The 69,922-nt window shown below is 34.6% G+C and overlaps 3 protein-coding genes across 5 annotated transcripts; 2 read left to right on the plus strand and 1 right to left on the minus strand.

Annotated features, from left to right (window-relative positions):
- Positions 1-27,939: 27,939 nt before the first annotated feature.
- LOC142547490 (protein NLP9) lies at positions 27,940-32,639 on the plus strand. Its single transcript, XM_075655814.1, is given in 7 exon segments — positions 27,940-28,335; positions 28,444-29,450; positions 29,628-29,672; positions 29,764-30,516; positions 30,955-31,078; positions 31,340-31,756; positions 31,759-32,639. Coding segments are annotated over 6 exon segments (2,772 nt in total). The 5' UTR covers positions 27,940-28,335; positions 28,444-28,649; the 3' UTR covers positions 32,391-32,639.
- A 19,078-nt stretch (positions 32,640-51,717) lies between these two features.
- On the minus strand, positions 51,718-54,810 carry LOC142544374 (uncharacterized). Its single transcript, XM_075651429.1, has 2 exons — positions 52,990-54,810; positions 51,718-51,798 (listed from the first exon to the last, which is right to left on the minus strand). Exons 1-2 carry the CDS (start codon positions 54,808-54,810, stop codon positions 51,718-51,720), a joined length of 1,902 nt encoding a protein of 633 aa, XP_075507544.1.
- A 2,691-nt stretch (positions 54,811-57,501) lies between these two features.
- Positions 57,502-59,667, plus strand: LOC142547491 (large ribosomal subunit protein eL38z/eL38y). Of its 3 annotated transcripts, none has more exons than XM_075655817.1 (3): positions 57,502-57,625; positions 58,735-58,918; positions 59,503-59,667. In XM_075655817.1, the coding sequence occupies exons 1-3, from the start codon at positions 57,623-57,625 to the stop codon at positions 59,523-59,525; spliced, it is 210 nt and encodes a 69-aa protein (XP_075511932.1). In that variant the 5' UTR covers positions 57,502-57,622; the 3' UTR covers positions 59,526-59,667. The 3 variants fall into 3 exon arrangements, with proteins under 3 accessions (XP_075511932.1, XP_075511931.1, XP_075511930.1); XM_075655816.1 differs by having other exon boundaries at positions 57,622-57,652; XM_075655815.1 differs by lacking the exon at positions 57,502-57,625 and adding an exon at positions 57,846-57,911.
- Positions 59,668-69,922: the final 10,255 nt, after the last annotated feature.

Here is a 69,922-nt window from a genome sequence, read left to right on the forward strand (position 1 = left end):
TTATGTTCTATATAAATTAAATTGAAAGAGGAAATATTTTTGTACATAGTGTAGTATAAAACAAGGATGAGAAGCCGGCAGAATTGGAGATGGAATATTCAAGATTAGGTTGATGATAGATTCTCATACGTTCGTGCATTTGGCAATGTTTGTGGCACTGCAGGCAGGGCATGATTCCTTTAATCTCAAAAATATTATTTAGCAGATCTATTGTGATACGGTCTCACAAATTTTTATCTATTAGACGAGTCAGTCTTGACCATATTGACAATAAAAAGATATTTTTTCATTGTGACCTAAATAGGAGATTCGTCTCACAAAATTGATTTGTGAGATCGTCTTACAAAAATTATTCTGAATATTATTTTAGTGTCTTAAATTAAAATTTATATTTGGATAGGAAAGTTTTTTTAAAAAAAAAATTCCTTAAAAAGAATCTGATGTTGATTTAGGCAGTGTTTGGTAGTGGTGATAAGGTGGGTTTATTAATTTTTAACTCACCTTATCCCTCGTTTGGTACGATTTTTATTTAACCAAGTCAATCTCTCCTATGAATGATTAGGTTATATTAACTGGGATAAAATAATCAATATTCACCCCCTAGTATTATTTATCTTACTCTTAATCATCCTAGTTTTTCCAATTTTACCCTTCTCCTAAATCCAAACTCACCACCACTTCCCTCCACCGACCGCCGGACGACCACCCCTGCCGCCAGCCGACCGCCGCCTGACCGTCGCCGCCGACGACCGTTGCCGCCAGCCGACCGTCGCCGACCGCAGCCGACCGTCGCCTTTGCCGCTGCCGGCCGATAGCCGGATAGCCGTCGTTGTCGCCGCCGACCGATAGCCGGATAGCCGCCGCTGTCGCTTCCGGCCGGCCGACCACCGCCGCCGCTGACCGCCGCCACAAAACTGGAAGGACAATTTTGCCAATTCATCAAAAGAGTAGTATTATTTATCTCATTCTTAACAATCATACCAAACATAATATTATTTTATCATTATATACTATCATTCTATTAATCATTTCTCTCTTAATCATTTTATTATTTTATCCTTCAATCCATACGCAGTCTAGTGTCTTAAATTATTGTAGAGAATGGTTAACACAGGTATGGAGTTCCCAATGTTGATTCTAGCAATATCTGATGGGCCACCAGCTCTCACCCAATCATTGGTCGTCCTTCGTTTTCGTAATATGGCTGAGGTTGAAAATAGTGAGGGTCACGTGGACGGTTGTTTCACATGATACAGCACTCGACAACTTGTAACTTGGCACAAATTACTACACCGACGAATTGAGGCAATATCTGAATGTTATCACGAATGGAAACTGAGGCAGCAATATTATGTAAAGGCATATGGGTTTGCAATTGGTTGGCATAAAGAAGACACTCAAATTAGGGTCTAGCTTAATTAGGCTATGCGAAAGGCCACCGAGCCATTTAATTAGGCCATGGGAAAGGCCGAACGACCCGTCAGATGGTGTCTAATATTATAGGAAAGTAACAAAAAAACGAAATCCCAAGCGTTGGGTTAGCTTATGTGAGCAATTTTGTTCGGCATGTCGCAGTCACACACGAGTCAAACATTTTCAGTACGAATCATGCCCTTGATTTGCACCCATTGCATAGACGCGTGCGATTTCAATGCAAATCCTATGAATTGTGGTCTGGTCTAAGTCAATTTTTTAAAAAAATTCGAATACACGTAAATGATGGAAATATAAATAAAATTGAGATGAAAATATTCATATAGTTTTAAAACAAATGTTATGTTTGTAGAACTCCATCCAATATATTTAGTGAATGGTGTTTGGTAGAATTAGCCCACAAACTTCTTGAAAATAAAAAAGTATGTGCAAGGAAGAATTAGAAAATGGGTCATTGAGCAAAAGCCCATAATAACAAAGACTATAATGGACAAAAAAACATATCATACCTGATCAGCCACAGGTTTGAAGATATATATGATTTTGATATAACGTGAATCTACCGTGTCCATCAATGATATGACATTTATCTATTACATACATAATTTGTATATGTTTCATCGTATTCAATTGATGAATGTCACATCAGTTGTTGGCATATATTTATATATATAGTTTTGATATTCTTCCCACCAACCGCACCAACTTCTATGCTCACTATTAAAGTGTCACTCACTTATTGTATATAAAATTTTGATATGATTCATCACATCCAATAGATGAGTAACACATCAATTGTAGACATAGAGGTTGACACGGTTGATGGTATATATATGTGTGTGTGTATGTATGTGTGTGTGTATATGTATATATATATATATGTGCGTCCGCGCGTTAATAAACAATTTTATTTTTATTAGCCTTCAAATGAATGAAAATTACAATATGTGTGAAACAATAAATACTTGAAAAATATATATCAAATACATCAAACAAATCGAGAGTAAATGAAGATCGACGATAAATTTAATTAAATTGTCAAAAAGTCAATAAAATGATAAAAATACCATAAAATGTGATATAATTTATTTTGATCTCGTCATCCATTAACCACCACAAACTAATGATCAATCTTAATTCAGGTTGTTGAATCTTTTTTAAACCCCAAAATATTTTGATTTAATTATTTTAATTAATTAAAAATAATATATTTCTTTTTTATTAAATTAGTAGTCAAAAATGGAATCATATCAAACATTAGGGATTATTTAAAATTCAGTTCAAACACGCAGAATCTTGGTATATCGGTCTTTCTATGAAAAATATGAAAAAAAAATTTAAAAAGTTATAAATAAAAAATAAAAAAATTAATAAAACTTTCGTAGTTAAGTTCAAAACTTGAAGTCTTGAATTTTTATTAATTTTATTTTAATTTTTTTCTAAAATTTAAAATAAGGTAGAGGAGACGTGATGATTGATTATTTATTAAAATATGATAAATTTGTTTATGGAGTATACATATATATATTCACAAAAAATTGCGAGACGATCTCATGGATCGATTTTATGAGACGAATTTTCTATTTGGGTCGTCCATGAAAAAATTATTGTTTTTATGCCAAAATTATTAATTTTTATTGCAAATATGAGAATGATTGACTATCTCACGAATAAAAATATATGAAATCGTCTAATTAGAAACCTGTTCATGTATATTTTAAAAAGATTTAATACTAATTTATAACACAAGCTCTCAGGCACTTTATATAATTTAAAGCAAGGAATCTATCAAAACAACTAGATTAGCCAATAATTGATTGTTTAAATAATGCATGCACACAAATTAATGTGCTTGGGTAAGGGTATTCCGAATTCGTGCGTCATATATAACCCAAATAATTTAAATTTCATGCTAAAAAATTTTTTCTAATAAATTTCAATTTTAAGCTCAGATTTATGTGTTTCAAATTACGAGACTTCAACAATTTTGAAATTCATTAAGATATTATTATATCAGTATACATCAGAAAATAGTTTTGAAATATTAAGTTATTTTCAGTATTAGGTCTCTTGTGAGACGAATCAATTCTACTTATATTTACAATAATAAGTAACACTTTTGACATAAAAGTAATGTTTTTTCATGAGTGACCCAAATACGATATATATTTCACAAAATTGACTCATGAGATCATCTCTTAATTTTTTTTTTGTTTCAAAGATTTTCTTAGAGATATGACCTTATAGAAAGTAAAAAAATATTATATATTTAAGATTCTAAAAATATCGGAAAATTTTCCAAAGTTTCTCTCACGCACGTCATATACATGTTATTTTATAAAAAAATTTATCATGTATGTGGGTGATTTTTCGTTTTTTGTTTGTTTGTTTTTTTATACAATATGTTGTTGTTTTAAGTTTTTGATATGGGTTTTTTTTAAATTATATTTTTTTCTGGGTATAGGTCTCTTTTGAGACGGTCTCACGAATCTTTATCTGTGAGATGGATCAATCCTACCGATATTCACAATAAAAAGCAATATTTTTTCATGGATGACCCAAATGAGATATTTGTCTCACAAAATACGACATTTAAGACCGTCTCGCATAAATTTTTACCTTTTTCCGGAGTGATGGAATAACCCCTGGATGTATTGCTTATATATGGTATCATGTTAATAGCATTCGGGGTCATGCCAACAACTTTTGTCATTATATCAATTCTTCGAAGAAAAATGATTAATTAAATATTTAAAATTGAAGATATGTCTCACAAAATTTATCGGATAATTGCAAATATAACCCCTTATTATCATTTTTATAAAAAAATTGAAGATATGTCTAATAAAAATAAAAATATATGGCTACGATTCTTATAAAATATAATATACTTGACGTCATTCTCCCAATTTTTCGGGAAACGAACACATTTATTGATTTACATATGCTTCTATCCGTACAGGCAAGAGGCCTGTTTCGATCGTATGATGCAAGAATCTTTTTTGTTCAAACTAAAATATTCATTTTAATTAATTAATTAATTAATTATTACATCATAGCCCACCAAAATAAAATAACTATTGAATTATTTAATCGGAAAAGTGGTAATGGAGCTCCATCAACCTGCATCACAATTTTTTACATTGATAATTGATAGAGGAATCTTATAATAAATTATTAAATACAATAATATATAAAGTCTTGGTATCTTTGAATTAATTAATTAATTATGGCGCAAACAGTATTGATTGTAGTAATAAATCGATTTTATAACAAGATTAGATCTTGAATAAGAAAAAATATTTACGTTATATATTAAAGTAATTATGACAATGTGAAATCATCCTGAGGGGGAGTCACGATTTTAGTTCAATTTAGACAACAATATACAATAATTAATAAAACATAAAAATGGCACCGGTTAATCGACAACCTATAAATGTGTCTCAAGGTTCAAACACAAGCTACACACGGTCAGAAACATATGTTAGTTGATGGGAAATTCTAGAAAAATTATGAAGAACAACGCGTATAGTGACCTCAATAAAAACAAAATATGATATAAAATATAAACTATAATTCTTAATCGCAAAAAAGACACGAGATTTAAAAACAACTGAACGATCGAAGAATATTGAAGAAAAAATCGATTTTAAATTTGGTGAAAATCTGAATTTTTTAGAGAATATGAAAGATGAAATAACAAGTAATATGAATAGGAATTACTGTTAATCAAAGCGTTTGAAGTTTGACGTATTAGTAGAAAACATTGTATAAAGAATATTAATATTCTATTTGGATAGTAACAATATGCAAAAATTTGAATCTAAAATTTGGTTATATATATATATATATATAACTACTTTGTTGGTTGGTTGGACAACAACAATATGAGAATCGACTATAAATTTGTAAATTATGTATAGTTTTGTCAATTATGAATGACTATAAAATTTTATTTTAATTTATTTTATTTAAAAGTATATTTTTAATTAATGTTGGTTTTATTACATGATAAAACCAACATTAATTAAAATAAAATTATGAATACATTTTATATTTTTTTTTACAGCTGAAATCTTGTAATTTATTAAGATGAAGATAGGTCTGCAATTACAAGTTTAATCAACCACAAAGAAAAGGATCCATGCTCCCAAACAAAATGAGAGGAGGATGAAAAAGCAAAAGCAGCAACCGAGTGAGCCACCCTGTTAGCTGATCTCCTAACATGAGTAAGATGAGGGCTCTCGAGAGCCTCCACAAGAATGCTAATATCCGCAGCAATAGAGCCCGCATAACTAAGATCCTCTTCTGGTCTTGTGACTGCTTGCACTGCAAGAAGAGAGTCCGAGGTGATATGATGAATCTGAATGGTGTGCTGCCTTGCGACAATCAAGCCGACCTGGATGGCATAAAGCTCGGCCAATGTAACAGATTGGACCTTATCAATCAGTTCTCCGAAAGCCAGAATCGGTTGTCCCTCATGATCCCGAATCATACCACCAACTGCACACCTGGGAGATCCCTCTTTATAAGCTGCATCCATATCCAACCGAAATTGGTTAGCTAACGGGGCAGACCAAGTGCTTGGAGAGCTGATCAAAGGTGACTTTGAGCCGCTCGTTACTGAATCACGTGCAAGCACGGTAATCCCGGAGCAAATTTTCACACCAGTCAGCATCCAAAACTCGAGCTTTGCCATGACAATCATGAAGGAAGCGAAGTCTCTCGTTCCAAGTGGCCCAAGTGCGCATGACAAATAACTCGAAATCAGGTTTATTCCAGCTTCTCCTTCATCCCTAGAAATATATCAAACACATCCAAGTGGCGAAGCTGCTTAAGAGATGACCAAATCCAGCTATTTTTCCAACAAGATTTCACAGCCGGACAAGAGAAAAGGGCATGACTGGAAGTATCCCAGTTAGACTGACACAAAGGACATCCTTCCAGTAACTGGAACATGATGTGCAAGAAGATTTTGTTCCGTAGGGATAATATTATTAAGCGCTCTCCACCAGAATATTCTCACTTTAGGAGGGATCGATAAAGACCACAGGAACTTCCACCAATCCTTTTGGAAAGGGGCCGAACACGAAGAGGGCTGATCATAGAGGCCTAGGGCAGCCTTATATCCATCTCGTACCGAATATTTACCTTTCTGGTCATATTTCCAAAATCTCACATCCTTTCTATTAGTCAGAGTGATGGGAATAGAGGTGATTTTCTGAGCAATAAGTGGAGAGAAAATCTGTTGGATTAGAGGCACGTTCCATCTTCCTTGTACCATGAGGGACTTCACTTTAGAGAATGAAGCGTAGTCAGGAATCGGTGCTAGACATGTTCTAGGACCCGGAAGCCAAATATCCTCAAACGTATTAATACGTGCCCCATCTCCCACCTTCCAACACAAACCTTTAGCAAGTAAAGAACGGCTCCACATCAAAGCTCTCCAGATGGAGGAAGGATTGCTGCCCATTTCGGCTTCCATAATATCTTGATGGCGAAAATACCGGCCTTTCAAGACTCTGGCCACCAAAGAATCAGGTTCCGAGATAATACGCCAAATCTGTTTAGCTAATAGGGCCTGATTGAAAGTCTCCAACTGTCTGAACCCCAAGCCACCCATGCATTTCGGTTTACACAAGGATTGCCAAGATTTCCAGTGCATACGATTTTTCCCTGCGTCCACTCCCCACCAAAAATTAGAGCATTCACGTTCTATCTCTTCACACACTGATTTGGGGATACGAAAGCAGGACATGGCATAAGTAGGGATAGACTGGAGTACCGATTTGATCAATGTTTCCTTACCCCCTACCGAAAAAGTTTTGTTTCCCCAACCTTGTATTCTCTTCACTACTCTCTCCACCAGATATCTGAATTGCAGTTTCTTACTCCGCATAGACACAGCCGGGAGGCCCAAATACACTGCGTGGGCGTGAACCACTGGGATAGCTAACACAGACTTGATATTCTCAGCCAGCTGCGCATTAGTATTCGGGCTGAAGGAGAGGGAAGATTTTTCAAAGTTAATAAGCTGTCCTGAAGCCTTCGCATATGATAACAGACAGTTCTGCACAGCCAAACAGTTTGCCATTGTAGCTCTGAAGAACAAAAGACTGTCATCAGCAAAGAACAGATGAGCAAGAGAAGGGCAGGAAAAGGCCATCTGAACCCCAGAAATCAGCCGTTGTTGTTCAAGTGAGATGAGAGCATATGATAAACCATGAGCGCATAGAACGAATAAGTAGGGAGAAAGAGGGTCTCCCTGTCTCAGTCCTCTACTCGGAATGACATTCCCAACCAGATCACCTATTCAAAGAGAAAGAGTACTTGACTGTTCTGACACATCGCATAACCTTCTCCACCCAACATCGAGAGAATCCCAGTCTGATCATAATGCCTTCAAGAAAAGACCACTCAACTCTGTCATAATCCTTGCTCATATCAAGTTTTAAAGCAGCGTAGCCTTTTTGTCCCTGTTTTCTGCTTCTAATCCAGTGCAGCGTTTCAAAGCTCAGAATAATATTGTCAGAGATTAGTCTACCTGGGATAAAAGCACTCTGAAACTCATTCACAAGTATGTTTGAGTATGGGACGCAATCTATTCGTGAGGGCGCGAGCAACAATTTTATAACAAATGTTGCACAAATTGATATGCCGATAGTCCTTCATAGTCAAAGGAGTAGCGACCTTAGGTATCAGAGTAATGGTAGTGGCATTCCAGTCCTCAAGAGGGGCTCCTTCATTCAAAATATTCAAGCACTCCATCGTGAACTCCTCCCCAATCACTTCCCAGAACTTCTGAAAAAAGAACACCGACATTCCATCCGGCCCTGGCGCTTTATCTGGATGCATATCAAACAGGGCCTTCCTAACTTCAATTCCTGTAAAAGGGGCACAAAGGGCATAATTTAATCGATCATCAACCATAGGGCAAACCTGATTCAAAATCTGTGCTCTGTCTTACTCCGAGGGGTTACTAGAGGAGAACAAGTCGGAGAAATAATTTTGAGCGATCTCCGCCATACTCCCGGTGTCAGTGCACCAATCCCCGTGTGAAGAGACAAGCCCTTTGATATGGTTCTTAGCTCGACGCGCTGATGCACATGCATGGAAGTATTTGGAGTTTCTGTCACCATGTGCAAGCCAATTCACCCGACTGCGCTGCTTCCAGTAAAGCTCATCCTTAGTAGCTAGCATCTCCACCTCACGTTCCAACTGCCCAATTCGATCCCCAGCTAGAGCCCATTGGTCATGGGTGTGCATGTTCAGTTCAATAAATGAGATCACAAATTCCAATTTTGGATTTTCTTTTCTATTTTAATTATTATATTACTATATGACAGCTGAATAGTATATTCAATATTTTCTTCAACAAGTTAACTGCCTCGATTTAGTGAATTATAAATAGAAAAGAAATCGTGACTTCTATTAAAATAAAATACTCAACAATCAAAAAAATAATTATATTCATGAAATTTCTTGGAAAAAAACATTCTAGTACATGAAATGTGAGGCTCGGACCGAAGAGGACGGGTGATGATCGCGGTGCCATGAGGTTGCACGGACAATGAGCGACTCCTGGAAAGCTTTTAGGCGAAGGGAACATGAATGAACCGATATTATATCGGAAGGAGATGGATTCTAAAAATTATTCAGGTATGCGATTGTGCAGTTGATGAGGGCTTAAAGATTTGATACGTACTACTTATATAAAAAATGTTCATCTTCTTTTTGGTAGCTCATCAAATAAGAACTTCAAAGTTAAGCGTATTTGACTTGAGGCAATTATGGGATGGGTGACCCTCTGTGAAGTTTCCTAGTGTGCGTGTGAGTGATGACATAAGCACGTTGGAAAGATTCATCTTGGTACAGCGGGGACAGTCGTCAAATCTGAGGCGTCTCATGATAAAATAAAAATATCGGGAAAATGATTTTTTTAGATAGAAAATAAAAATATCGGGAAAATAAATTTTTTAGATTCATTAACGGTAGGATTGGATTATTATTGTTTTACTTAAAATTGATAAGAACAGTTCAAATCAACTATTTTAAATTGTACAAAAACCTCAATAACTTTTCCCAATAACTTTTTGTTAGTGGGAACTCTACATACCCACTTGCTTTTGTCAGGGAATCTTTCCTTTTTGTTATCCACAAGGAAACGTGATTAGGGTCACATGTCCACTTATTTTTGTCGAGGAATCTTAAACTTTTTGGTGTCCCCGAGGAAAACGTGGTTGTTGTCCTTCACCACTTAGTCATGTTTCTGCAAGATGCTTCTTGTCTGACCGAGGCCTGAAGCCTTTGCCGAATTCTGGCATCTTTTAGTTTGGGCATTCTAGACAAATCTGATCAAACCATCTTCCCACATGAGCCATATTGCAGAATTTTCGACGAGTTTTTTTACTCCCCGAAAGCTTGCTATTCAACAGAAGATTTTTTTTTTTTTTCAAATAGATCTTATGCAAAAATTGTGGTTTTTCTTGTCATAGTATTTAACAGAAAGGAACCGTTTACCAAATTATGATAAAATTTAAACAGTAAGACAGACCCATAGACCCTATGCTCTTCTGGTGGAAATGTCGTCTTCAGTTATTGAAGCAACAAGGGGTGTTTCTTCTAACGGAGGATCCTTGATAAATTTCTGTATATTTGAATCTAGCCTCCTTAACTTGATAAAATGAAAAGCCTCGTGTGAGATTTTTCCTGCTGGTTCTGGGACTGTACTAAAAAAGTATAGCTCCAGGATGTCTCATCTCGACAAATAGTCATTATTTGCCCAAGTTTCATGAACAGCTTCCTGGATCCATTTGAGTAGTCCTGAAATTTCTGGAAAGCTGAGTGATGTGGTATAAATTGAGGCAAGAGCCTCGAATTCATACCATTCTTTGACCTCCTTTGGATATGAATTTGGTTTCATCCATATCCTGGGATATTTTTCGAAAACATCAACCCTGATTGTAGCGGGGTTAATGCCTACTCTTGTTTTTAATTTCTCGCACAATTATTGATATATCTGTAATGGAAAAATTGTAACTTCATTAGTACCAACCTTAGATTTCCCCTTATCAATATTAGGTCTAAGATTGATATTTTCCTCTTCAATCCTCGAGGTGAAGGGTTGACTTGAGGACTCGAGATAGGGATCTGGAGTCTCAACTTTTGTTTCAACCGACTTATCTGGATATGATCCCGACTTAACACTTGTGCTAGGGGTATTTGAATCCCCAGCTCCAGGTATAGAGTCTTGTACTCGAAAACTCTCCATTTGGGAAACCAGTGGCTTCTCAATACCTTGGAGGATTGACCTTTATATTACAGACTATAACTGAGTATAAGCCTGTAAACATCCTGTAATTCGATCAGATACAATTCTCTTCTCGGCTTGTTGTAGCCTTCCTACAACTTCTGCGTTTAAGGCCAGCTTGTTGAACTCGGTTTGAAGAATTTCAAGATGTTCTCTCAAATGCCTCTGCATTTTCATGATGACATCGATATCACCGCTGTCTATTCATCTCTTGTTAAAAAATCTGCAAGAATATTCTCATGAGATTTTATAATCACAATATCAAAAATATAATTTTGACATAGAGCTTGTCATCTTAATAATCTTGCCTTCTTTGGTTTAGATTCTATTCTATTCCTTAAGAAAGCTTTCACATGTGTGTTATCTACCTTTAAAATAAATTAATTCGCAACTAAAAACAATGGACATTTTTCAAAAGCCCTTTTTACTGCATATTATTCTTTTTTGTTGATATGTCATCTTATGGCTTCTGCATCCGATAAAAGTCACTACGATATATGCATGGTTGTTCTCCTTCTGGTGTGAGCTTGGTTAACACTGCCACCCACCAATTATCACTGGGATCTGTATATAATACCAGATCATGTTCATCTTGAGGAATAGCCATTTTCGGAAGATTTTTACAAATCTCCTTTAGTTGCTGAGCCAGGAACCTTCTCTCTCTTCATAACAAACGCATAAAATATTTAAGAGGATTTTGAAATCCATTTTAAATAACAATTTAAAATATCAGTTTTCAAATGTTTTTCTTAGAACAACTAGCTCTGATACCAATTGAAGGATCGTTTTCTGAGCATCTTTCAGATGCTTCAAACAAAATATTCTCCAAGAGCTGCAATAGCTCGTGTTCTAAAAATGTATACACCGATGAATTAGATCGAGTTTGGTATAGAACCAAACAAAAAACACTCGAAATAATCATTCTTTAAGAAACACTGATATATTTGTATATCCTGTGTAACTGAATAACCAAAAGATTATATTAGTTTTTGCATTTATTAGTTCAGTTATTATGAAAACTGAACTAACGTATGCTCTAACTGGTTAAATCAGTTTGAAAACAATAGTTAAACAGTTAAATACACAAGATATGTTTATGGATGTTCGGAGACTTCAACTGCTCCTATGTCACCCCTTCTACCTCCTCGGGTAGGATACACTAGAAGACTTTGATTTATACAATTGTTTGTGCAAACCCATTCAGCTATGACTTACACTACTGCCTAAACTGAACTCTTAGCTACGACTGAAGGCAACACCTTCCAGCCAACACTTCTTTAACGTCTATGTGTCAAAGACTACATACACAAGTTTAACGTCTTTGTGCAAGACTGTATATGAGTGGTTGAGAGAATTTGTGTGTAATAACTGAACAAGGATGTTCTCACACACTAAGGGAAAGTGGCTTCTAAACTAAGCAGATAACACGTTAAAGTGTCCCTCTGGGCTGAATGCTTCTGAAAGCATATGTGCAATGTGCATGCCCTTTCTTTTCTCTCTTGAAGAAGCTTTTTGTTTTGTATCTCGTTCTTTTTCTTCAACTTCTTCTTGTTGTCACTCTGAATCTTCACTGATCTTCTCTTTATATAGGCGGAAAAACTGAACGTACAGTGAGACTCATTTATTGTATATATTGCGTCTTGAATTCATTTCTTGGACTTTGTGTCTCGACTTTTCGACTGCCCTTCTGAAACATTTAATGCTCTGATGCAACGTCTATTATTGTCCTTTTTTGACTGGATAATTGCTTTTGTACCTTTGCGCACAGCTGGATTCCACTTAAATCAGCTTGTCTTGATCTGCAACTGATTGCTCCTAACTGATATTCTGAACTGGTCAGTTGAGCTGGTCTTCAGTTGGTCTGGTGAAATCAGTTGACTCGTCTGTTGAACTGATTTCACTCTTGTTCAGTTGAGCTGGTCAGCTAGGCTCTTCATCAGTTGAACACTCCTTCTGCTGGTCAGGCTTCTGAGGTTCTCCCGCTGAACCACCTATCAGCTGAACATTCATTTGAACTCATTTACGATACATCAGTTGAACTGGTTCAGTTTGGTTGATCGGTTGATGCTTTCAGTTGGCATCTTCGACAGCTTCACTTTCGTCTTGTAACTGAATATTTCAGTTTCAGCTATCTGCGCACTGAGATAGATTATTAGAAACAAAATAACAAGTTATGTTAACATCAAAATCAAGCAAAGATAGCGAACATGAGATGTTTCAACAGACTCATTTCTAAAAGTTTAATGAATCCTTCTCTGTTGAGATCAAGTGTTCCTGCAGCAATTCTCATAGCAGATGTCCAGTCATCAATGAGATCTTATCTGTTTTTGAAATATAGTATATAAAGGTTAAAAATAACCCCAAAAAGATGTATAGATTCTAAAACAGTTTTCTCATAGGGTGTTTGGTGCAAGGGAATTTGAATTCTCCTTGTCCTTGTTCCCGCTGGCTGTGATTCTCCACCAGTATGGAAATCGGGTTCAGATTCTCTCCTATTTATATTTTGAGATCCCGCACTTTCCCTTGGTGGTTCCTAAGAAGATGACCAGGTTATAGAAGGTGGTTCACCTCTCGTTGTGTTCATATTCAGATCTACGACCTTGAGATTTGCAAATGATTATGTAAGGTCTTGTAGATCCTCAAGATCAATCTTTTCTAAAGTTGTCATCAGATTAATTTTTTCTGAGATAGATTTAATTAGATTGATCATTTTTTCTTCTTCAGTCAAAGATTTTGCCACTACTTTGGGCTTTCCTCGTTGATGTAACAAGGGTTCAGTACCAAAAGATGGTGGTAACCTTCCTTCTGAAGTTCTCTTACTAGAACTTGGTTGTTGTTCTAGGACTTGAATTCTTGTTCGAACATCCTTTAATATTTCAAGAATTTCTTCCTGATTTTCAAGGATTTTCTCCACATTTTGTGGTACATAATACAATATATTGCTATAGTTCTGTACGGTTTTTTGAATCTCTCTAAGATCTCCGGAGAGTTTAGAGAAATCTGGTACTATTTCTAAGAATATGTTATTTTGAATCATAATTTTACCTTTGGACTTTGATAAGTTCCTTCTTGATATCTAACATTGGTTATATCCTCATGTTTCAAATAATCCAGAGTTCTGGAATAAATCATGTAAATAATTAATCTCGAACCTGGGTTCAGATTCATGTTAATTGAAAAAATTCTCCTGCTCGAACATTTAATTACTTAATAATAATAAATTTATATGTTTGAAATAATTTAACCTAGTTCTGATACTATTTTCGGCCCAAAAAATCAATCATTTGAATTTTATCTATACAAGTATAACTAAGGGTATTTTTATATTTTTAAAATCTTTTTAGGTGGTAGAACCAAAGTGTTTTAGTTTGAGTATTAAATTTAAAGTTAAGTTGGGTCTAGGTAATTTTTCACAATTTATCCCTCAAACAATCACAATCTCAATAATTTTATTTCTCACAATCCATGACATGTGACCTCGTATATAGGGTTAAATATAATTGAATAATATATTCATATTTTCTGCAACAGGTTTAATGTCTCGATTTAATGAAAACAGAAAATTGCGACCTTGGATTATTAATATTGAAATACTCCACAAAAAAATTAGAAATAAACAAAAAAAATTATATTTATGAAATGTCAAATCAATTCTCGGGGAAAAAACAATCTAGTACATGACCAAACAATAAATTTTTTATTAGTTTAATAATTTATGAATTCTACAGTAAATTTAAAAATTTCAACAATAATTTCGATTCCTCAGCTCGAAATCATGACCCTAATCTCAGTTTGCATCCTCCCAAGATTTCAAACGAGATCGATAAGCACGATTCTTCAACTTCACTTGTAGGTGTTAAAATACAGTCAAAAGTTTCATGTTACCATGTGATATATAAACGATTAAGACTGATATTTTTTCAGACAACGTCAATGACAAAGAAATAATAGCACCGATCTCTAAAGTGACATGAGACAATATCAACAGTAAGACACTCTTGTCTCCGAACTAATGAGTTTAACAGCTTGACATTGGTACCGAAGTAGGTGTAATCCATCATTTTCCCTGTCAGTTAGTATGAAGTTATGCTCTATCATAATATAAAAATAAAATTATATCTTGGTTAAGGGTCGCATGATTCTACGCTTTGTATCAAAATGAGGTCATGACTTAGAGTCTCTCAAGAAGCATGTTTTATACTTATTGGGGGGATTGTTGGATTAAGCATGTACATTTGAAAAAAGTATTGGGTTGATGACTTCTCGAGAAGCTCTCGCTCATCAAGCATTTGATGCTACGATGTATAATTGGTTTATTTGGTAAGCCGTAAAAGATTACCATTATATTTTAACGAGTAAGATTGATCTCTGTTGAGGAAATCTCTAGCGAAAAAAAAAGAGGATAAAACTGATCTACAAAGTGATATGAGACAACACCAAAAATAAGAATGTCCCTCCCCAAACTTGTGAGAATAACATCACAACCTATTGACATGCAAGTAGGTGCCATCTCTTATATCCACGTGTCGCTTAGTATAGTGTTATGTGAAGCCACGTGTAAAATGAAATAAAAATGAGTCTTGATTAACAATTATAACTTTTAGTCTTGCGATAAGAGATTGATTCTAACAAGAATGATATTTTTTTTAAAAAAAAAATTATTTATGCTTAGGATGATTTTTAGAGTTTTCTCATGGCAACATTTAAAATTTTCACACAAAATTTAAATAATTCCTATAATCGAGATATTAGAAATTTAAATGATCCATTATATATAAAATTAATTTGCACAATTTAATTTTATATATCTTCGATGGTACTGAAAATTGTGTAACCCATGTAAGAGCTTGATCTAAAAATTTATACCATATTGGGGGCAAAAAAAAACCAGGTATACATGATTTTTCAAGAGAAAGGGTTGTCTATGTTGGAAAATTAATTTTGTTTAATATAGTAATTGTATTTTTTTTTTTTACTTTTTTGTTTTTTTTATTAATCAATATGTAGTCTTACTCCATCAACATACATTTTTTTTCAATTTTAGTCATTTTTATAATATTATTAATGTGACGTCGAAAACTTATGATATATCAATTGTAAGGCCCGAGATTTTATCATTTTAATGCCGAGATTATTTAATTTATGATTTTGGAATGTGGAGGATTGAAATTGAATTAAAAAAAATTTGTGAGGGCCGATTTGCAAATAGTGAAAAGTTGAGGGACTAAAGTGCAAATATGGAAATTTGATGGGACACTTGTCACGCATGCATTTGAGATATATATATTAGGTAAAGTGTCAATTGAATTCAGAATTTCAGCCACGAATATCGAGAATTACTCCAGAGAATCTTTAAGATTTCTTTTCTTCAGAAATTTTATTGTACGAGAATCGGTTATCAGAATTTAAATCCGGACACGGTGTAGCGATCCTCGTATCGACAGCTACTACTGGACGTAAGTTTTATTGAGTTCTGTTATCATTTGAAAATATGATGTTGTAGGAATTTGATACAATTCATATATGATGTTCTTGACATGTTAGACATCGTAGAATCGAAGTCAGACCGAAGAACGGATTTATTATGGAATTGTTATGATTTTCTGATTATATCGATTGAAAATCAGACAGATTTGGATTATTGATTGATTATGGATTGTATCATATATGGGTTATGATTTGTAATTGATATCTGGTGATATTGTGTTGACAGAGATATTGAGATTGTGCCGTTATGTCGTTGATTTGAATTAAATTCAGACTGATCAGATTCTGTATTGACTTAGGAATGGAATATTGATATTATGATTCTCGATATGTCATTTCAGATTTACAGGGACAGTCTTGAATTCAGAGCTTCCAGTTATTCAGACCGAGACTACGAATGAAAGGTATAAGTCAATGTGGTATTGGGAGATCGATTCAAGTAGGATATACTTGAGTTTCCCTAAATCACATACTTATTGTTGTTATATGCCTTGATTTGATTTTATATGATGTTCTATTGATTTATAGGAAACATGTATTAGACGATTATTAGACGAGTGATCTTGTGACAGAAGTGCCTGATAGTGGTGGGATCGCCACGGGCACAAAGCACGATGTCACAAGATAGTGAATTGGCGATAGTGCCACAGTCTGTGATGGATAGGTCAAGACACCGGATGTTTGGTTATATCGATTGAATAGAATTGGAGTTTCTTCTATTACTAAATTCGATATAGGAACGCTAACGTCTGGAAACCGGGATCCCTAGACTAGGATTGAGTCTAGTTTGAGTCGTGGAGTCACGAGTATGATTGATAGTTTGATATTAATTATGTTTCAGATTTTGATATATATCTGATATCTGCTTCATGCTTTATATTGATTATATGATTGTATGTCCGTTGATTTATACTGGGATTATATTCTCACCGGAGTTATCCGGCTGTTGTCTTGTTTGTATGTGTACATGAAAACAGGTGGGACAGGATCAGGGTCGAGGAGATGAGGAGAGATCGTGATTAAAGTGGAGACTACGGACTTTGATGTATATAGGGTTATGACACTTGATATTTAAATGTTGAATCTTAGTTTTTACTGACTTGTAGACGGTATAGGACTTGTACTTTATCTTATACTGAGATGTATATTAGTTTGATTCAATTACGTTCCGCATTTAAAGAAAAAAGTTTTATGACCCTAATTACTTGATTAGTAAATTGATCCTAATGATAATTAAGAATTGATTAGCGTCCGGGTCCCCACAACAGGTGGTATCAGAGCGATAGATTCTTTAGACTGAGATAGAAGAAGCTAGTGAGCGGGGTAGATTGAGTTATCTTTCCTTGCTTTTGATATGCTAGCATGCGTTACTGCTTTAATACATGTTACTTGATTTATCTGAATTGATATGGTAATGTATATTAATGAGTATGAATCAGCATCGATTCTGAATCAGCAGTAAGATGATCGGAGGAGGACTGAAACAGAATTATTGTTTGGGATTACTAATCTTTTTGATAATCAGATATGCCTCCCAGAAGAATACCAGAATAGGGTAGTACTTCAAATCCGCCGATGGATGTCACAGCCACTCCGATGGAAACATTATTGAAGAGGTTTCAGTCGTTTCATCAACCGACTTTTAGGGGCACTGAGACTTCAGTGGATTGTGAGAGCTGGTTAGACGACATAGAGATGTTGTTTGACTCACTGGACTATACAGATGAGCGGAGAGTGAAACTGATAGGGCACCAATTGCATAATGTTGCAAAGAACTGGTGGATTACAACGAAGAAGGCATTGGAGCATAGAGGTACGACTATTACCTGGAATGTGTTTAAGACCGAATTTTATCAGCGGTTCTTTCCAATTTCATACAGGAAGGACAAGGGGGCCGAGTTTGCGAATCTGAGACAAGGGCAGTTGAACATTGATGAATATGTGTCTAAATTCTCTACACTACTGAGATTTGCTCCACATGTGGCCGAGAATGAAGAAGCGGTGGCTGATCAGTTCATCAATGGCTTGAATCCAGAGATATTTACATTGGTGAACACTGGGCGACCAAACAAATTTGCTGACGCCCTGAACAGAGCAAAGGGAGCAGAAGCTGGTCTGATGAGACAGAGAGGATCTTCGTTTGTGGCCTCAGCACCGATACCACAGTAACCCCCTCCTAGATTCGAGAGTGGAAGCAGCAGTGGTGGAAAGAAGGACTATCTGAAAGCCAGAGAAAGACAGTTCAAGAAGTCTGGCAGCAGTTCTTCCAGTTCCAGTGGCTCGAGACAGACTGGTCAGAGCCAGAGTTACACAGGACCCTATTGCAGCACTTGTGGAGGGAAGCATTCCACAGAGCAGTGCCGAGGAGTGTTTGGCTCTTGTCGTATATGCCGACAGCAGGGACATTTTGCCCGAGTATGTCCTCAGAGAGGTGCCCAGGGATCCCAGGCAGCGGAGTCATCTGGATCAGTGGCTCAGACACGGAGACGACCATCTGCTGTCCATTCATTTCAGCCAGCACCGTCGACCCAGTCACAGCAGAGGCCAGGAGGTAGCCAGACAGTGAGCCAGCCTCCGAGACAGCAGGCCAGAGTTTTTGCTTTGACTGAGGAACAGGCTCAGGATGCACCTGATGACGTTGTTGCAGGTAACTGCTTTATATCTGGTTATCCTGCATTTGTATTGATTGATACTGGTGTATCACATACATTTATTTCTGAGAGATTTGCATTGATGCATGCATTACCTATTGAGTCCCTATCTGTGGTAGTATCTGTCTCTTCTCCTTTGGGGAAAGATCTTGTATCAGTAACTTCTGTTAGATCTTGTATACTACGATATGATGGGCATGAGATTGAGCTAGACTGCATTGCAATTGGGTTGTCTGATTTTGACTGTATTATCGGGATCGATATGTTGACCAAGTACAGAGCTACAGTTGATTGTTTCCACAAGATAGTGAGATCCAGACCTGACATGGCCGAGGAGTGGAAATTTTACGGTAAGGGTTCTCGAGCCAGAATTCCTTTGATATCCGTATTATCTATGACTCGATTGTTGCAGAAAGGAGCGGATGGATTCCTTGTCTATTCAGTGGATTTACTGAAATCGAGTCCATCATTGGCGGACTTGCCAGTGATGTGTGAGTTTGCTGATGCCTTCCCAGATGAGATTCCTGGATTACCTCCGATTCGAGAGCTAGACTTCAGTATTGAGTTGATGCCAGGTACAGTTCCGATTTCGAGGGCTCCGTGCAGAATGGCACCGATTGAATTGAAAGAGCTGAAAGAACAGTTGGAGGATTTACTGGCCAAGGGGTATATTAGACCGAGTATATCTCCTTAGGGTGCTCCAGTGTTGTTTGTGCGGAAAAAAGACAGTTCAATGAGACTCTGCATTGATTACTGGCAACTGAACAAGGCTACGGTAAAGAACAAATACCCTTTGCCTCGTATTGATGATTTATTTGATCAGTTGCAGGGATCATCTGTCTATTCCAAGATCGATCTGAGATCTGGATATCATCAGCTGAGAGTCAGGGATTCTGATATCTCAAAGACAGCATTCAGAACCAGGTATGGACATTACGAGTTTATTGTCATGTCTTTCGGTCTTACGAATGCCCCAGCTGTTTTTATGGGTATGATGAACCGAGTCTTTCAGAAATATTTGGATGATTTTGTTATCATATTCATCGATGATATTTTGATTTATTCAAAGAATATGATTGAGCATGCTGAGCATTTGAGGACTGTGTTGAGAATTGTGAGAAATGAGAAATTATATTCTAAACTGTCGAAATGTGAGTTCTGGTTGAGACAGGTAGTATTTATGGGTCATATCATATCTGGAGATGGTATATCAGTTGATCCCAGCAAGGTTGAGGCTGTGATTTCTTGGCCGAGACCGACATCAGTGCCAGAGATTCGCAGTTTTATGGGTTTGGCAGGATATTATCGTCGATTTATTAAAGATTTCTCGAGCATTGCTAAACCGATTACTCAGTTGACTCAGAAGAATGTTCCATTTGTTTGGTCAGAAGACTGTGAGTCCAGTTTTCTGGAGTTGAAGAAGAGATTGACCAGTGCACCGATATTGACTATCCCCTCAGGTACTGGTGGATTTGTTGTTTATTGTGATGCTTCTCACAGAGGTTTGGGTTGTATTCTAATGCAGCGAGGGCATGTGATTGCTTATGCTTCGAGACAGTTGAAGCCACATGAGACTCGATACCCGATTCATGATCTTGAATTGGTTGCTATCATGTTTGCCCTGAAGATATGGCGACACTACCTCTACGGTGAGAAATTTGAGATATATTCTGATCACAAAAGCTTGAAGTATCTGTTTTCACAATCAGAACTGAATATGAGACAACGAAGATGGCTAGATTTGCTGAAAGACTTTGATTGTGAAATCAAATACTATCCTGGAAAGTCGAATGCAGTAGCTGATGCACTGAATCGAAAGGTATGTTCGTTATCCTTATCGACAATAGGTGTTTCAAATTTGATAGAGGATTGTTGTTTGTCTGGATTTGTATTTGAGACATATTGTAAACCGATGAGATTATATACTGTGCAAGCTGAACCAGAGCTGATTTTGAGGATTAAAGCAGCTCAGAAAGTTGATCAGAAAGTACAGAAATCGATTGAGATGGTCAGATCAGGTCATCGATCAGAGTATCAGGTACATGAGGATGTACTGTATGTGAATAATCGTCTTGTTGTGCCAAATGTTTCAGAGTTGAAACAGCAGATATTGACTGAAGCGCACAGCAGTCGATTCATTATCCATCCTGGTGGCAGAAAAATGTATAACGATCTGAAAGGACAGTTTTGGTGGAAACAGATGAAGACTGACATTGCAGAATTTGTTTCCAGATGTCTAAATTGCCAACAGGTGAAAGCGGAAAGAAAGAAACCCGGAGGACTGTTACAGAGTTTGTCTATTCTAAATGGAAATGGGATCACATTTCCATGGATTTTGTGACGCAGTTACCGCGTTCCTCCAGAGGTTCTGATGCGATTTGGGTGGTGATTGATAGACTGACCAAATCCGCATGTTTTATTCTGTACAAGATGACGTACAGATATGACCAGATGGCTGAGATATATGTTAGAGAAGTGGTCAGATTGCACGGAGTGCCGAAGTCGATTGGTTCAGACCGTGATCCTCGGTTTACTTCGCACTTCTGGCAGAGCCTGCAGCAAGCTCTCGGTACGAAGTTACATCTGAGTACCGCATATCATCCACAGACTGACGGACAGTCAGAACGGACGATTCAGACATTAGAAGGTATGCTGAGAGCTGTAGTGCTTGATTTTAGCACTATTTGGCAGGATGCATTGCCTCTCTGTGAATTTTCGTACAATAATAGCTATCAGACGAGTATTGAGATGTCACCTTTTGAAGAGTTGTACAGAAAGAAGTGCCGATCCCCTCTTTATTGGGATGATATCTCTGAGGTTCCTGAGATTGGACCTGACATGATCAGAGAAATGACTGAAAAGGTAAAGCTGATTCAGAAGAGAATGAAGACAGCTCAAACAGACAGGCCAAATATGCCAATGTTCGACGTAGACCGTTGGTATTTGAGGCAGGAGACAGAGTATTTTTGAAGATTTCACTTTTCCGAGGAGTTGTCAGATTTGGCAAGAAATGGAAGCTGTCTCCACGATATGTTGGGCCGTATGAAATTCTCGAGAAGATAGGAGATCGTGCCTATCGACTCGCATTATCGCCTTCTTTATCTGGAATACATGATGTTTTTCATGTATCTATGTTGCGGAAATATCTCCCCGATGATTCTCATGTTATTCAGCCAGACGAGGCTGAGATTGATGAATCTCTTAGTTATGTTGAGAAACCAATTCAGATTATTGATCGAAAAGAAAAGAAGCTCAGAACGAAGATTATTCCTCTTGTAAAAGTGCAATGGACTCGTCATGGAACTGAAGAAGCTACTTGGGAGACTGAATCAGATATGAGGCAGGAGTTCCCAGAGTTATTTCACTGATGTGAGTCTTTTATTTTAGCTTCTGTTATATCTTCTTATCTGATATGATTTGACTGCCTGCGATTTCGAGGACGAAATCATGTCTCAGAGGGGGAGAATTGTAAGGCCCGAGATTTTATCATTTTAATCCGAGATTATTTAATTTATGATTTTGGAAGGTGGAGGATTGAAATTGAATTAAAAAAAATTGTGAGGGCCGATTTGCAAATAGTGAAAAGTTGAGGGACTAAAGTGCAAATATGGAAATTTGAGGGGACACTTGTCACGCATGCATTTGAGATATATATATTAGGTAAAGTGTCAATTGAATTCAGAATTTCAGCAACGAAGATCGAGAATTCCTCCAGAGAATCTTTAAGATTTTTTTTCTTTAGAAATTTTATTGTACGAGAACCGGTTATCAGAATTTAAATCCGGACACGGTGTAGCGATCCTCGTATCGACAGCTACTACTGGACGTAAGTTTTATTGAGTTCTGTTATCATTTGAAAATATGATGTTGTAGGAATTTGATACAATTCATATATGATGTTCTTGACATGTTAGACATCGTAGAATCGAAGTCAGACCGAAGAACGGATTTATTATGGAATTGTTATGATTTTCTGATTATATCGATTGAAAATCAGACAGATTTGGATTATTGATTGATTATGGATTGTATCATATATGGGTTATGATTTGTAATTGATATCTGGTGATATTGTGTTGACAGGGATATTGAGATTGTGCCGTTATGTCGTTGATTTGAATTAAATTCAGACTGATCAGATTCTGTATTGACTTAGGAATGGAATATTGATATTATGATTCTCGATATGTCATTTCAGATTTACAGGAACAGTCTTGAATTCAGAACTTCCAGTTATTCAGACCGAGACTACGAATGAAAGGTATAAGTCAATGTGGTATTGGGAGATCGACTCAAGTAGGATATACTTGAGTTTCCCTAAATCACATACTTATTGTTGTTATATGCCTTGATTTGATTTTATATGTTGTTCTATTGATTTATAGGAAGCATGTATTAGACGAGTATTAGACGAGTGATCTTGTGACAGAAGTGCCTGATAGTGGTGGGATCGCCACGGGCACATTGCACGATATCACAAGATAGTGAATTGGCAATAGTGCCACAGTCTGTGGCGGATAGGTCAAGACACCGGATGTTTGGTTATATCGATTGAATAGAATTGGAGTTTCTTCTATTACTGAATTCGATATAGGAACGCTAACGTCTGGAAATCGGGATCCCTAGACTATGATTGAGTCTAGTCTGAGTCGTGGAGTCACGAGTATGATTGATAGTTTGATATTAATTATGTTTCAGATTTTGATATATATCTGATATCTGCTTCATGCTTTATATTGATTATATGATTGTATGTCCGTTGATTTATACTGGGATTATATTCTCACCGGAGTTATCCGGCTGTTGTCTTGTTTGTATGTGTACATGACAACAGGTGGGACATGATCAGGGTCGAGGAGACGAGGAGAGATCGTGATTAAAGTGGAGACTACGGACTTTGATGTATATAGGGTTATGACACTTGATATTTAGATGTTGAATCTTAGTTTTTACTGACTTGTAGACGGTACAGGACTTGTACTTTATCTTATACTGAGATGTATATTAGTTTGACTTCAATTACGTTCCGTATTTAAAGAAAAAAGTTTTATGACCCTAATTACTTGATTAGTAAATTGATCCTAATGATAATTAAGAATTGATTAGCGTCCGGATCCCCACATCAACGATAACATATCATCCCAAATTACTGATGTGACGTAAAATATTGTCATATTTTATGTTTTAATTGAGATTCTTACTTGATATAATAAGATACGTTATGAAAAACACATCTGCATCAATCAATAGTTTGTGGGCTAGCAGCCACTCATCACGATTCACACGATTTGTTATCGACTTCGCTAAATCCTCTTAACAAGACATAAAAGTTGTTATCGGAAAAAGTCTAAACAAACCTACCTATTATTTTCGTTGTTCCGTTATTAATACAAATATTAGTTCCATCGTTAATACGATGTTTTTATATCGTCGATAGTAATAAAGACAATTCTTATAAAATCGCTTGTGAATTTGCCACGGTATCAAAGAGTCATCATTAAAATTAGCGACGGTTACCCTAATTTCATTTCAAATTGCTCCGGTTTTTTTTTTTTGTTCTTCTATAAGCTTTTGTTATTATAATTGGGGGTTGAGCTGAACTATCTGTCTCCAATTTGAAAATTGTAATATGGATATCCAGAACAAGGTAACATTTTTCACTAAAACATAATAATAATAATAATAATAATAATAATAATAACAACCAGAACAAGGCAACATATTTCACTAAAACATAATAATAATAATAATAATATTATTATTATTATTATTATTATATTATTATTTGATTTGGACATCTTATAATTGAGAAGGCAGAAAACCATTAGGTGGCATGTATTAAAGAATTTAGCGTGTGGGAAACAAAGTGGTTTGGAAAACGAAATTCAAAGCTCTCCTCAATTTTTTTTCCCCAAAATTAATTGATAATCAACATATATTTTATTTTGAAATTAATTAATTATGGCTCATCATTACACAATCATATACACGTATATTACATTTATAATTTCAAAAAAATTTGGTCTTCTAACTATGGTTTATTTGATTATTGATTTCAGTTTTGACAATTAATTAATTTTGCCAACAAATTTTATTTCTTCTTATCATAATCATGACAAATCCAGAACCTGACTAAAAGATTAAAATATTTTAGTGAAAAAGATCAATATTATATTAAATATCATACTTACATACATAGTTGTTGGACCAATTAAAATTTTGGTAATTTAACAATGATTATTGGTTTAATAATGATATTACTCGTTAAGATCTGATATAACTTTTTTATAGTCTACATAGCCATTCATATAAAACGACACAACGTGGACAGTTTAACGTACGGAAACTTTTTCAGGATGTCACTCATTTCATTACTACTCTCACTCGTACATGATTAACCCAATATAATAAGTTTAGTTTCAATTATTTGGGATGAAAATAAATGTTCTTGTTTTGTGATGTGTCAAAAAGATCAAATGATTCTGGCTTTTAAGTGCTTTTGAACCTCAGCTAAAGAGGGAAAAAAAAGAAAGGTGGACTTCGTTTTCTTTCTTACTTTATTACCCAATTTGTAATTGTTACGACCGATCCAAAGATTATCAAGGAATCAAGCCAACAAGATTGAAAGAATAGATCAAAACGAAAAAATACACAACACCGAGAAATTACTGTAGTTCGGACAAATTCATCTTACGTCTACTCTCAACTCTCTATGAGATCAATCAACTGTAAGCCAAGCAATTCGTTTATGAAAAGTTAACTTTGATGGTTATTGTGTTCTACAAACTTGTGCATTTTATATTCGAAGTGGCTCTCAATCCGTCCTCAGCCGCGTTACAATTATTTTTAACTCAACTAGTGAAATAACTCTCACAATAATCTTATTGAGAATTAACATTTTGTTACTTTAAAATTTAAATAATAAAAATATAATTAGGAAAAGGCAGCGCCGCAAAAAATAAAGTAAAATATGGAGATGCGTGTGACTTTTTTTATTTTGGTTATTCTTTATTGATTAAAAATAATAATGGATTGTTTATTTATTTTTTTAATTAAAAATAAATATAATTTAATGGATTGGAATCTGTGAGTTGCCGGAGATTCCAGGAATCATTTCATATTTGATTTGTCAACTTGTCATATTGTGCCACGATCCAAATACTCATTGGGCCACCTTTTCTTATATATAATAGAATTTAACTATAAGATATTTATTCATCGGGAACATAATAATGACAATCATATTATTTATATGTTTGGGGGTACCCAATACACATATTAGAATTTACACTTGATCATATTAGTTATACGTCATTTAAGTTTTTTAAACATTAGAATTTTTTTGTTTAAAAGATTTAAAGATCATATTAAAATTAAAATTGTATCAATTAATTCTTTTTTAAAAAAAGTTTGATGATGTTTTATAATAAATTTTAGATGATGAGTGCTTGAGTATAATTGTTGGGCAGAAGTTTGAGTTGTTATATATTTTAAAATATTTGAATTGTATTATTATTAGCATCTATAGTTTTAGGTAATACGGCGAGGGTTCGGTCCAACAATTGGTATCAAAACGAGGTCATGAGTTCAAATCTCCCAATAAACATATTTCTATACTTCTTGGGGGATGTTGAGTTAAATGTGCATAAGTGAGAGTAATACTGGTATGAGTGACCTCTGGAAAGTTCTTGTGCGTCAAGCTGTTGTTTTTGCGTCGCTTGATCTGGTTGACTAGGTGAGCCGTAAAAATGTGAACCCAGATTTTAACGGCCAATATTGTCTCTGCTGAGAAGAGGACCGACGATAGGAAAATGGTAAGAAGACTGATCTCTAAGAGATATGAGACAACAGCAACATATAAACACGTACATCCTCGGACTCATGAGCCTAACAGCACAACCCATTAGCACCCAAGTAAATGCACTCTACACTGCCACAAATATAAAAAATAAAGTTGCGTCTTGACTTTTGGTACAATGAAAAGCGTTTGATTCTAACAATGAGACGTATACTAATTTAAACGTGGATAGATTGAACTAATATTTGTATGCTAGGGAATTTCCGATAATTTAATCGAAACACTAATATTTATTTTTCGATATTAAATAAAAAACATAACATGACATCAAAGTTAGTTAGTAGAAGTGACACAAAGCTTAATAATATATAATATATTATAGATATCGACATATAAATAAATTAATAGTTGGAAATATTTTGAGATGAAATATCATTCGTCTCGAAAATACGAAAAAAAAACCCACAAATTTTTATTAATTTATTTGATGTGTGTGTGTCTATATATATCTTAACACAGTAAAAGACAACTTGCCGTGGGATTCCTCAATGAGTTTCAGGCAACAATCTTCTATTGCAACCACTTGCGGATCTATCCAAAGTTTCAAGAAAGGTTAGATCTTCCTCCTGTTCTATTTATGCTTCTGTTGCTAATTTCATCCACATATTTTTTACTAAAAAACAAACATTAATGAAAATTGAATTGGTTGGTCAATTTATTTCTACTATTTTCGGTTTATAAGATCCATTCGATGAAAAAGAAATTAGTTAATAATATATATGAGTCGGGTCGACCCCTTAAGATGATTAACTTTTCTCTAACATATTGAAAACGAATACACTAAAACTTGGCATGGAGCAGAAGAAAATTAAATTTTCATAACAAGAATTTAAATTTGAAATATAAAATTATTAAATGATTTTATTTGTTAAATTACCAAAATATGTTGATCATGACTAATAAACACATGCTAAGGTGATATCCTATGTTATCCAAAAATAATTAATCTTTTCTTCAAATAAATTTCGATTTTGTTGTCGCTCGTTTACAATTTTTTTCTGCATAATTTTTCAATTATCACGAGTTTTAAAATTTTAAATTAAAGTTTTATATATATATATATATAAGCCTTTTTCCGGCAAAAATATTTGTCAGCTTCTGTTTTTTTTTTTTTATAAAAATTTTTTTGTTTATTTTTTATTAAAAAAAGATGCAGAAAAGCTAGATTTACGAAGCATATTTTTTGAATTATATATTATGTATCCATCCTGCGGTGTTACCCCAATCAGTTCAGGAAGGTGCTTACTGCTATAGAGAAAAGCCGAGCTCTTTTCTGATTCTGGAAAATGTAATGCCTTATCAGTAATTTTGGGTAGGAGCAAAGCTGGGATCTTTTCTGATTCAACCCACACAAAGATGATTTTTTTTACTTGTAATAGTATAAATCCATCAGTATACCGTGAATCTTAGCTTGAGTTTGTGTATTCTGTATTATTTTGTGATTTTATTGGTTGTTTGATTGGTAAATTCTTGGAATTTTGTTGGAGATCCATTGTTTGGGTTGATTGAGGTTTCTGGCCTTTCCTCCATTAGAGAAATCTAAATCTTTGAATCTTCGTGGTCAGCTCCGAATCAGACGAGGAAAAAATGACGTATGCCATGACTTAATATGCCTCTTATTATATAAATAGTTGTTTGCTAGTGTGTGTGTGCATGTCTAGAAGAAAGAAAACTAGTAATATTTGTTATGTTTGTTGCAGGTTTTTAATCATTTGGGATAGAGTAAGATCACTGGGAACGTGCTGAATCAGTGGGGAATAGATTCAAGAAAAGTGTACTTTATCAGATGGATGGTATAGTTGACGCATCATTGGATAACTTGGATTTTTTTAATCATTAGGAATAAAGTAGGATCATCTTGTAGAAACTGTGAGGAAGTAGATTCAAGAAAAGGGCACTTTATCAGATGGATGGTGCTGCATCCTTGGATAACAGTGTGCCGGTCTGGAATTTGGAGGAGTCGTTTGGTAACGTTGCAGAGCTGATGAATTTTGATGCATATGATGGATGTTGTGATGGCCCCAACACGTTATCGGATGTCGTAGATCCTCTTAATTTGGGGCTTTTCGAGGAATCGTATGGGGTTGAACGTGGAATGATCACCACGAGGGAGGCTGATTTGTTCTTTAGGGAAGTTAAAACGATGTTTCAATCACAAACGGTTGATGATGTTGATGCAATATCGAATCCGAATCATGCATCGGCTAATGTAGATCATTTTACGATCCCGAGGCCTCCAAGGCAGTCACTGGCCGAGAAAATGATTCAAGCAGTGCTTCTTGCTAAGGGGTGGTCTGGTGAGGGTATTTTGGCCCAAGTTTGGGTTCCATCGAAGAACGGTGACCACTACATCTTGAGTACCCGTGAACAACCTTATTTACTTGACGAAAAGCTGTCTGGATATCGTGATGTCTCTAGGTCATTTACTTTCACGGCGGAATCAAATCCGGATTTCTTTCCAGGACTTCCTGGCCGTGTTTTTACCTCTATGATACCGGAGTGGACTTCAAATGTTATGTACTACAGTGAGGCCGAATACTTGCGAGTGCAATATGCTGCTGATCATAAAGTGAGAGGAACTATTGCTTTACCTGTTTTTGAAGAGGATTGCCTTGAAGGACCCTGTTGCGCTGTGCTAGAATTGGTTACGATGAAGGAGCCGCCCGATTTTGATTCAGAGATGGAAAATGTTTGCCGTGCTCTGAAGGTTAGTTTTTTCGATGAGCCAGAGAGGATCTGATAGGTTCTGTTTTCTTGCCTATAGAATGATATATTTTATGCACTATCTATGCACAAAAGCATGATTTGGCCGGAAAATGTTATCAGTTGTACTTTTAATGCAATCAATTTCATATATTCATAACTAAGTGTCAACGTTTTTCAGGTGGTGAGTTTAAGGAGCAGTGTTCCTCCTCGACTTAATTCCCAGGTTGGTATAATTATTTTCCCTATTTTATCATCTCTTTATTCCATGATTGTAATGATGATCATCTACTTCCTAACGTAGCCTATTATTTCAGTCTCTCTCAAAGAATCGACAGTTAGCCTTAGCGGAGATTACTGATGTTCTACGTTCTATCTGCCACACACATCATTTGCCTCTGGTGTTAACCTGGATTCCTTGTATTTACACCAAAGAGGCTGGTATTGAAACACTACGTGTACGAGGTGCAGGACATAATATGATTCCATACGAAAAATATATTTTGTGTGTTGAGGACACCGTCTGTTATGCGAATGATAGATCCATGCAGGGATTTTTGCATTCATGCTCGAAGCATCACCTCGAGGAAGGTCAAGGGATAGTAGGGAGAGCCATTCAATCAAATCGCCCTGTTTTTCACCCGGATGTCAAGGATTACCTTATAAATGAGTATCCACTCGTTCATCATGCCCGTAAATTTGGCCTAAACGCAGCTGTTGCTATTAGACTAAGAAGTACTCATACTGGTAATGATGACTATGTATTGGAGTTCTTTCTACCTGTTGACATTAAAGGGACTACAGACCAACAACTCTTGCTGGATAACCTTTCAAGTACCATGCAAAGGATGTGCAAGAGTTTGAGGACTGTTTCTGAAGTTGAATTACTTGGACCGGAAGGGGATTTGAAGGTTGGGGTACGAGACGGAGAAATAAAAGATATACGAGTAATTGCTTTATCAATGAGTGTTCAGCAGTCGCTTGGGAATCTAAATTCTGTTGATAGGGTACCTCAAAGTGTATTTGAATCGAATAATGCAGAAATAGGAGCTAACGATCCTTCCAAGCAGGTACCTTAGAATCATTCTTCAAAGGAACTTGTCTCAATCTTTCTAATACATATCCTGTGTCGGAACTGATGAGTTTTGTCAGGATCAAGCCCGAGTAAATTTTGAATCCTGTTTCTTTTTATATACTCGTGAATATTTATCTCATTTTACTTCTGTATATGCAATGTTGTAGTCTGATTTTTGCTTTTATCAATTGTAAACTCATTAAGGATCTGTTGAAAATGGTTCAGTGATATGGTTGGAAATGAAATTGAAGAAAATTTTGAGTAAAACTAAGAACATTTCTCCTGTTTAGTTGAGAAAATCTAGAGCAATGTTCTAAACAATTAGATTGAAAATGATATCATGAATAACTAAAGCCAACTAGCATGCCTAATGTCAGAGATTACTTTTCTAAACCCATATTGGTATTGAGATACTTCTTATAATCCCTTTTAGGCGATGCTCGAACCAATTCGACCGATGGAGAAGAAACGAAGCACTGGTGAGAAGCACATCAGTTTAAGTGTTCTACAACAACACTTCTCTGGGAGCCTTAAAGATGCTGCAAAGAGTATTGGTGGTGAGTTGATCTATTCACTTTCAGAATTAGTTTCATGCTGCCATTTAAGACCAGAATTTGAGGTACCATGTTATTTTACTTTTGAATCCAATGTTTTTCCCGTAAGACATTATACTACCTATTCAAAATGGTTGTATCATTTGGTATTTGTTTCGAACACATTGCCTTTTAAACGAAATTCAAATGAGTAGAAAAAAATGCCAGATCAAGTATATTTTTGAATTGTCAGACCTTAATTTTTGGTTTATATTCCTTCCGTAGTCTGTCCCACTACTCTCAAAAGGATATGTAGACAACATGGCATCGCGAGATGGCCATCTCGAAAGATAAATAAGGTGAACCGTTCTTTGAAGAAAATACAAAGCGTGCTTGACTCTGTCCAAGGTTTAGAAGGAGGTTTGAAGTTTGATGCAACCACAGGAGTGCTTGTATCTGTCGGCTCTGTGACAAAAAACATTGATATGGGAAAATGTTTACCCTTCACTGGTAAAAATATTTCCGCTGCGCAGTCGGAATCAGTTATCCCAAACGCAATGCCGGAACCCTTGACATCTTTCATTACCTCTGAGGATACTAGAGTAAAAGTTGAAGAAGAGTGTCTTGCAGACGAGAACTGGCTGGCAGAATTAAATGCTCTCTATGCAAGTTCTTTAATGGGAGAGTGTACAACCGAAGAACCTCCTACCCAAATTTAGATAAGTCTAGAATAGCTGCGTTAGATACGTGGACATCAAGGCCAGCTAGTCTAAGTACAACGCCATGGATGACTTCTCCAAAGGGTATGGCAGATTCTTTCCTATCGAAAGAAGTGTGCGATAGATGGGAACAAGAATTCAGTTGCATGAAACCCGAAACCTCTGAGTTCAAAGTCAACGCTATGGTAGATGAACATAGCCAATTGTCAGGCATGACAGACTCATCAAACGGGTCGAAAACAATGATGAGTGGCAGTTCCACTAGCTCGGGAAATTTTGGTGAAAAAACCCCTGAAAAGATCATTGAAGAAAGTTGTGGAGACAGCGGCTCTAAAATCACAGTTAAAGCTATTTACAAAGACGACATAATTCGGTTTAAATTCAAGCCTGCATCTGGATGTTTTGAACTGCATGAAGAAGTGGGAAAGAGGTTCAACCTGGTGATGGGGGAATTCCAGCTCAGGTATCTCGACGACGAAGAGGAATGGGTGATGCTGCTAAATGATTCAGATTTTCAAGAATGTATTGAAATGTCAAGTTTTCTTGGCACTCGCACCGTGAAGTTCTTGGTTCGTGATTCGTCTACTTCCTTCATGGGAAGCTTTGGCAGCAGCTAATGTCGGCCCCTCCGCAGTTATATGTATATTGAGTCGTGTACGAAGTTCAGTTTCTAGCTGAGCTATGCTGTTGGATGTAGTCGCTCAGAGTATCTGTGAGGCAGCTCATTTTGTATAGTAGCTTCTGTTATCTGCTTTAGGTGAAATATCCATGTCCGTCTATATATATACATATAAAAAAATGTATATTCTATCATAAAATGAACAATACTCCTTCATACACAATATGTCCATGTACATTAATTTTTTTTTTAACGTTAAATAAATTTTGTATAAAACTACAGAGATCATATTAAAATTTAAAACTTTAAAATTTATTTAAAAAGATTTTTTGATAACTTTTTAGAATAATAATTTAAATATGATTTTTTGTTGCTATTTTTTTTAATGATTTTTTATATTTAATTTTTATGTTTGAAGAGACATGATCGTTTGAAAATGAGAAATACATTATTTTAAGAGGTAATTTTCAAAAACGGCCTCCTATAAATACTTATAATGTAATTTGACCTTAAATTGAGTTAATTTTTTTTAAAAAATAAAGTTTTATTTGCACTGCAAATGTTAATAAACACTCCACATTATCTATTTAATCATCTTATAAACAAGATTATCCTAATAATCACTTTACTTACATCATAAAATCTCTATTAATTTTAAAATCCTCAAATGCAATTATATCTGTCAACAACATAAATTTTGATCTCAAAAAAATTTGTGGTTCTTCTTTATATATATATATATATATATATATATATATATAAATTTCTCAAAAATTTATGAGGAATATGTTAATCCCACGTGCGACAACTTGAAATAATAATATGAAAATAAATTATAAAACTGGACATCGATATTTACGTGAAAAATCCCTAAAAATTATTATAGTAAAAACCACAGATAAGAAGAACATAATTCTACTATAATATTTTATGGTGTACAACCACTCACTGTGTTTCTAAAGAGAAGACACAAACTCTCTTAATACAAGAGAACAAACACCTCACAAATATAATAGAACTAAGTACTCAAATGCTATTAGATAAGAAAAAAAACTCAAGGAATGTTCGCCATATTTGACAAATATCTGCCAACTTTTTTGACTAAATCACTCGCCAACTTTTTTTGACTAAATCGATTATCGATATTTATCCCACTTAGAGATTTGATTGAGAATCAAAAACATCTTCACACATCTTTTCAATCCTGCCATTTTCCGCTGCTTACATTTCTGCAGGCCACTTGAGGATTTACACCACTCAAACTTATCGTGTTCACTGGCTTGGTCAGAACATCAGCTTTGTTATCTTTTATATGAATCTTCTGCATATCCATACTTTTCTCTTCTACTACTTCTCAAACAATTGAAATTGGACTCCAACATGTTTAATCTTGGAATGAAAAGCTAGATTCCTTGCGATGTGCAAGACACCCTGACTGTCACAAAATAAAGGAACCTTATCTTGTTGGTGCCCGTTCTCTTCCGATAACCTTTTAATCCATATTGTCTTCTTACATGCTTGAGTGGCTGCCTTGTATTCTGTCTCTGTTGTAGATAACTTTACAACTGTTTGCAGTTTTGAAGCCAAGCTTATTGCTCATCCTGCAAGTATAAACACATAACCAATAGTATATTTCCTTTTGTCAATATCACCTGCATAATCTAAATCGACATAGCCTCTGAGTGTAAAATATGATTCTCCATAACATAATGTAGCATTTGAGGTACCTTTAATGTATCTAAGGATCCTCTGAATAGTACTTCAATGCTCTCGTCCTGGATTCGTCATATACCAGCTAACTGCTCCCACTACTTCAGAAAATATTGGAAAAATATAATGTGAATGATATGTCCTTGATCAAAATACCCCTAGATCCAAGTTTGCATATTTCCAAAAATAAAGGCGAGCCCATATCTCAATTGGAGTATTCAAATATCATAGGCAGTCTAATGTATCTCATGACTGTACTCGTCTAGATATAGCTTATGCTGTCAACAAACTCAACAAATTTACAAGTAATCCTGATAATGATCATTGGAAGACAGCATTAATAAGGGTACTTAAATATTTAAGTTACACATTGAATTATGGATTACAATATACGAGATATCATGCGGTCCTAGAAGGTTATAGTGACACAAATTGGATATCTAACACAAATGATTCCACAAGTGGTTATGTATGTACCATTGGTGGTGAGGGTATATCATGGAAGTCTTCTAAGCAAACTTGCATTGCTCGATCCACAATGCAATCAGAATTTATAGCTTTAGACAAAGCTGGAGAAGAAGCCGAGTGGCTTCGAAATTTCTTAGAAGAAATCCCTTGTTGAAATAAGACAGTGTCTTCAATAATAATTCATTGTGATAGTCAATCAGCAATTGGAAGGGTACAAAACAATATATATTAATGGTAAGTCTCGACACATTCGTCGTAGACATAATACCATACGACTATTGATTTCTAATGACATTATCTCCATAGATTATATAAAATCAAAGGAGAATCTCGCGGATCCACTTACAAAATGTTTGTCGAGAGATCAAATGAATTGTCTATTAAGAGGAATGAGATTAAAACCCCAAAATTAAATCTTGTATTGGATACCCAACCTAGTTGAGTGGAGATCCCAAGATCTAGGTTTAAAAGGGATAAATAAATTACGAGATCGGTAGAAACACCTTGGAGAAATCTCATACCTATTTCTATGAGAAGAGGTGTTGCCCACAAAAAGGTAAGAGGCTAGGTTTTATCTTTAATGATTCCTAAGATATACTAATACGTATGTTGGAGTATAGTGGGATACTCTCCTAGGAGATCACCGACGTAAGTACGAAGTGTGACCGCTTCAAAGATGGAAAGCACTCGCGAAACCAAGCGGTGTCCATGTCCGAAATGGACACATCAGTGAGAACCTAATGAAATGCTAGAAATGTTATTATGTGAATATAATTGTTTAGGTTTACATAAAATGACTAATAGTTCAAGGCATCACGTCCATTAGTTTCCAAGTAAATCTAATTACATCTTACTATGGAAGGTTCAAAGCCAAAAGATACATATCCCGATGCAATAATCTTTCGCTAGAATGTTATTTGTCGAGTAAGTTTAGTCACATGCATTAATTTTCATTCATATAGGAGATTGTTAGAAAAAATGAGTTTTGTATTCATTTAGAATCGATAAATAGTTCGAACGAATTACGTGTCGAATGAAATTATTCTCGATTACCAATTAGGGTGAATGAGAAATTAATTAAGTTCGAATTTTATCGAGAGAAAATATTGAATCGAAAGGACTATGTATATATATATTTAAAAAAATCATGATTTTGTGGCGCCTCAGACTTGACCGAAAGATTCATTTTATGAAATGTTGCATCACTTTATGAAGGTTTTTCATCCTCTATAAATATGACTTCATTTATTTGCAATCTACACACCATTTCGTTTCTTCTCATTTCTCTATAAGTTTAGTTCTATATGTGAATTTTTAAGCATTAGCGCTTAAATTCAAATTTTCAAGATATAAAATCTTGAGTTTGGATTTTCTAAGCTTATACACTTAAATTCAAATTTTGGAATTAAATTTGAGAGTTGTCTTCTAATTTTGAGTTTTTTAAGCATTTGCGCTTATATCCAAGTTTTGCAAGATTTAAATTCTTGAAATTGGATTTTTAAGTTTAACGCTTAGAATTCGAAATTAAAAAGTTCGCATGCCATCTTGATAGAGTTCTAAACATTTTCAAGTTTGTATTGCTTTAAAATTCGTAGTGCTACTATTTTGAAGCCGTAATAGTTGTATCTTAAGAAACGAATTGCCAACAAACGTGAGCATCGGGGCGGGGCAATATCGTTTTAAGAAAAAAGAGTCAAACTCTTGCTTCGACTATTTTCTATTAGCAATTTGGTTCACCTATTTCTATTCCGTGATTTTCCAAGACAAATAAAAGAATACCTACCAACAAATTAGACATAATAGATTTACAACTAGTACATTTATGCACATGTTGCGTGCGTTTACAATTACATTTTTTGTGTATAATTGTCTATGGAGTTGAAGAATTTTTTTAACTCAATATCAAGGACAAATATAGTCAAATAATATGAGTTAGAATCAGAATTTACTAAGTAGACTGGTAATTTAGATTTTGTATATGTTGTTAATAAAATTTGAGACTATGTGGGCGGTTTCTCTGGTTGTCCCAGCCTTCTATGTAATTAATAGAGATAATTGTATCATGGCTACGATTTGGGGAAATATTTCAGTATGTTGATGCTAAGAGAGTCCGGTTACCAATGACATCTCATTTTAAGTTGTCCAAGGATCAATCACCAAAAACAAAGGATCACATGTATAAAATACCATATGCGATTGTTGTGGGATCTATTATGCACAAGACACAACTTGGCATATGCGATGAGCGTGATCGGCGGGTTTATGTAAAACATGGGAAGATTCATTGGGAGGCTGTTGAATGGAAATTAAGATACCTGAAGGAAACAATTCATTATGGCCTAAGATTTGGGGGATTATACTCCAAAGACAAGGGATTGAACTTAGGCTATGGATGAGGAGCTCAAATAATCAGATAATATAGTGATTCAAATTTTGTTGGACGCAAAGACAACATGAAATAACTTTATGGTTTTATATTCACCATGTCTGGGACTAAAATAAGTTGGAGATAGATATTGCAAGCAGTCATGGCACTTCCATGTAATTCGATAGACGGGGAGAGGAAGACAGATGTTTTATTTATCTATGATTCTTGGAATACAACCACTAATATATAAAACCTAATCTAATCTAGATTACACATTAATATAAACTTTAAACATAACCTTATCTTATCCTAACATTATCAACACTCCCCCCTCAAGCTGGATAATACAAATTGTACATTCCTATCTTGTCCACAAACTGCTCAAACATTGGTTTGAACAGTCTCTTAGTTAAGATGTTTGCAGTTTGCTCAGTTGTCGGCAAATAAACCATGCAGATATGCAGATTCTACCTACATCAGTCATCTCATTCATAAAGTGTCGGTCCACTTCTACATGTTTGGTTCTACCATGATGAACTAGATTGTGAGAAATGTTGATTGCAGCCTTGCTGTCACAAAACAACTTTATAGGCAAACTAGTAGGCACCTCAAGCTCTTCAAGTACCTTTTCATCCACAATACATCACAAAGGCCGTGAGCCACTGATCTTAGCTCAGCTTCATCACTACTTCTTGTCACCATGGTTGTTTTTTACTTTTCCAATCAACTAGATTTCCCCAGAAAATGAATAATAACCCGAGGTGGATCTTCTATCATCAATAGATACAGCTCAATCAACATCAGTAAAAATTACAACATCTTTCTCTGTTGTTTTTCTGAAAACTCATTCTTTTCCATTAGTCCCTTTTAGGTATCTTAAAATCCAAGGGACAACATCCATGTTTTTTTTTTTGGAAGCATGCATGAATTGGATCACACAATTGATTGAAAAAGTTATATCAGGTCTTGTGTGTGAGAGATAGATCATCTATCCTACCAAACGTTGGTATCTTCCTTTATCCACTGGACTTCCACCTGTAATTTCTCCTAGTTTTACATTCAAATCAAATGGTGTGTCCATTGGTTTAACCCAAGCATCCCAATTTCTTTCAGCAAGTCTATCACATATTTTCTTTGAGAAACTGAAATTCCACTTTTGTTTCTCGCCACTTCGATCCCAAGAAAGTACCTTAAATTCCGTAAGTCTACCATCTCACACTCGGCTGCAAGTTTCCTTTTGATTTTCTTCATCTCATCATAATCATCACATGTGAGAATTATATCATCTACATAGACAATAAAATTTGTCTTCTTTTCATTCTTATGTCTATAAAATAACGTGTGATCTGTATGAGCATGTGTATACCCCAATTGTCAAACTACTTTAGCGAATCTATCAAACCAGGCCGGTGGATATTGCCTCAGTCGATACAATGATTTTTTCAGCCTACACACCATACCTTTTTTACTTTCTTGATCAAAACCTGGAGGTATCTCCACGTATACTTCTTCCTCGATATTTCCATTCAAAAATGCATTCTTCATATCCAACTGATACATTTTCCAATCCAAATTTGCTGCCAAAGATAACAACACCCTAATTGTGTTAATTTTTGCAACATGAGCAAAAGTATCTTGATATTCAATATAGGATTGGTTTTATCCTTTCTAAACTAGTCTTGATTTATATTGTTCAATCGACCCATCAACATTATATTTGATCATAAACACCCACTTACACCCCACAAGAACTTTCTCTTTCGATTTATGAACAATCTCTCAAGTTCCATTTTTTTTCCAATGTTCTTAACTCATCTAAGACAGTTTTTTCCACTTTGGAACCTCCCATGCATAATCTATAGTATTTGAAACTTCATCGTTTTCTATATTAATGACTAGGGATTGAACATAAGCTGAAAAATGTTCATATACAACAAACTTAGCCACTGGATGCAATGTGCAAGACATTACCCCCTTGCATATAGCCACTGGCGGATTCAGATTACACACAATTTAAGTATCTAGAGTACTTTAAGTTCTAGAACCCGAGTTGGCAGCTTGGCAATCTTGAGTTCTTGGTTCTATCTCCTCGTTCTGATGGACATTCTAAGAGAAATGCAAGGGAAACGGCTGAAGAAGTCCTCCCCCAGTCGAAGGTTTTCTATTGATCTTGGAGTGATGACTTACTACAATGTGCAAGGAATGTTTAAGAACAGGGAGAGAGGTAGAGGGAATGGGTGAGTCTGATTGGGTTGAGGAACAGATAGTGGTGGTTGAGTATCAAGTTTTCCATTAAGAATATGAAGTGTGATATGATCTTGTGCATAAAAAGCATCGCGATCGAGACCTAAGGCCAAATTTCCCTCGCTAGGAAGAATGTGAAATCTCGAGAAACAAAATATTTTTTCCTCTCCATTGAATAACTTTTGTAGCCCTTTCGAGTTGTGGAATATCCCAAAAATAAACATTTGTGAGACTTAGGATCAAGCTTGTTGGTATTGTAGTTATGAACAAATGCAGTACACCCAAATGCTTTGAGGTCTAGATCAGAGAGAAAAAATTATTTTCATGATATAATTCAGACAAACACTGCAAAGAAGATTTAAAATTCAGCACTCAAGAGGGTAACCTATTTATTAGAAAAACATGATGTAAGAACAACATCACCCCAAAATGATTTTGGTACATGTGATGTAAATAAAAGAGCTATTGCAACATATTTTTTATTATGAGATTCCATTTTTTATGGGGTGTAAACATACAAATTTCGATAGATAAGACTTCTTTCGTTCAAAAAAAATTAAGAATTGAATTAAAATATTCAATCGGTTCACAGAATTTGGATGTTGGCATTAGAATAGAGTTTTGATCATGGAGAAAAAAACTTGAAAGACCGTTACAACTTTAGATTTTTCTTTCAAAAGATATACCTGACACACAAAAGTATTATCATTAATAAAAGTAATGAACCAAAGCTTATTTGTGATACTACAAACTTTAAAATGAAATATCACTATGAATTAATGCAAATAGTTTTTAAGGTTTATATAAAATAATTAGAAAAGAAGCACGAGTTTGCTTAGCTAATTGACATATATCACAATATAACACTTCATTATTATGAAATAGGGAAGGAAATAAATGTTTTAAATAAACAAAACTTGTATGCCCCAATCTACGATGCATGAGAATGATTTAGTCTTTTCTGGAAACAGAAGGGTTGTTGTTGTCAACATGATTGATCTCCGAAGTGTAATCTTCAAGGTAATAGAGTCCAGAAATTGATTTAGCACTGTAAATCTTCCTCCCTGAAGATTACACCGAAGCGATGCCGACATTCTTGGGAAATTACACCGAAGCGATGCCGACTACGATGATAATATAGTACCCAAAAATGCGGAATAAAATAATCAACAAGAACACAAAGATTTACGTGGTTCACCCAAGATAGGTCACGTACTGCAGATCTTTTATAACAAGAGAAATATGACAACAAGTGTACACAATGATACACTAAATATCTCATTCCCAACCCGAGTATAACCGATAAAATATTTTCTCTAACTCACACAAGAGAACAAAAAAAACTCTCTCTTTTTTTCTCTCTTTGTTTATTTTATAAAGCTTAAAAGCTTCTTACTGGGATATCTTTCAATTGAGATGGGTGAGCTCTATTTATAGAGCTCCCGTGCATGTGAAACCAAATACATTTTCTATCAGCCACCAACCATTTATTGACAATGTGCATTTGCTAGCTGCCACATTTGAAGGAAAAAATGCTAGCTGTCACATTTGAAAAAACATGCAGAATACTTTGGTCCACCATCTTACCTAACATTTCTTCCAATTGTAGACTTGATTTCAATCATGCCTTCACACCATCATTGCAACAGCTCAGATCTCCTCATTTATACTTGCAGTCCAATTGAAGTTGAACATAACTTCAGTTTGTCAATGGTTACCATCTTCGTGAGCATATCGGCTGGATTTTTACTTCCGGGAATCTTCTCCAGCATCAAGACTCTATCTTCCAGCACTGATCTGATGAAATGATACATAACCTGTATATGCTTCGTCCTCGCATGATAAACATGATTTTTTGCTAAATGAATAGCACTTTGACTGTCACAGTGTAATGTGCTATCTTCAAGCTTCTGACCCAATTCCTCCAGAAAGGATCTCAACCATATCATCTCCTTATTAGCTTCTGTAACTGCAACATACTCAGCCTCAGTAGTCGAAAGCGCAACAATCTTTTGCAACTTAGACACCCAGCTTACAACTGTACCACCTAATGTGAACACATATCCAGTAGTACTTTTCCTGCCATCCAGGTCACCACCCATATCGGCATCGACAAAACCCTGTAAGTCCAATTTTGACTTCCTGAAGCATAAAGAACAACTAGCAGTACTTAACTGCTTCCCAATGTTGCTTTCCTGGATTACTCATAAACTTGCTCACAACTCCCACTGCATGTGCTATGTCTGGTCTTATACACACCATTGCATATATGAGGCTTCCGACAGCAGAAGCATAAGGAACCTTATTCATATAAGCATGCTCCTGCTCCGTCGATGGTGATTGTGCTTTGGTTAGTTTGAAATGACTAGCCAAAGGAGTACTCACAGATTTAGTTTCATCCATATTAAATCTGCTAACCACCTTTTTCACGTACTCTTCTTGAGATAACTTCAAGAATCCATTCACTCGGTCTCTAAAGATCCTCATTCCAAGGATTTTCTTTGAAGCACCCAAATCCTTCATGGCAAATTTCTTTGATAAATCCTTCTTGAGTTTATCAATTTCTTCCAGACAAGCTCCAGCTATCAGCATATCATCTACATATAGCAGTAGTATGATATAAGAACCATCAAACTTTTTCACATAACAGCAGTGATCAGCTTGACACCTTAGAAAACCATTTTCACTCATGAATCCATCAAACTTCTTGTACCACTGTCTTGGAGCTTGTTTGAGACTCTACAAGCTCTTCTGAAATTTTCACACCATTTTCTCTTTTTTCCGTACTTCAAATCCCTATGGCTGCTTCATATAAATTTCTTCATCTATGTCACCGTGAAGAAACGCAGTCTTTACATCCAACTGCTCCAAATGTAAGTCTTCCTTCACCACTAGTCCAAGTACAGTCTTGATAGTGGTTAATTTAACCACCGGAGAGAAAATCTCGGTGTAATTAATTCATTCCCGTTGTTGGAAGCCTTTTACAACAAGTTTTGCCTTGTACCGCTTGCTACCATCATGCTCTTCTTTTAACCGGTACACCCACTTGTTATGATGACTGGAAGCTTCTTGACCGACAAGTGTTATGTGTAATACAGTTGACCCTAACGAAGAACGTGGCATATAACGTGGCGGAGGCAAAAACAACGGAGGAGATGATGTCCATTTTGTCGGACATGTACGAAAAGCCTTTGACAAATAATAAAGTACATCTCATGAAGAAGTTATTTAACTTGAAGATGAGAGAAGATGCATCGGTGGCTAAACACATCAATGAATTGAACACGATTGTTTCACAGCTAACATCTGTTGAAATTAAATTTGATGATGAGATTCAGGCACTTATTCTTTTGGCGTCTTTACCAGACAATTGGGAACCGATGCGGGCAGCGGTTAGCAACTCTGTTGGGAAAGAAAAACTAAAATTCAATGATGTCAGAGATCAAATTCTTCTCGAAAAAGTTCGCAAGATGGATTCAGGTGAAGGAACATCATCAAGTTCTGCTCTAAATCTCGAGAATAGAGGAAGGTGCAAGAGTGGCGAAAAGAGTTTTAACTAATGGCATGGTAGATCCAAGTCAAGAAATGAAAAATACAATAACACATTTAAAAAGAATGTGAAGTGCTGGAGCTGTGGTGAGACTGGTCACTTGAAAAAGAATTGTAAATCAACGAAGAACGATGCTAATGTTGTTACTGAGGAGGTACATGATGCTCTATTACTATCCATGGAAAGCCTGGTTGATTCTTGGGTTATGGACTCAGGAGCTTCATTTCATACCACTGATAATCGTGATGTATTCGATAATTACATTACGGGATATTACGGAAAAGTTTTCCTGGCTGATGGAAATCCTTTGGAAATAATTGGTATGGGTGATATCCAGATGAAGATGACAAACAGATCTGTTTGGAAAATCAGAAAAGTAAGGCATGTACCAAAGTTGACATACAATCTGATTTCAGTGGGACAGCTTGACGACGAAGGTCATAAGGTGACCTTTGGTGATGGTTCTTGGAAAGTGAAAAAGGGAGCCATGATTGTTGCTCGAGGAAAGAAAACTGGAACACTTTATATGACTTACAGTTTGAGAAATAAATTAGCGGATGTGGATGCTGGAGCTAATTCAAGTCTATGGCATAGTAGGCTTGGGGATACGAGTGAGAAGGGAATGAAAATGCTTGTTTCAAACGGAAAGCTATCGGAATTAAATATCGTTGAACACAAGCTGTGTGAAGCTGTATTTTTTGGAAAGCAGAAAAATGTGAGCTTTTGAAAAGAGGTTAGAGAACCGAAATTGGCGGATTTGGAACTGGTACATACTGATGTATGTGGACCATCTCATGTGACATCCCTTGAAGATCACTCAGGATATTATGGCACTACTCTTGACGATTCGAGCAGGAAATTTTGGGTTTATTTTGTGAAAAATAAATCGGATGTTTATGAGACCTTTAAACAGTGGGAGTTAACCATGGAAGATGTGATAGATTCACTGTCATCCAATCACATGTGAGAGTTGTCAGAACTTCCTGAAGGTAAAAAGGTTTTACATTGCAAGTGGAGTACCAGTTAGAATATGACGGTAGCAAGCGGTACAAAGAAATACTTGTTGTAAAAGGTGAAAAAGAAGTCATTAGTTACACTGATATTTTCTCTCTGGTGGTAAAGTTAACTACATCTGAAACAGTTAGATGTAAAGACGACGTTTTTTCATGGTAAGCTAGATGAAGAAATGAATCAATTACAGGGATTTGAAGTACGAGAAAAAGAGAAAATGGTGTGCAAACTTCAGAAGAGCTTGTATGGTCTCAAACAAGCTTCAATACAGTGGTACAAGAAGTTTGATGGTGTAATGAATAATGATGGTTTTCTGAAGTATCAGGCTGATCACTGTTGTTATGTGAAGCTTGATGGTTATTATATCATACTACTGATATATGTAAATGATATGTTGATAGCAGGAGCTTGTCTGGAGGAGATTGATAGACTCGAGAAAGAGTTATCAAAGGAATTTGCTTTGAAGGATTTGGGTGCTGCACAACAACCTTGGAATGGGGATCCTTAGAGATCGGGTGAATGGAGTCTTGAAGCTTGAGAAGATTCATGGAAGCAAGAATCCAGCTGACATGCTCACGAAGGCTGTTATTATTGAAAAACTGAAGTTATGTTTGACTTCTGTTGGTCTCCTAGACTAACAAAGGAGGTATGAGTTGCTGCACTGATGGTGTGAAGACATGATTGAAATCAAGTCTTCAAGTGGGAGAATTGTTAGGTAAGATTTATTTAATGGGGTGGGGCCCACATTAAATAAAATAATATTAAATCACATATCCCACATCGAATGTTTACAAAAGTTGCAGTAGGGAATTAGTTATAAATAGAGCTCAATTCTTTCAGTTATTGTATCCCAAAATCAAAAGTTTTTCGGCTTTGATAAAAAGAGAGTGCATAAAAAAAGAGTGTATTTTTTTCTTGAGTGCGGGAATTCTCTTGTGTGAGTTAGAGAAATTATTTTCTCGGTATACTCGGGTTTGGGATTGTGAGATATTTAGTTATTGGTATATACACTTGTTGTAATATTTCTGCCGGTTATAAAAGTTGCAGTGCTCCGTGGACGTAGCCTATATTGGGTGAACCACGTATATCTTTGTGTTCTTGTTGGTTATTTTATTCCGCAATTCGGGTACTATATTATCATCGTGGTCGGCATCGCTTCGGTATAATTTCCCAACAAAAAATACATATAAATGATGGCAATCCAATCTTTAGTGATCTTACTAATAGAAGTAAATCGTATGCTTGTTTAGGTACATGCAGTACATCTTTGAGAGTAAGTAAATGATTTATTTGAATGGCGCCTATGCCTGCAACAACATTTTGTGATTACCTGGACATGGGTTATATGGTATAAACAATTTTTCATTACTCTTCATTTGATCTGATGGCCCAAAATTAATAATCCAAGCCTCACCTTTGGTAGTAGGATCACTTAATGCTGCAAATGTGGTACCTTTGTTTGCCGTGTTTGAGCTAGATGAAGTTGTATTAGAAAGAAGCTGACATAGTTTCTCAATTGGTTCCTTGGTCAGTATTGCAGTTGAGGCTTTACTTTCTGCATCAAAATTACTGGTGGCAGGTGGATTCTTCCATTTTTTGTTGATTTAAATCTTTTTGGCACCCAATTCGCTGGTTTTCCATATATTTTCCAGAAATTGGCCTCTATGTGGTAGTGTCTTTGGCATTTCCCACACCAAGGTTTTCCCATATTTTTTCTGAGATTCGTCATGCAGATCATGTGACTCGTAATTTGCGGGGTTGTGCAGTCACTGGCCGGGACAGCAGGAATGCTAGATACAGCGGAATCTTTGGATTTTGATTCGTCGAAGTACGCCATCTTCACAATTGTAATCTTCAGATATCAAGTTATTATCAGAACCTGGTCTCGCGTACCATGTAATTCAGTAGACTGACAGAGAATGAAAATATTTTATTAATCTTGAATTCTTCAAATACAACCACTAATATTTATAGAACCTAATCTATTCTAGATTACACATGAATATAAACTTTAAATATAGAAATTTTAAATATAATATTATATTATACTAACAATATCAACACTCCACAACTGAAGTTGGGTTCATATCATTGACTGAAGCAGTAAAAGAAGCCTTATGGATCAACGGATTATTAAGGGAGCTCGTGATTGAACAGAACAAGTGGGAAATCTATTATAATAGTCCAAGTGCTATTCACTTGTCCAGAAATCAAATGATTCGTGAGAGGAATAAGCATGTGGATGTGAAACTACACTTCATCAAAGAGAACAATGAAAGAAGGGAATTATACATATCAAAGATTAGGACTCAAGACAGTCCGAAGGATAATATGTTCACTAAGGTTATATCCACTGCAATATTGTATGGATTGTCTGCAAAGGACAAGGATAGAAGGCTCTTGAATTTAGGAATGAAGGAGGAGATTTGTGGAGTCATTCCAAATATTCAAGAGTTGAATCAGTAAAAAGTTAGTTTTTGATGTAGTAGTGGGTTAGTTTGTAATTGGCTAGAAAGTTATTTAATTTTAGTTAGTTTATCCTCAATCTTTGTTTTATCAAAGGCTTGTGATTTGTACGCAATAGTGAACTCAGAAACTTCAATGAGAGTTTAGGGAGCGAGAGGATCATGGATTAAGCTAGGAGATCACTTGTATAACTCTTGTAATTGAAGGAATAAAACTTGTTCTGAAAATCTTCTTTACTTCTCTTCCATAATGATACCCCATGGATGAGCCCACTATCCCAAGCCCATCCCAAGCCCAAATAGAATACAGGCCCATCAAGGGCCCAGATATTCTCCTATAAATGACAGGTTTGAGTGTTCATTTGATTCATTCACTATATTGTTTTCAGCAGTACCCTTAGCTGCTCTTCACTCATATCCTCAGTCACTGACTTGAGCATCGGAGGGGCTACGCCAGGACACCCTGCTGGCCCCCTTCTAACGGTCTTCTTTGTGATTTCAGGATCAGGATAATTTCAAAACCCTGCATCTGTACTAGTGACTCTTGCCGGAATCGGACCCTAAATTTCCCGTGAGTATCACTTGACGCCGTCTGTGGGAAGATTTGAGTTGAGACGTAGAGATGGTACGGAGGAGAGGGAGTAGAAGAGTTAACTCAGCATCATTGCATCCTCAGAGGGGACCCGAACAGTCTCATGATGAGGCGAGGCAGTAACAACTCAGTCAGGAGACGAGACCTAAACAACCTCGTCAAGAGACCAGGGTCGAGCAACCCCGTCTTAATGAAAATGTGGGGAACTTGACCCTGGAGCAGTTGGGTCAATTAATCACTCGGACAGTAATGAGGCTATGAAGAGGAACCAAGAATCTATGTTCGCTAAAGAGAAGGCCACTTGCCAGGAGCGAGAGAAAAATGTTGAGGGACAGTCAAGCGGACAGCATTGGGAGTGAGCAGACCTAGGTGCACCTGATAGTACTTGCTCAATTCTTGGAAGAAATCGCACAAGGGAAAACGAAGACCGACATCAAGGTGGTGCTGAAAGAAGGTGTAGTAGCCCTTGGGAGCTAGATAGGGTCGGTCCTTAGAGGTAGGAATGATGATCTCATGGGAGGGAGGAATGTGCCACAAAGCCCTAAGTTTTGACTCGCTACTAGGAGGGATATGGGATGACAAATGACCGTACCATAAGTTATCTGCTTCAGATATGTTCATCTGTTGGATCACATGGCGAACTTCCTTACCAGGACGGCTATGAGTGGTGACTTGCTCCTCATGAGAATCAAGGTAAATTCAGGATCAGCTAGGGAAGTCTTACTCTGGCTAGATTCGCTAGACTCGCTAGACCTGCTAAACCTCTCGGAACCACTCGAGGAACTAGACTCGGAATCGGAATCGGAAGAAGAAGAATAATCAAACAAGTAAAGGTGAGAACTGACCCGGGTAAGACGTAGAAAAATACTCAGTAAATAGGACCGCAAGAACGTGGCGGACGCACGAGCACAGCGTGGCAGGGGCGAGCATGGCGAGTGGGGTGCTCGGGCGAGCGTGAGGAGGGGCGGCGAGAGGCGAGCAGGGCGCTCGTGCGAGCATGGGGCGGGCGCTAGGCGAGCGGCAGGCAGCTGTGCAAACGTTCGGCGTGAGGCGAGCTGGAGCTCGGGCAGGCGAGCTGGCGTGCCGGGCGAGCGTGAGGAGAGGCGCGCGGGGACGAGGCGCGCTCAGCGGGCTCGGCAAGGGCGAGCTGGCGTGCTGGGCGAGCATGAGGAGAGGCGCGCGGGGGCGAGCAGGCATGCTGTAGCGAGACGCGCTCGGCGAGGGCGAGTAGGCGCGCTGGGGCGAGGCGCGCTCGGCGAGCTGGCGAGGGCCGTGTGGCTAGGCGAGGCGTGGCGCGATGGGCGAGCGTGAGGCGAGCGTGCGGCAGGCAGGCGAGCACGAGAGAAGGTGAGGCGCGCTTGGGCGAGCTCGGCGAGGGCTTGGCGCGTTGCGCGCAGGCTCAGGCGAGGCGTGGCTCGGGCGAGGGGGGCTGTGGTCGGCTCGGGAGAGGGGGGCTATGCTCGGCTCGGGCAAGGCGTGGGTAAGGTGCGGCCGGCGCGGGCTAGGGCGAAGCGATGGGGAAGCAGCACTAGGGTTTACGTACGGGAGAGAACTAGCAACTGAAGAGAGTAGGAAATTTTGTGGAAGAGAAGTGATAATGAAGTGAGGAGATGACTGTTATTTATAGGAGAGCTCAGACAAAATCTTACCATTCAGGGCAAGATTTCGATTTGATTTGATATATTTCCCTTCGCAGCAGGATTGCGCTTTGATTTATTTCCAAATTTTTGGAGACTGACAGATGGCTGGAAGAAAATGCACAACTCACACTGGTAACCCAAGGACAGCATAACTAATCGAACTTCGAACCTGCGATTTAGTTCGACTCGTGAGGGGGAGACTGGTGATACCCTATGGATGGGCCCACTATCCCTGGCCCATCCCAAGCCCAAATGGAAGAAAGGCCCATCAAGGGCCCAAATACTCTCCTATAAATAACAGGTTTAAGTGTTCATTTGATTCATTCACTATATTGTTTTCAGCAGCACCCTTAGCTGCTCTTCACTCATATCCTCAGTCACTGACTTGAGCGTCGGAGGGGCTACGTCAGGACACCCTCCTGGCCCCCTTCTAATGGTCTTCTTTGTGATTTTAGGCTCAGGACAATTTCAAAACCCTGCATCTGTACTAGTGACTCTTGCCGGAATCGGACCCTAAATTTCCCGTGAGTATCACATAACCTTTTCATATTTACACATCACACACATATTCCCCCAACTTTATACAACGTTCCCTTAACTATTTCTGCTCTCAAAACTCGACAGTATGGAAACGGTTGTCCCATTGAACTGGGAAAAAACATAAGTGCTAATGGCACTGAAAGTAAAGAATGTTGGCCTCACTGAAATAGAATTCACAAATTGTGTGATGCTTCTGAGAGGAGACGAGATCGCTGTCGCATCTCCGGGCATTGTATATTAAACAATACTTGATGGAAGAGGAAAGGGTGTCTTGAAACTATAAGTAAAGATGTTGAAAAATAAAGCATGCTGTTAAGTTCTTGTTTGATTGCCTTAGCCAGGTGTTTTCATAGGAAACATGATCATATTCCATACTTTCAAATAAGATCAAATAGCATATTTATGCTTGATTTCGTTTTCTCAAAATTATGGTCACATTTTTAGGCAATCAATGTGTTACTAGTTCGAGCTAATCTAGTTAGACATGTAGAGGTATATTGTCCGAAATGTAGATCTCACTCAGAGGACATCACTCATGCATTCTGGACGTGCAAACTGTCTCGCAAAGTGTGGGTGATCACTGATCTTTGGCCCATCCTTAAATCGTTTCCCAGGTGGCCGTTTTGGTGATCTATTCATTTGACTTGGGAATAATGGTCACGAAAATGAGTTTGAAAAATTTTATTTTGATTTGCTGCTGTCTATGGATTGATCGAAATCGAGTGGTATTTCAAGGAGCCACAACAACCTCTCGTGAGGATGTTATCGCGCGAGCATGATCGAATTCTTTTTTTTTTATTAGATTGTGGGGAGGGGGATCGAACCTACATCTACGGATTACCCTGGATGAGATCATTACCACTGGGCTATAAAGCCGAATCTCAGCATTATTGATTTTATCACCTCATGATAATCTTATAAATAAGATTAATTTTAATCCCATATTGAGAATTTAAATATATTTTAAAAATACAACATTTAATAATGATAATAAACGTATTATGGTATTTTTATTGTTTTATAATATTATTAAAAAAAATAGTGATGATATCAATTAGTTTAGTGGATTTTATTTACTATTGATGATGATGATAGAAAAGAAATAACATAGAAGGAAGTCACAAAATTCATAATTTAATTTAATTAACATAAGGGGAAATTCATATTTGCACATTTTCTATAAATTTGAACAGTATATATAAAGGATTTTAAGTTTTAGTTATATATTTGATAATTATATTTATGAACAAAACTACTGGCTATACTTAATGTTTTTTAATTAAAATGATATTTCATAGAGGATATATATTTTTGGAACAAAATAAATAGGTAACTTTGAGAGCAAATATATTTGTCCTTATATTTTATGAATTGTATTTAAGGGTATTATTGTTTGTGAGAGAAAATGAAAACTGAGCGCATTTTACATATTTTGGAGTGTGTGTGTGTATATATATATATATATATATAGTTTTGATATGTTATACACCTACTGTGTACACTTATGTAGGCTTCGAGTAGTTGTCACTCACATATTGGATGTGATCGTACATAGAAAAATTGTGCATCTAATAGGTGAGCGTCACATCATCGTTGCTAATATAAGTGTACACAATATGTGTGCAGCGTATAAAAACTATATATGTGTATGTGTATATTCTCATGTCCAATTATCTACTATTCCGGAAAATACGAAGATATTTATTTGTTCTAATAAAAATATTATAAGGCAATTGATAATTGTAGAGGACGAAATTAGGATTGAAAAGAAGTTTATAAGGTGAATAAATTTTTTTAAAATTCTTTATGATTAATGCAAATTTAAATCGCGTGAGCAGCTCAAATTAATTTTCCAATCAAGTTAAGTAATGAGATAAACAAGTCAAATAAGTACGAAAATAGTTCAAAATACAAAGTGAATAACTTATAATCAGATCAGATAAGATGTATATAAATTATTGTTGCACTCAGAGACTGTCTTCGGATCAGTCTAATGATCAGCACAAATGTTCTAGACTAGTATGATTCAGCTTAATACGTCTTGAACTGTTGAGTATCATCATATCAATATATTTTTGTTTTATCCTTGTCGGATCGCTTCTTGATTCAGATCAGTTCAATTTAGTTATCCATTTTTGTCAGTTCCATTAAGCTGTATGGATTAATACAATTTAGCTGAATTAGTTTACTTTTATAGTCATAAAAACTTAAATCCAAATTTTATAGACGATTTTATCATTAACTCAAACAGTTTAATTATAATATTATATTGTCTACACGTATATTAGAAAATAATTGCCGTTGCAAGTGGTCTAGCTAGTTTCGTTCTCTTTCTCTTTTTTCTTTTTTTTTTTTCTTTTTTTTATTTTATATTTCTGAGTAAAGGTTGAAACTTCAATGAATTAATGCTATATATGCAAAGGAAATCGAAATTTCGTACTGGTTTCCCAATTAAGAATATCGTTATTATTTGATACCATTTATAAAAATTTCAAAGAAAGTTACTTGTAATTTAGTTTTGACAAAAACTTGTGTGAGACGGTTTCACGGGTCGTATTTTTGTGAGACAGATCTCTTATTTGGGTCATCGACGAAAAAAACATTACTTTTTAAATTAAGATTATTACTTTTTATTGTGAATATCGGTAGGATTGATATATCTTACGGATAAAGATTCGTGAGACCATCTCACAAGAGACCTACTCTTTAGTTTTATCGTGCATGAAATGGAATAAAATTAAAAACCACAGATATCGTTTTTTGGCCTTCTTTCGTCAGATAAGTCCGTGCAGACAGATTCATCATGTGACTCCAAAGCCTGTCGATTATTACAAGTGAAATTAACCATACAAAGAAATACAAGATCCAAAGAGCCATACAACTGACATAACAAGTTCAAGAATTGACTTGTTTTCTTGCATATTTTCCTATCCTTCCAGCAATATTATAAGCAGGTATTATGCAAAACAAAAGAATTGGCTACTCTTGGATTTACTTATATGGGAAGTGTATGTGCTCTTTCCGACGAACAGAGTCTTCCTAATCCTAACTCGTCCCAGAACCGGCGTATGCGTCTTCGTTGCACCCAAAATGCTCCGCCAGTTTCCTCCACTAAAAGTTTCTGCAGAAACTCACTTGCTGATATCAAGGCAAACGCTACATACAGAAAAGGCCTAACCCAGTCTGGAAAGAAAATTGACACCAGAGATGCAACTGAAATGTTCCCAAACCACACCATACAGTTGTGAGATAAAACAGAAAATCGGCGCAAGGAGTATTGTAGATGCAATGAACACGCTAAATAGTACATGAAAGCGGAGAAAACGGCAACTCCCATAGTGTAAGGATGGGTTGTAAAAGGAGTTTTGTTGTCATTGGTTAGGTACTTCAATTGCAGGAAAACCAGGATCGTGGTGATCATGAAGCCTACTGTTTGATTGAATGGAGAAACTGATCTGCTACGAACGAAGTAGAAAATGCAGGATTTTATAGGAACAAGTGCTGCATTGAGCTGGGAAGTGAAGGATCTTTGCCTCATGAGTACTGAAGCAGAATTCATAAGTCGGCTGAAGCTTGTTCGAAGAGACGAGCTCATTGCACTTTCAGGCATTGGATACCAATATTCCACTACTGGATTAATTAGCACATACGAAGATATTTATAGATGTCAAGAAACTCAAGGAAACTTCGCAGGCATCTCCATGATTTGAAGTCATCAACTTAGGATATCGTTTTTGTTTAATGAATGTTTGTTGACAAATATTATTGTTTGAAAATTTATATCACAGCGGATGGATTTGCATGATGTCATTTTGTGGAAAAAGTATATATGCATGGAATTCATATACACATCTTGTCACCAGGGACGGATCCAGGAATAAAAGTTGGGGGGGCTTGAAGTCAATATGATAAGTTAAATATTATTAAAAAAAAATTTACATTATATCGTTCAACGAAGTTGTGCCCTACGAGATTTTAAAACATAAAATTCATCAATAATAGAATTTACATCAATATGTTTAGCTAAATCTCGTTCAATATAGAGTGTCAAACAATCGGCAAGAAAGTCATCCTCTATTTTATTGCGAAGTGCCGTCTTCACATGCTTCATTGCTGAAAAAGCCCGCTCAGTAGTGGCAGTTGACACAGGTAATGTCAAAACAAGATGAATCAATCTAGTCAACATAACATAAACACTTGACCGTCCACTCTCGGTCAATTGCTGACACAACTCAACAAGTGTAGAAACCTTTAAATTCTGCATCACATCAAGTTTATAATGTATCAATTCATACTCCAAAGCAACAATTTCTTGATCTGTGAAATCTCCAGGATAAAACTTCTTCGCAAGCTTGCAAATATCATCACTGTTAAATGAGTCAAATGAATTTTTAGGATCTAAAGTTGTACTAAGAGAAAGAAGTTCCACCGATGACTCATTGAACCGAGTATTTAACTCCATCAAAATGAAATCTATTGCTGCATTAAAAACATCAAAGTGGTAATGATGTTCTATTGTAGTTTGCCGACAGGAACGTCCAATCTTATATAGACAATCAAGGTCAGGTACATCAATTTCATTTCTTGAGCAAAAAACTTTAACTTCCTGAAGAAATTCATTCCACCCACATTCTCTAAATTCTTGAAGGCAAGTTTTGGTAGTAGTGACAAATGTGATAGCAGTCAAAATGTCTTGAGATTTTCTTTGAAGAATTTGACAAAGAGTATCTGTTGTTCTCATAATTTTATGCATTAAGTGCAAAATAAACACAAATTCAAAGCTTGCCATGTTTCTGTAAATCCCCCGAACTTCAGCCTTAACTCTTCCATTTGGAGAATAATCACTGAGAACTTCAAAAACTTTGCAAGTTGCAGTGTACATACCTATCAAGCTTTTTACCGAATCATAGTGAGAACTCCAACGAGTAGCTCCTGCTTGTTGCAAATTACCAATCTGGTTTGCACCACTTCCAGAATCACGTTCTCCAATTGACAACATATACTCAATTTCATTTCTCTGTGCAGTATGTAATTCAGCAATGCGCTTAGTAGAAGAAGTGACAATATTAACAATATTGTCCAAATGAGAAAAGAATTCCCAAATAATACTAACATCCTTAGCTGCAGAAACCAATGTCAGTTGTAAACGATGTGCAAAACAGTGGACATAGTATGCATAGGGACAATCTTTGAGAAATAATGCTTGAAGTCCATTCCACGCTCCACGCATATTGCTAGCACCATCATATCCTTGGCCTCTGATTTTCTTAACATGGAGATCATGATGAACAAGAACATTTGATATCTCATTTTTCAAATTCATTGAGGTAGTGTCACTAACACTTTTGATGGCAAAAAATCTTTCTGTCAAAATCCCATGATTGTTCACAAACCTCAATATAATGGCCATTTGCTCTCGTTTAGATATATCTCGGGCTTCATCAACAAGAATACAGAAGTATTTATCTCCAACTTCTTCACGAACCATCTGTCGTACTCTATTGGCCATAATATGTAAAATCTCTTTCTGAATTTCTGGAGCGATATATTGGGCATTTTTTGGAGCATTCTCAAGCACAACTTCATCAATTTCTATATTCATTTTTGCAAAAGCCTTCACCAATTCAAGAAAATTTCCACGATTAGATGAAGATAGAGATTCATCGTTACCTCTAAAAGCACAACCTTGAAGTGCTAGCCAACGAACAGCTACAATTGAGGTGCTCAAACGCAGACGATTTTTCTCTTTTTCCTCTTTAGATTGTGCATGCATCACTTTATCAATATGTTGTGAGGGCCTCATCAAATTTTCAGCCCTTCTCTCACACATAGTATGAGGTGAAGAAGCTGCAGAACCAATATGGGCAAGAAAAGCACCTGTTTTTCCTTGGTTTACCCTTTTCCAATTGTCAAATCCTTTATTTACTAATGCCGAGATATTAGATGAATTAACATCATTCAGGAAAAGAAAACAATAAAAACAATATGCCTTATTTGTTGAAGGCGAATACTCCAACCAATAAAATTTCTGAAACCATTTTTTCTGAAAACGACGATTCTGGCTTCCAAATTTTGTACCTGGATACTCCAACATATCTGGTTGATAAGGCCCCATATTTAGATATGAACGTCTTATCTCATCTCGTACATTAACATGATATTCACATATCTGTTTTCTTTTTCCTGGATCTCGTTCAATAAAAGTAGACGAAGACTGATGATCGTCTCTAGGAGAGGAACATGAAGGAATTTGGATATTGGGAAATAGAAGACTTTCACTGGATTGATGTTGCATTGTAAGGACCGTAGGAATTGAAGTATCTTCACTAGCTTGACGATCTCTCTTCTTAAAGAAAGATGATATCAATGTTTTTCCTTTCTTTGCAGCAGATTGATATTCCATTTTGAAATAGTTCAATTTATAATCCTAAACAAGAATAAAATAATTATTAACCAAATAAACAAGTAATAGTCACTCAACAACTCAACAACAAACAATCAAGAAACCACAAATCACACACAGAGAAGCTATAAAAAACAAAATAAAAAATGTATAGCCGATTCTTACCTGGATTGTTGCCTTGCCGATGAGCAATTCGATTTCTTCGGGAGTCCGCAATTCTATTCTGTCGCTAAAGGCTTGGGACTTGGGAGAGAAATTTTGTAGAATTGAGGTGGGGCGGATCAGAGGATAAATTTGGTCTCATCCTTGTAAATGGACGGGACTTGATTGGACTAAGACATTGATGTACGACGGTTTTTGAAACAACTATTATTAATAGCGACTGTTATTAGCGACTGTTTGAATAAACCGTCACTAGTAGCGACGGTGCAATTAAAACCGTCGCCGATCCAGATCGGCGGCGGTTTTACTAAAACCGTCGCAAATATTAGCGACGGTTTTTGAAAACCGTCGCTAAATTATTAAAAAAGTGGGCTGGGTTACAGCCCAGTACAGCCCTAGAATACATCCGTCTCTGCTTGTCACTTCCATTTTCAAAAAGGGATTTTTTGTAATTTTTTAAGGAGAGAATCACTTATTTACCAAACACGTTATTTTTAAAAAATTTCGGTTTTCGGCTTTTAATTTCAAACACTATCCATTTATACTCTTTTCTCATTTCACCGTAGCCTATAAATTTAATCGAATTTTCACAAACATAATCTTTTGCAAACACTCGTTTAGAAACCTTTTGTGCAATAGAGACCAGAGGGTTAGAGCAGGGTCAGCAAGACAAGTCCTTTTTTTACACATTCTTGAAATGGGAAACTCGGACAATGGAAAATACAAATGACGTGGAAGCATCGCATTTAAATCTTCCCCTTCTGGATTTTTATTATTAGATTAATATTGTATGTGATGTCACTTGAGAACAAGAATGAGAGGATTTGATTTGAAAATAGATTGAATCTGTCTCAGATGTATTTCAGATTCATCGTAATCATCATTACATAAGGAAATTATGGATTCGACATGTAGCATAACGTCATCCAAATGAATAATTTCCTTGGCAATTGGACATGGTCGTTGGAAAAAAAAATCCAATATATACGTATATATCATTTAAAAAATTACAAATAAATTATTGGGTTTATTCCACTTCTCCCATTTCTTTTCCTCCCACGACAACACTGTGCGTGGGGTAGCCCTTTTGATGAAATGTCCGAAAGATCAATTTAAAATTCGTTCCCCCATACAATATTATCAAGAATATGAGTTGAGGTCCAAAAGGGACTTCTTAATGTGTTTGTGGATTTGGGTATTGGGAATAATTTATATAAAACATCTTAGATTAAATCCATCTCTTATTATACGGTCTCACATATCTATATCCGTGAGACGGATTGTTATGATTTATATTTAAAATTTGACATAAAAATCAATATTTTTTATGGATCGATTCAAATTGGAGATATAAAAAAAATATTTTTGACATAAAAATCAATATTTTTTATGGATCGAGTCAAATTGGAGATATTTCTCACAAAATTGATTTATGAGATTGTTTCATAATAGTTATTGTGAGCATTTTATAAGCGTCGCTTTCTTGATGTCGAAATTGTTTTTTTTTTCTTTTTAATTTTTTTGAAAATATTTTTTGGCAAGTATTGCTACCAAATATTTCATGATATAAAAATGAGATATAATAAGTTTAAAGAATTATAATACATTTATAATACATATGTCATGTTATTAATGGATTCACATTCCATATTCATGTATAATTAATTTTCTTTTTTAAGTTCATGTGATTGTTTGAAATACAAATAAGACAATAGCTATTGAAACATTCAAAAGCAGCTCTAATTGGCATTCAATATGATTAAAATACAGTCACTTGACAATATACACGAGACGAAATCTTCTGTTACACTTGATATTCCAAATCGTACTACACTTTGCTAAATTATTAAAAAATTTAACAATGATTTCATCCCAATACACACTGCAAATATTCATATTGGGCTATATAATAATGGAAGCCCAATTCAGAATGGATTAGAATTGGGAAAACCCATACGCATACATATAGTCCAGTTGGATAATTGGTCCTCACATAGCCCAATTATGGTCTAGTTCTTCTGGCCTATAAACCTCTTTGAAATTTAGGGTTTTCTGCATCAGCAAGACAGCCGCAAAAATGGTACTCTTTGCTTCTCTCCGAACTTTGGTGCTTTGCATTTGTAGTTTGATCCGTCATTGTTTCTAGGAACTAACTAAGATCTTGTGTTTTCGATGATTCCGTATGTTTTGGAGCTCAGATTTTGTTTTTTTTTTGCCTTCGACGTCTTTGATTTTGTTGCTTATTTTATCTTTTTTAATACTAGGAAAAGGTATTATTCATGTCCCTTTTGCGGTATATATCTGTTTTTCTGTATATGAAGACTCGTTGGCGCGAAGAAAAGCTTGTTTTCGTAAGGTCTTTAATGGTGGGCAGTTGTTTTCTATGATTTGGTTTCAACTGGCTTCTCGTTGGTTGGTTTCTAGGTTCGATTTTTAATGTTGCTTTGACACTGCAAGTATGATACAGTATTCTTTAAGTCATTTTAGGGTAATAGAAGAAGATGTCTATGTTCTTAGTTTCTTAATGTTGCCGACGGTTTCATTGAATTGAATTTAAGTGTTAAATGCAATGACTCTATATTAGTCCCACCGAGATTTGCTTGCTCTGATGTGAAATTTGCATGTTATGTGTTTGATTGTTTTATTCTTCTGTGTTTCCGGAAGTTGTATTTTTGGTTTTTGGACAGTGGTCATTTGTTAGTTCCCCATTTTGAAACTGATTTTTTCCATCCCATGTATTTGATATCTAGATCATTAGGTTGTAAGATTGTCACAAATAAAGACATTGTTGCTAGTGAAATTACTGGATAATTGTTTGAGCATTCATTTTTTTACGTTCTTTTTACTTAGTAGTGTACATAACTTTGCGGGTAGTTGCGGGGAAAGTCCTTTAGTATTTGGTAGAATTTCATCTTTATCTTGAAGTAATAAAAACCAGAGTTACGGCAAGCGTTCATGGTGTGTCTGCCAAGTTTCTTATGTTCAGTTGGTGGAATTGTGTCTATCTAATTTTTTTAAATGAGCTGGATGCTCAATCTTTTTGATAATATCGCCCCCACACCCCCCCCCCCCCCCCCGGCCCCCAAAACCACCTTTCTGAACCTCTGGTGCAGTGGATGCTATCTATCTCATTTTTTTGCCAGAATTTTGTTTAAACACCTTGTTTTGGTTTTGTGATATCATCTACAGCCGAAGCAGATTCACGAGATCAAAGACTTCCTTCTGACAGCTAGAAGGAAAGATGCGCGATCTGTGAAGATTAAGAAGAGTAAAGATGTTGTGAAGTTCAAAGTTAGGTGCTCAAAGTACCTGTACACTCTGTGTGTCTTTGATCTCGAGAAAGCGGACAAATTGAAGCAATCTCTTCCGCCAGGTTTGTTGACTTCACATCATCCCTGTTTTACTTCATTAATGTCTTTTTCATATCATGTCTTGTTCCAAAAGTAGTTTGGAGTCAATGAAGTTATCTTTTGATCGAAGGATTCAGTGATCCGATAAATGGGTTCAAATTTACATGTCCCAAAATTTCAAACATTACAGTTTTAGGGAACTTCAAATCGACTAATATGATTGAAAAGAACAGCTTAAATTGTTAAAAGTTTGGAAACATTTAGAAATATGTTTGGATAAAGAAGTCATCTTCTTAAAATCAGTTTTGCTAAAAGCACTTTTTTAAAACATACCGATCTGTTTAACTAGTTTGATAAATCACTTGTTCCACAGGTTTCAGAGAAGGTCCCTAAAAGTATTTTTTTCCTGAAAAACTCTTGCACTATTGTATGTGGACATTAATTTTGCTTGTTAAAAAGCACTTATTAATGGTGGAGATTAATAATTTGTTTCTTTTTAAGCCTTGATATTTTTATCCAAGATCTTTGAATTATATTTTCCTTCATTTTGCCTGTAATTTAATGCAGAAAACTTTGTGGTAACTAATATTTGTTTGATTTGTTTCAGGTTTGGCTGTGCAAGACCTGTGAGCTTAGGATTTGCCAATGGAATGGTGTAGCGTTTTCAAAACGTATTTTTGCTTAAATTTATGTCGAATATTTGGTTTAAAGACCGTTTCCTAATTGAATTTAATCTGTACTAAAATCAATTTGCAGGGCTTCGATGATTTATCTGTTCCTGTTTTATTTTTATTTTTTTGGTTGGAAGATATGTCCAATGTTATTTTCTGTAATCAATTACATCTCCCAAGTATAAATTAATCTGTTTTCATTTGGTAAAAATATGTTTTATTAAATTTGAAATTTATTTTTAACTATAATATCTCACTAATTTTTTCAAAACTTTAGACTACACGAAAATGTTTTTTATATATATATATTTTATTTGGATTTTTTATTATAGACAAAATTATATAAAAAATCCTTATATTTAAAAATAATACAGTTTATTTGATATCTGTTTTGTAAACTATCGAATGTCAATTCTCAAATTATATTATCTCTCGTCTTTATACTTAAAATTAACTGTCTGAATTATATCGTACTGAAATTCATAGTCTGATTGTAACACTGATATGATATTCGAAATTTTATTTAAAATCGAACCAAATCGTCGATGAACCAGGAAATTTTATTTAAAATCGAACCAAATCGTCGATGAAGCATATATACGTATATGGGAGAAGGAAGTATAGTTGATGCAAGGCTTTATGGAATAATTTACGTTGCGAACGAACTTGGGTAAGATGAGAATATTACTCCCAACATAAATTTCGACTCAGTCACTTTTATTTAATAAATGGTTTTATCCTTTGTTCCATTTAATGGTAAATACAACATATCGCCAATTTACGTGTCGGTGAGCTTGTTGGTTAAATAAAAATCAACGTCCCATATATCTAATATCTAATATCTAATACTATTATAAATATATGAGTTTGAATTGTGAGCTTACTATTTTACCCTTTAATTTATTTACAATTTGTTATGTTTATGATGTTCTTTAAGTAATTTTCTATGTTAATTTAATATGATCATTAATAGTCTACTTAATTCAATCAATATAATTATTAATTTGATTTTACTTTTAAATTTAATTTAATTTACATATTTAAAAATAATAATAATATTACATCTATTTTACTTTTATAAATATATGATTTTCATTTGTAAACTTACTATTTTACCATTTTATTTGTTTTATATCATGTTCATGAGGTTCTTTAAATTATTTTCTACGTTAGTTTAATAGGATTATTATTTTACCATTTTGTTTGTTTTATAATTTGTCATGTTCATGAGGTTCTTTAAATTATTTTCTACGTTAGTTTAATATGATTATTAATAGAGTACTTAGTTAAGGTATTTATTATTTCAATTTTACTTTTAAATTTAAATTTAATTACTTTAATTATACATTGACATCAAATTCATAGAAAAATACTATAATAAATTTTAATTATTCATTGACATCAAATTCATAGAAAACTACTATAATAATGTTATAAATTAAAATTTGTTAATATTCCGAATATTAAGGTAATAATGGGAAGACGAATGTAGATGAGTGAGGTTGAATAAAATTAAATTATTAATAAAATTAAAATCATATAAAACATATTTTTCTCATTTAAAATAGATATATTTTTAAACTACTTATGTATCAACATAGATACATAATTGAGAGAAAAAGTTTGTATGTAAGTGATTTCAATAAAAATAAAAAAAATTAAGTATTTAATCAATTTCGATATATGATACTAAAAAAATATCCTTAAATAATATATTATCTATTAATAATATCTATTAAATATATGACTTTCAATTGTGAGCTTACTATTTTACCAATTTTCTGTTTTACAATATTCATCATATTCATGATGTTATTTAAGTCATTTTTTATATTAGTATAAAATGATCATTAATAGTATACTTAACTCAATCAAATTAATTATTATTTTAATTTAATTTTAATTTCTTAAATTTATTGCAGTCAAATTTATGAAAATCTCTATCATATTAGTGATAGATAATAATGGGAAGAAGAAGGGAGATGAGACGGATTGAATAAAAATAAATTATTAATAAATATTAAGTTCATATAAAAATTCTTTCTCCCATTTAGAATAGAGATATTTTCAGACTCTTTATGTGTCAATTGAGATATGTGATTGAGAGAAATGTTTGTATGTAACTGATTTCAAACACTATTTTTAAGCCATTTGGTCAATTTTTTATATATGCTGCTAAATAAATATTACTAAATAATATGATTCCTTTGTCATTTAGTATTCTTGCAATGAGATGGGTTTTTTACCCTAGAGTTAACATGTTTTATTGTTATATGTCATTTGTATTGATTATGTTGTATGAATGTCATATAAAATGTCAATATTTCTAAGAAAATAAAATCGTTTTCAAAAAGAAAAAATTCTTCATCCAAAAAAAGAAACACATGAAAAACAAAGTGTACACAATTCTCATTCTATTTATAATGGTATGAGAATAATTCTAAAGCTTTTGTGGACACAATAGATCAATTTTGTGAATTTTTAGTAAATTGAGACATTGAGCCAATTGCACTTTATTTTATCCAATATCATCTCGATATATTTCGAGGTGGTTAAGAGGTTGTTTTTGTCTTTTTTTTTTAGTCAAAGTGACTAATCAGCTAATTCATAAGATATAAAATGATAGTATTGAAAACTTCTCGCCAAATACATTCACTTAGCCAAATAGTGAAATACAAATAAAATTTTACAACATTTCATCAAATTAATTTTGACTATCATAAAATGCTTATGAAATCTAAACAGTTGTATTATTAGATGAGATATTGAATAAAACAAATACTTTTATATATATTTGAATGATATTTATTATCTCATTTGCATCTTAATTATGTTATTCATGTCTCTTCTCAAAATTTTTAAAATACAATAATTAATTTTGTATAGCGTTCCACAAGATATAAAATATTATAAACAAAACACAAACTCGATAGAATAACATTTGTTTTGTTTCAATAAATAATATAATATTATGTTCTAGACACAACAAATGAGAATGAAACTATATTATCCCCATGATATGACGAACGCAATCATCGTTCCAAAGCTTCTAAAAAAATAACTAACGAGATGACTTTCCTGAATTGCGTCAAATTAAACGAAGAAATAGTTCTAATATAGTAATTTGAGTAGATATATTAACCGAATAGCTATATATAAACAGTTCTAATTTATTAACCTTATAGCTATATGTTAATAATATTGATATTAAATATATAAAATTGATATTACAAATATCACGATGTTTGAAGAAATTACAACATCATTCATTGATTATGTTGTTGAAGGATATATAGGTTATACATACTTTTACTCACAAGTGAAAATCTATCACGACTAAAAGAATTTTTTCTTAGGAGTTACAGTTGATGATTGTCATAAACTGAAAAATCATTCAAAAAATAATAATAAATAGTCGAAATATAAGATTACCAGATAAAAATAATGTAGAAAACTGAAAAAATGTCGTGATAGAGAAGCAAATTACAAGCATGTCAAATCTTTGATGAGGATTCTAAATAACATAATAAGTTAAAGATGATCATATACTTGTTGAGTATACCAAAATAGTTATACGCATATTATAAAAACTACGACAAAGAGTTGTTGAGTTGTCAAAATCAACCAAGAAGCATATTGAAAAATGTGCCATGTGGATAAGACAACTTTTCTGATTCATATACCGTCTATGATCATGATTTTTAATTTTTGTGGTTTGATTTATTTCAATTGATAAATACTACTATCCTTATTTTAATTCATTTAAATATTATCAAAATTTTATTCATATATTTCAGCAGTTTAGTTGTTCACGTGCAACGCACGTGCACTTTTCTAGTACTATTATAAATATATGAGTTTGAATTGTGAGCTTACTATTTTACCCTTTCATTTATTTACAATTTGTTATGTTTATGATGTTCTTTGAATAATTTTCTATGTTAATTTAATATGATCATTAATAGTCTACTTAATTCAATCAATATAATTATTAATTTGATTTTACTTTTAAATTTAATTTAATTTACATATTTAAAAATAATAATAATATTACATCTATTTTACTTTTATAAATATATGATTTTCATTTGTAAACTTACTATTTTATCATTTTATTTGTTTTATATCATGTTCATGAGGTTCTTTAAATTATTTTCTACGTTAGTTTAATAGGATTATTATTTTACCATTTTGTTTGTTTTATAATCTGTCATGTTCATGAGATTCTTTAAATTATTTTCTACGTTAGTTTAATATGATTATTAATAGAGCACTTAGTTAAGGTATTTATTATTTCAATTTTACTTTTAAATTTAAATTTAATTACTTTAATTATAAAGTACTATAATAAACTTTAATTATTCATTGACATCAAATTCATAGAAAACTACTATAATAATGTTATAAATTAAAAATTTGTTAATATTCCGAATATTAAGGTAATAATGGGAAGACGAAAGTAGATGAGTGAGGTTGAATAAAATTAAATTATTAATAAAATTAAAATCATATAAAACATATTTTTCTCATTTAAAATAGATATATTTTTAAACTACTTATGTATCAACATAGATATATAATTGAGATAAAAAGTTTGTATGTAAGTGATTTCAATAAAAATAAAAAAAAATTAAGTATTTAATCAATTTCGATATATGATACTAAAAAAATATCCTTAAATAATATATTATCTATTAATAATATCTATTAAATATATGACTTTCAATTATGAGCTTACTATTTTACCAATTTTTTGTTTTACAATATTCATCATATTCATGATGTTATATTAGTATAAAATGATCATTAATAGTGTACTTAACTCAATCAAAATAATTATTATTTTAATTTAATTTTAATTTCTTAAATTTATTGCAGTCAAATTTATGAAAAGCTCTATCATATTAGTGATAGATAATAATGGGAAGACGAAGGGAGATGAGACGGATTCAATAAAAATAAATTATTAATAAATATTAAGTTCATATAAAAATTCTTTCTCCCATTTAGAATAGAGATATTTTCAGACTCTTTATGTGTCAATTGAGATATGTGATTGAGAGAAATGTTTGTATGTAACTGATTTCAAACACTATTTTTAAGCCATTTGGTCAATTTTTTATATATGCTGCTAAATAAATATTACTAAATAATATGATTCCTTTGTCATTTAGTATTCTTGCAATGAGATGGGTTTTTTACCCTAGAGTTAACATGTTTTATTGTTATATGTCATTTGTGTTGATTATGTTGTATGAATGTCATATAAAATGTCAATATTTCTAAGAAAATAAAATCGTTTTCAAAAAGAAAAAATTCTTCATCCAAAAAAAGAAACACATGAAAAACAAAGTGTACACAATTCTCATTCTATTTATAATGGTATGAGAATAATTCTAAAGCTTTTGTGGACACAATAGATCAATTTTGTGAATTTTTAGTAAATTGAGACATTGAGCCAATTGCACTTTATTTTATCCAATATCATCTCGATATATTTCGAGGTGGTTAAGAGGTTGTTTTTGTCTTTTTTTTTAGTCAAAGTGACTAATCAGCTAATTCATAAGATATAAAATGATAGTATTGAAAACTTCTCGCCAAATACATTCACTTAGCCAAATAGTGAAATGCAAATAAAATTCTACAACATTTCATCAAATTAATTTTGACTATCATAAAATGCTTATGAAATCTAAACAGTTGTATTATTAGATGAGATATGAATAAAACAAATACTTTTATATATATTTGAATGATATTTATTATCTCATTTGCATCTTAATTATGTTATTCATGTCTCTTCTCAAAATTTTTAAAATACAATAATTAATTTTGTATGTTGTTCCACAAGATATAAAATATTATAAACAAAATACAAACTCGATAGAATAACATTTGTTTTGTTTCAATAAATAATATAATATTATGTTCTAGACACAACAAATGAGAATGAAACTATATTATCCCCATAATATGACGAACGCAATCATCGTTCCAAAGCTTCTAAAAAAATAACTAACGAGATGACTTTACTGAATTGCGTCAAATTAAACGAAGAAATAGTTCTAATATAGTAATTTGAGTAGATATATTAACCGAATAGCTATATATAAACAGTTCTAATTTATTAACATTATAGCTATATGTTAATAATATTGATATTAAATATATAAAATTGATATTACAAATATCACGATGTTTGAAGAAATTACAACATCATTCATTGATTATGTTGTTGAAGGATATATAGGTTATACATACTTTTACTCACAAGTGAAAATCTATCACGACTAAAAGAATTTTTTCTTAGGAGTTACAGTTGATGATTGTCATAAACTGAAAAATCATTCAAAAAATAATAATAAATAGTCGAAATATAAGATTACCAGATAAAAATAATGTAGAAAACTGAAAAAATGTCGTGATAGAGAAGCAAATTACAAGCATGTCAAATCTTTGATGAGGATTCTAAATAACATAATAAGTTAAAGATGATCATATACTTGTTGAGTATACCAAAATAGTTATACGTATATTATAAAAACTACGACAAAGAGTTGTTGAGTTGTCAAAATCAACCAAGAAGCATATTGAAAAATGTGTCATGTGGATAAGACAACTTTTCTGATTCATATACTGTCAATGATCATGATTTTTAATTTTTGTGGTTTGATTTATTTCAATTGATAAATACTACTATCCTTATTTTAATTCATTTAAATATTATCAAAATTTTATTCATATATTTCAGCAGTTTAGTTGTTCACGTGCAATGCACGTGCACTTTTCTAGTAACAATAAATTACCCAATTCAATTATTTAACCAACATTTTTTCGAAAATATTTTTGATATTATAAAAATAATATCAAAAATATAAAATTTTCAATATTATATTGAATTAAAAATAATTAGTTTAAATATATGACGTACCGAATACCATTTGAAAATTTTAACACTTTCCATATTGCACTTATTCTAGAATAATGTGTACCCATTTTTGAATAAAAATTGAATAAATAGAATACAAAATTATCACTAAAAAGAGTATTGAAAAGCACATAACTCGTGCAGGATTCGCTACTCGCTGGTATATATAACGTTTGAGCTTTAGTCTAAAAGATTTAAATGGTAGAGTTAATACCAAAATCCTCTATTTATATGTGTCAATATAGCCAAGGTGTTGTATTTAATTTTTCTTATATCTTCGCTGGTATCACTAAAAAGTGTACCCATTTGAAAATTTTAACACTTTCATCATGTTCCGACTTTGTTCTTGTGTATTTTACTGATTCTCATTTACTCTTTATTTATAGGTGTAATTGGGTCCAAGTTCTCTTATTCATTTAGTGAGTTAGTCATATGTCCACTATCTTTTGTCGGAGAATATTTATCTTTTGTTATCCCCAAGAAAGTGATTAGGGTCACATGTCCACTTATTTTTGTCGAGGAATCTTAAAATTTTGATATCCCCGAGGAAAACGTGGTTTTGGTCCTTCACCACTTGGTCATGTCTCTACAAGATGCTTCATGTCCGATCTAGGTTTGAAGCTCTTGCCAAATTCTGGCTCTTTTTGATTTGGGCATTTTGGGCAGATCTGTTCTGATCATCTTCCCACACGAGCCATGTTGCAGAATTTTCGACGAGTTTCTTTACTCCACGACAGCTTGCTATTCCACAAAAAGATTTCTCTTCTTTTCGAATAAATCTTCTGCAAAACTTGTTGTTTTTCCTGTCATGGTATTTAACAGGAATGATCCATTTACTGAATTATGATAAAATTTAAACGGAAACTTGACTTTGTCCATCTCGGTTAGACAGACCCATAAATCCCATGCTCTTCTGGTAGAAATGTCGTCTTCAGTTACTGAAGTAACAAAGGTGTTTCTTCTGTTGGATGGTCTTTAATGAATTTTTGAACATTCATATCTGGCCTCCTTAACTTGATGAAAAGAAAGGCTTCGTGTAAGACTTTCCTTGCTGGTTCTGGGGCTGTACTGAAGAAGTATAACTCCAAATATCTCATCTGGACAAATAATCATTATTCGCCCAAGTTTCATGAACAGCTTCCTGAATCCATTTAGGTAGTTTTGAAATTTCTGAGAAGCTGTGTGATGTGATATAAACTGAGGCAAGAGCCCCGAATTCATACCAAACTTTGACTTCCTTTTGATATGAATTTGGTTTCATCCATACCCTAGGATATTTCTCTGAAACATCAACCCTGATTGTAGCTGGGTTAATGTCTACTCTTGTTTTAAATTTCTCACATCTTTGTTGGTAAACCTGAAATAGAGAAATTGTAGTTTCATTAGTCTCAACCTTAGATGTACCCTTGTCAATATTAGATCTAAGGTTGATCTTTCCCTCTTCAATCCTTGAGGTAAAGAATTGACTTGAAGACTCGAGATAAGGATCTGGAGTCTCAATTTTTGTTTCAGTCGACTCATCTGGAGATGATATCGACTTAACACTTGTGCTGGGGGGATTGGAATCCCCTGCTCCAGGTATAGAGTCGTGTACTCGAAAACTCTCCATTTGCGAAACCAGTTGCTTCTCAATGCCTTGGAGGATAGGCCTTTGGATTACAGACCATAATTGAGTATAAACCTGTAAACACATGTAATTCAATCAGAGACAACTCTCTTATCAGCTTGTTATAGCCTTCCCGCAACTTCTACGTTTAAGGCCAGCTTGTTGAACTCGGTTTGAAGCATTTCAAGGTGTTCCCTCAAATACCTTTGTATTTTCATGATCACATCGATATCACCGTTGTCCATCTCTTGTTAAAAAATCTGCAAGAATATTTTCATGAGATTTTATAATCACAATATTAAAAATAAAATTTTGACATAGAGCTTACCATCTTAATAATCTTGCCTTCTCAGATTTAGATTCTATTATATTCCTTAATAAAGCTTTCACATGTGTGTTATCAACCTTTAAAGTAAATTTCTTTGCAAGTAAAAATAATAGTCATTTTTCAAAAGCTTTTTTTACTGTATAAAATTCATTTTCGTTGATATGTCATCTTATGGCTTCTGTATACGAGAAAAGTTCACTGCAATATCTGCATGGCTGTTCTCCTTCTGGTGTGAGCTTGGTTAAAACTGCCACCCACCAATGATCACTGGCATCTGTATACAATACCAGATTATCTTCATCCCGAGGAATAGCCATTTTCGGAAGATTTTTACAAATCTCATTTAGTTGACTAAGTCTCTGTGTGTCTTCTTTCGTCCATATAAATTTTGCATCTTTTTTCAGTAATGAACTGAACTCCTTTCTGTGTTTTGCTAGGTTTTTAATAAACATCACAGCGAAATTAACAACTCCTAGAAAACTTTGAAGTTGTTTCTTTTCTTTTAACTCGTTGGAAAATTTTGCACTTTCTCTACTATATGATCCTGCAAATTATTCCTGACTCATCGATTTCTGTTCCGAGGAATTCAATCTTTCTTGTGGCAATGAATGCTTTCTTTTCTGATAGAACCAGTCCTTCTTTTTTGCAAACATTAGAAAAGATTTCTAAATGCTTGATATGTTTCTCCATATTTTTATATGCGATTAAAACATCATCAATATAGACGAACATAAATTTGAAATAATCTTTAAAGAGATTATATATTTTCCTTTGAAATATCTGAGATGAATTTGCCAATCTCATTGGTAATACTTCCATATATAGTGTCCTCGTGGAGTGGAGAAAGCTGTGAACTTCTTGCTTTCTTCCTGCATTCGAATCAGATAAAACTCAGACTTACAATATCGAATTTAGAGAATATCTTTGCATTGCATATGCAACTGATTAGATGTTCTCTGCTAGGTATAAATACCCATCAAACTCCAGAATCTTATTAATTTCTTGATAATTAATAACTAATTTGGGTTTGTTCTTTTTTATTTCACCATAAGAAATCATGGGCTACTGTATGGTGAAATCCTTGGTTTGATTAAACCAAAGTCCAAACGTTCTTTGATTATAATATGCATATCCATTTGATCCACTATGTTCATTGGGATATGTTTGCAACGGAAAAATTCATACTCTTTACCTTCCTTAATTTTAAGACAAGCATTGAGTTGATTTTTATTCCACCATGCCAAGGGATCTTCATTGTAATTTTCTTTGATCCTTTTCTTGACATCCTCTAATGATACATTTGATTCAAACCCTACCTCATTCTGATGTAGAGCTATTTTGAGGCATTCTATTTCTTCTGGTTGGAACTCTTTATCTGCTCTTAGTTGAATCATTGTTTCTCCAAACCGTCTAGAATCATTCATTTTTGGGTTCAGAAGTTTTCCTTCATCACCACGCTTGCTGCGAAATTGGATTGGCAATTTGCGGTCAAAT

The sequence above is a fragment of the Primulina tabacum genome, chromosome 5 (genome assembly GCF_025594145.1).
Source record: "Primulina tabacum isolate GXHZ01 chromosome 5, ASM2559414v2, whole genome shotgun sequence".
In the NCBI taxonomy this organism is placed as follows: Eukaryota; Viridiplantae; Streptophyta; class Magnoliopsida; order Lamiales; family Gesneriaceae; genus Primulina; species Primulina tabacum.

Excerpts from the sequence above, each read along its gene's own strand:
- LOC142544374 (XM_075651429.1), bottom strand. The coding sequence starts at position 54,810 with ATGTGTGAGAGAAGGGCTGAAAATTTGATGAGGCCCTCACAACATATT. Across the intron at positions 51,799-52,989 it reads ATTTAGCTAAACATATTGAT|GCTTTGGAGTCACATGATGA; the intron begins GTAAATTCTATT and ends AATAATCGACAG.
- LOC142547491 (XM_075655815.1), top strand. The coding sequence starts at position 57,861 with ATGAAGACTCGTTGGCGCGAAGAAAAGCTTGTTTTCGTAAGGTCTTTA. Across the intron at positions 57,912-58,734 it reads TTTTCGTAAGGTCTTTAATG|CCGAAGCAGATTCACGAGAT; the intron begins GTGGGCAGTTGT and ends TATCATCTACAG. Across the intron at positions 58,919-59,502 it reads GAAGCAATCTCTTCCGCCAG|GTTTGGCTGTGCAAGACCTG; the intron begins GTTTGTTGACTT and ends GATTTGTTTCAG.